General features: G+C 38.9%; 3 protein-coding genes, 4 non-coding genes and 1 pseudogene across 7 annotated transcripts; all 8 read left to right on the top strand.

The window, feature by feature from the left end:
• The first annotated feature begins 11,461 nt into the window (after positions 1-11,461).
• Positions 11,462-15,440, top strand: LOC121055322 (annotated as a pseudogene).
• An 18,635-nt stretch (positions 15,441-34,075) lies between these two features.
• Positions 34,076-36,753, top strand: LOC102714946 (60S ribosomal protein L17). Its single transcript, XM_006660408.2, has 7 exons — positions 34,076-34,148; positions 34,263-34,299; positions 34,391-34,431; positions 35,823-36,053; positions 36,144-36,246; positions 36,333-36,400; positions 36,511-36,753. The coding sequence occupies exons 1-7, from the start codon at positions 34,146-34,148 to the stop codon at positions 36,541-36,543; spliced, it is 516 nt and encodes a 171-aa protein (XP_006660471.1). The 5' UTR covers positions 34,076-34,145; the 3' UTR covers positions 36,544-36,753.
• LOC121055416 lies at positions 34,711-34,840 on the top strand. The gene has a single exon (XR_005812543.1). It is a non-coding gene; the product is annotated as a small nucleolar RNA snoR74 (small nucleolar RNA).
• LOC121055418 lies at positions 35,037-35,166 on the top strand. The gene has a single exon (XR_005812545.1). It is a non-coding gene; the product is annotated as a small nucleolar RNA snoR74 (small nucleolar RNA).
• LOC121055417 lies at positions 35,243-35,370 on the top strand. The gene has a single exon (XR_005812544.1). It is a non-coding gene; the product is annotated as a small nucleolar RNA snoR74 (small nucleolar RNA).
• LOC121055419 lies at positions 35,565-35,690 on the top strand. Its single transcript, XR_005812546.1, has one exon. It is a non-coding gene; the product is annotated as a small nucleolar RNA snoR74 (small nucleolar RNA).
• A 5,867-nt stretch (positions 36,754-42,620) lies between the features above and the next one.
• On the top strand, positions 42,621-44,479 carry LOC102711730 (40S ribosomal protein S19-like). Its single transcript, XM_006660994.2, has 4 exons — positions 42,621-42,785; positions 43,635-43,725; positions 43,827-44,010; positions 44,112-44,479. Exons 1-4 carry the CDS (start codon positions 42,681-42,683, stop codon positions 44,182-44,184), a joined length of 453 nt encoding a protein of 150 aa, XP_006661057.1. The 5' UTR covers positions 42,621-42,680; the 3' UTR covers positions 44,185-44,479.
• A 2,488-nt stretch (positions 44,480-46,967) lies between these two features.
• LOC102714670 (serine/threonine-protein kinase D6PK-like) lies at positions 46,968-50,072 on the top strand. Its single transcript, XM_006660407.3, has 3 exons — positions 46,968-47,253; positions 47,432-48,365; positions 49,094-50,072. The coding sequence occupies exons 2-3, from the start codon at positions 47,524-47,526 to the stop codon at positions 49,950-49,952; spliced, it is 1,701 nt and encodes a 566-aa protein (XP_006660470.1). The 5' UTR covers positions 46,968-47,253; positions 47,432-47,523; the 3' UTR covers positions 49,953-50,072.
• The last annotated feature ends 22,017 nt before the right edge of the window (positions 50,073-72,089 follow it).

The following is a 72,089-nucleotide window of genomic DNA, read 5'->3' as shown; positions in this document are numbered from 1 at the left end:
ACTGTTCTGGCCTCGGGAAGAAGAAGGAGAAGAATATGGAAACCCGAATCCGCGACCCTCGATTCCGTTACGTGATTACCACGCAATCAAATCGCGTAATTATCGCTGCGGACTTTAAGGGAGGCAATCACGGGGATTCGAATATTCTTTGCTTCAATTCCTAGCTGTTGCAAAAGGAAGGGGCGGGCAGGCGCAGCGCCACGCCATGCCACGTCCCGGATCGGACAGGCCGACGGCCGGCCGGCCGGTGTGCACGCGCATGCCGGTCTCCCTTCCATTTCAACCAGTCAATAGAGAGTCTCTTCTACCTCTCTATTTAAGTTGAAGTTCTCCACTTTAATTCTCTAAGGTGGTATTATTGTCTCTACCATTCATTGTGGGCTAGTGGAGTTTTAATTAACCTTAATTGGGCCTAGCCCATTTGATTAACACATTACATAAAGATTGTGGCTGTTGGTACGGGCCCCTCCTTCCTATCCTATTCGCCCAAAGCGAGCCGTGAAACCATATTTGACCAAGATGCTTTGGTGTTCGAGCATAATGCCTTCGTGGCATGTTCGACCAAGATGCCTTGGTATTCGAGTTTGGCACTTAGATACTACTAGCACCCCCTCGGCCATCTGGTCCAAGTCAAAATACGAAAGCTTGCTCATCACGACTCCAAGGAATATTCTCGTCAAGATGCCTAGGGACCAGCACTCAAGTGCACTCGAGTATTGAAGACAGTTGGCACGGTGGTCCCCACGAAGCTACGCATTTTACCCTTGTACCCTTAGGCTCTATTAGTAATACCCACGGGCATTTGGGTGATTGTACAAGAGGTCCTCCAAGGTTATAAAGCCCGTGCCCCTATACTATAAAACTCAAGATTAATGAGGAATACAAAGCCGAGGCTTTTCGAACATCGTCTACTTGAACCTCTCGTGTGTATGTGCGATCAGTTTTTTCCATAGTTGCATATACGTTTTTTATGTTCATGACGTAAAGTCACAACATTGGCGCCGACCGTGGGGACGTAAGTCTCCAAGAAGGTCAAGTCAAGTGGTAGATCTACCCAAGGCCTCAGAGGAAAAGGATAGCTCTAGTCAGATGCGGTTTCACTCCTAGCCCAGTAGACACCTCAAGAGGAGCGGCAAGTCAGAATATGGAATGTGGAAACGGAGCTGATGGAAGTCCATCGAGGAGTGGGGAGCTGACTGAGACCGAGTTGGCGGAGATATTGCTAGCCCAAGGGGCTCTCATGGTGAACAAAGAGCTGTTCGAGGAAATGCAAAGGGAGTTACAGAGGCTGAGAGAATTGCAGAGTTCAAGCATTCCCTCGACTCAAATTCCCTCGACTCAGATTCCCACAACTCAAATTCCGTCGACTCAGATTCCCATAACTCAAATTCCCTCGACTCAAATTCCCTCGACTCAGATTCCCACAACACAAATTCCCTCAACTCAAATCCCCTCGACTCAGATTCCCACAAATCAAATTCGCTCGACTCAGATTCTCACAACTCAAATTCCCTCAACTCAGATTCCCACAACTCCCAACTCAAATTCCTACCCAATTTTTTTCAGCCTAGATACCCTCGATGCAGCCTAACATTCCATTCCCGTGCACCCTCCCACAGGAACCACCCTACTTTTAGAACCAACATATACCTTACATTCCATCAATCAAAACACATACCACTTTACCTCCGTATGTGCCACCTCAGCCAGAAAGTACATCGTCCCAAGAGTAGATGCCAGGAGGGGGCCAGTGGGGGTTCAACATATCGCAAGCACAGGGCCTGCATGCTCCATATTGCCCAACACAACCAACGCCACAACAAATGGCAAACTTGCAGCAGTTCTAGGCAAGTCAAATGAACATACCACAGCAAACTCAATAGATGTATATACCACATCAACAAGTGCAGAATACGAGAGGACTGTCGGATACCAACCCGCTAAGTCCAATGTTGTAGTTGGCACCTTGGCCAATCAACTTCAAGATACCAAATATCACAAAGTTTAAGGGAGATTCTGACCCAAGTGAATATCTAAGGATATATGAAACAACTATGGAGGCAGCAAGAGGAGATGACGTGATAAAGGCTAAGATGCTTCCCACAATGTTAGAAGGAGTCATCATCTCTTGGTACGCCACGCTCCCCTCCAAGTCCATATACTCATGGGAGCACATGAAGGATGTCTTTAGGGCAAGCTTCATTGGGACGTATGAGGAACCGAAAGAGTTAGATGATCTATATGCAGTCAAGCAGATGCCAGGAGAAACCATAAGAGAGTTCATGTGCAAATTCTCAAGAGTGAGATGTCAAATTAAGAAGGCCGACGACAGCATAGTAATTGCGGCTGCTAGAAGGGGCTTGCTCAAAGGGCCGGTGCGTTTCGACATAAACAAAGACAAGCCAAATCCATCAAGGGAATTGTTTGAAAGAATAGAGAGGTTTGCAAGGGCAGAAGAAGATGAATTGCGTATGGACGCAGAGCATGGACCTATTGTGGTGGAAGCTACACCTCAGCCGACAACTAGTTCATCTCAACAACCCCAACAACAGCAACAAGATGACCAACAGCAGAATCAAAAACCCTGGAAACGCTTTAAGAATGAAATGAAGCAAGTTAACAACATTCAAAGAAAACCTAACCAGTGGAAGTGGAACAAGAGCAAAAACAATTTCAAGAATAAACAAAATGATAACAGGCAATTTGAGAACTCGAAGTTTTGCAAGTTACATGGCCAAACTAATCACACAACGAAAGAATGGAGAACAATATTGTTCTTGTACCAAAGGCAAATGCAAGGGTTGCAATATAGGCAACATGCTCAGAATCAGCAGCAACATGCTCAGAACTTAATCGAAACCCCTCTGGTCATGAAGGTGGAGGTGATCGAAGCGCCACCAAAGAGAGTAATCAATGCAATTACTGGGGGCTTCTCTTCAGGGATGAACTCAAAGAGAAAGAAAAACATACGTGAGGCAAGTCAACCATGTTGCAACAAGTTTTGAATATGCCAAGCCAGCGCATGCACAAACAGTAATTTCGTTCAGCCCAGAAGATGCAGAAGGGATAATCTTCCCTCACCAAGACCCCCTGGTTATATCGTTGGATATAGCACAATGCAAGGTGCGAAGAGTTTTGGTAGATGGAGGAAGTTCTGCCGATGTTCTCTTCCTTGATGCATTCAGGAAGATGCAGATACCACTCGATAGGCTGACAAGGTCAGAGGTACCATTGCAAGGTTTTGGGGGACAGCAAGTAGAAGCAATTAGCAAAATAGGCCTTGAGGTGGTAATTGGGCAAGGGGCTAATGTTAGAAGTGAAGTCGTGGTTTTCGATGTGGTGGATGAACCATACCAATATAACGCTATATTGGGAAGGTCTGCTATCAACAAGTTCGAGGCAGTGATCCACCACAATTACATTTGCATGAAGTTGCCAGGCCCTCAAGGCATAATCAAGATACAAGGGAGTTAGCTAACAGCTAGACAATCTGAGATGGTTGGCACACCAAGAAACAAGGGTATTCACATGGTGGAACAGCAACATGAAAAAGTGAACATGTAAGAAAGGAATGTTGGCCAAGACGCCTACAGGTCAAAAAGACCAACCCCGAAGGGAAAAACGAGAAAGGTGATTGTGGATGAATCTAGCCCAGAAAAGCGCATATTGATTGGGGAGAATTTCTCCAAAGAAGAAGAGATTGACATTGTGCAAGTCATCAGAAACAACCTTGATGTATTTGCCTGGTCAGCACAAGAGCTGGGGGAGTAAGAAGAAACCTAATACAACATGAACTTGCAGTAAACAGCGAGTGCAAGCCAAAAAAGCAAAAGTTGAGAAAAAATGTCGATTGATAGGCAAGAAGCCGCCAAAATCGAAATAGACAAGTTGCTCAAGGCACGTGTGATGAGGGAAGTCAAACACCCATAGTGGTTGGCGAATCCAGTGCTAGTCAAGAAGGCGAATGGCAAATGGAGGGTGTGCGTCGACTTCACAGACCTGAACAAGGCATGTCCAAAAGATGATTTCCCACTCCCACGAATTGATCAGCTAGTTGATTTAACCGCCGGATGCGAGTTGATGAGCTTTCTGGATGCATATTCGAAATATCATTAAGTATTCATGGTACAGGAGGATGAGGAAAAAACGTCATTCATCACACCATTTGGAACATACTGTTTTGTGAGAATGCCTTTTGGGCTAAAGAATGCAGGTGCCACTTTCGCCAGGCTAGTAGCCAAAGTGCTAGCTAGTCAACTTGGAAGGAATGTGGAAGCATATGTGGATGACATAGTGGTGAAAGGCGTGAAAGCAAAAACCCATGGAGATGACTTACAAGAAACATTCAGCAACTTGAGGAAGGTGCAAATGATATTGAATCCGAAAAAATGTGTGTTTGGTGTCCAGGCAGGAAAGTTGCTCGGTTTCTTAGTCACAAAGAGAGGAATAGAGGCGAATCCAGAGAAGATAGAAGCTATTCAGCAAATGGAGCCACCCAGAAATGCAAGGGAAGTGCAACGTCTCACAGGCAGACTAGCCTCTTTGAGCCGGTTCTTGGCAAGATATGCAGAAAAAGGCCTGCCATTTATCAAAACCTTGAGAGGAGTAGCAGAGTTCAACTGGACAAGCGAGTATCAACAAGCATTTGACAATCTCAAACAGTACCTGCACAACATGCCAACTTTGGCAAGTCCAAAACCAGGAGAGTTGTTGTTGTATGTGGTAGCCACAATGGAAACAGTTAGTGCAGTGTTGGTACAAGAGCAAGATGATAAGCAGATACCAATATACTTCATATCAGAAGCGTTGCAAGGTGCCAAAACAAGATACTCTGAAATGGAAAAGTTTGTAAATGCCATTGTGGTGGCATTAAGAAAGTTGAAGCACTACTTCATGGCACACGAAATCAAGATTCCATATTCCCACCCTTTGGGAGAAATAATAGGAAACAAGGAGGCAACGGGAAGAATCGCTAAATGGGCAATGGAGCTGGCCCCATTCGATCTAAAGTATGTGGCGCGAACCTCCATAAAGTCACAAGTACTAGCTTATTTTGTGGCAGAATGGGCTTCAACGGAAGCTGAAAAGTCCGACAAGGAGGAAAAACCATGGGTCATATACTCGGATGGATCTTGGAATGACAAAGGTGCAGGGGCTGCACGAGTAATCAAGAAACCAATGAAGCAGACGTTGCGCTATTCTGTGCAAATACTCTTCCCCTCCACAAACGACATGGCAGAATATGAAGGAATATTGCTGGCCATGATAAAGGCAAAAGCCCTAGGGGCTAAAAGATTGCTCAACAAGATAGATTCCAAGTTAGTGGCAAGACACTTCAGCAAAACATTTGAGGCCAAGGATGAAACAATGCAGAGATACTTGTAAGAAGTAAGGAGCAATGAGAATCATTCCACAGGAATAACAGTAAAAGCAATACCAAGAGGGGAAAATAGTGAAGCTGACGAGTTGGCACGTGCAGCATCACTAGGAGAACCCTTGGAAAATTCATTCTTTGACAAGTTAACAAGCTCAGGTGCGCCTAGAGCAGAGCAAGTTCCATATATAGAACATGCCCAAAAAGATTGGAGGGAGCTAATACTCAAATACCTCGTGAGTGGACAACTCCCAGAAGATCAATTAGAGGCAAAAAGAATGCAAACAGTGACCCGAAAATACAAGGTGATCAATAAGCAACTATACAAAAGCGAAGTAACAGCACCACTGCTAAGGTGTGTACAAAGGAAGATGGAATAGAAATGATTAGGGAAGTGCATGAAGATGCATGTGGAGCACATCAGGCATCACGCTCTGTGGTTGCAAAGGTCATTAGGCAAGGAATATACTGGCCGACAATACTCAAAGACACAGAAAGATACATCAAGACATGCAAAGCATGCCAAATGCATGTGCCGGTTACGAAAGCAAATCCAAATGAATTGCAAAGCATACCACCAGTATGGCCATTTTACAGATGGGAATTGACATTGTAGGACCCCTGCCAAGAGCAAAGGGAGACTTCCGGTTCGTCATCGTCGCTATTGGGTACTTCTCGAGGTGGATAGAGGCAGAGCCTGTGGCCAAGATCACTTCTGCCGTAGTGCAAAAATTTGTATGGAAAAACATAGTGTGTCGTTTTGGCATCCCGAAGGAAATTGTATGTGACAATGGGAAACAATTCGAGTTTGGCAAGTTCAAGGAGATGTGCCAGGGGCTAAACCTTTAGATCAACTTCGCTTTTGTTGGGCGTCCTCAAACCAACGGCGCAGTGGAGAGAGCAAATGGCAAAGTTGTAGAGGCAATCAAGAAAAGGTTGCAAGATCAAGCGAAAGGCAAGTGGCCAGAGGATTTGCTATGGGCGCTAAGGACAACACCAGTGAGAGCAATAGGAGCATCTCCTTTCAGATTAGTATATGGAGATGAGGCAATGACTCCAAGTGAGATAGGAGCCCTTTCCCCAGAGTAATTTTTTACCAAGGGTCCTCGGAGGGCAGAGAGATATCTCTAGAGGAAGTAGATGAAGTTCGCATCGAGGCGCTGCACAAAATGGCACGCTATGCTGATGGAACAACAAAATACTACAATAGCAAGGTAAAACCAAGAATTATCAAACATGGCGACTTGGTGTTGAAGAAAATCCTCAATGAAGTGTCGACTGGAAAATTGGAATCCAAGTGGGAAGGACCGTACATCGTCAAGGAACAAGTGCGAGCAGGAACTTTCAAGTTGGCAACCCTCGAGGGAAGAGAGTTGGACCATACATGGAATGCAGTGTCGCTCAAGAAGTTCTATATATAAAAAAAGAATAAAAAGAAAAAAAGAAAAAAAAAAGAGAGTAGATTGCTTGTACAGGAGTGACACTATGTACATACTCACACATTTATAGTAAACAAACACAGGACGTAGGGCTATTATCCACAATGGAAGCCTGAACCTGTATAAAATAAGTTGTCAAAAACAAAACTTAATAATGTACAAATAAAGGCACATTGCCTCAGCAAGGTGAGGCCTAAAAAGGTTCTTGAATATGCACAAGAATCATATTCCCTAAATAAAATGAGGACAAGAACTTAATAATGTGCAAATAAAGGCATATTGCCTCAGCAAGATGAGGCCTAAAAAGTTTCTTGAATATGCACAAGAAGCATATTCCCTCAATAAGATGAGGACAAGAACTTAACAATGTGCAAATAAAGGCGCATTGCCTCAGCAAGATGAGGCCTAAAAAGGTTCTTGAATATGCACAAGAAGCATATTCCCTCAATAAGATAAGGACAAGAACTTAACAATGTGCAAATAAAGGCACATCGCCTCAGCAAGATGAGGCCAAAGAAGTTCTTAAGTATGCACAAGAAGCATATTCCATCAATGAGGACAAGAACTTAGCAATATGCAAGGACAAGAACTTAGCATCTTATTTTGAATATACAAGAGGCGCACCCCAAACACGAACTCGAAAACTTTTTCTCCTACACCTATTCGAAAGAGTGAAGGGAAAGGCGAGCTCGAGCACCAAGATGCTCTCACCGAAATAATTGTTTCTAAGCGATCGGCGTAGTCGAGGTGCGACCGGCACTTAGGTCGAGTTCGAATTGTAGAAGTCGAACTCGAAAACTTTTTCTCCTACGCCTATTCGAAAGGGTGAGGGGAAAAGCGAGCTCAAGCACTAAGATGCTCTCGCCGAAATAATCGTATCTAAGTGATCGGCGTAGTCGAAGTGCGACCGGCGCTTAGGTCGAGTTGGAATTGTCGAAGTCGAACTCGAGAACTTTTTCTCCTACGCCTATTCGAAAGAGTGAGGGGAAAGGCGAGCTCGAGCACCAAGATGCTCTCACCGAAATAATTGTTTCTAAGCGATCAGCGTAGTCGAGGTGCGACCGGCGCTTAGGTTGAGTTGGAATTGTCGAAGTCGAACTCGAGAACTTTTCTCATACGCCTATTCGAAAGGGTGAGGGGAAAGGCGAGCTCGAGCACCAAGATGCTCTCGTCGAAGTAACAACTTGAGCACCAAGATGCTCTCGCCAAGGAAATACAGTCGGTGCATTAAGACGTTCATACCCAGAACTCGAATGCAAGTCCCAAAACACAAGTGGAAATCCAACAAAAGGCATGTGCAACAAGGCCGTAGTGCGGCCTAGGGAATATTATTTCAAGTACATACAAGTCAATCATCAAGATCGAAATATACACTCAAGGGGAAAACTTCTGATACAACAGGAACAATCGAGTAGCGTCGAGCACGAATGCCTAGTTGCCTAACCGAAGGGGTGAACGTCCGCCAAAAATGAGCACCGATTTCTTCGTGAGAAAGTCGACGCTGGCGACGCTCGAGAACGTATTCCCGCAAGCTACTGGTAGCATGTTCACGGGACCAACGTAAAAATCGAAGAGTGAATAGTCGTTTCTTGTCATATTGCGCACAGGCAATGCCATGGGCCTAATCATCGGTTGAATAATGCTTCTCAATGGGGCGAGAAGCAATGTGCTTCACATTAAACTTAGCCAAATTAGGGCATCACCCAGCAGTGCATTTCCGTCAGTATTCAACCTGCAACTAGCAATCCGAACACCAACAAAAAACAGTTTAATTACAAAATGAGGTGGAGTTCGACTCGAATTCATCCACCCGACTTAGAAACACATCACACCTGGTGCCCAGGATCGGCATCCCCAACTGGTGATTTTGAGCCAGAAGTCAAAGCAACAGCAGATCCATTTGCGAGTGATGCCTTCAAGGCCTCGAGCGCGTCAGACAGCCCGCGCGGGTGGCAGTATAGCACTTGGAAGGCTCGAATAGCTAGAGCAACAACCTCTTTCCAAGCCCGAAATTTTTTATCATCAGCAAGAAGGCGGCTCATCACGGCTGGAATGTCATTCATATGAGTACAACCAGATGGGTATTGAGCAGCAACCAGCGCCTCAGATGCAACCCTTGAACACCTAGCAGCAAGAGAAGGTACACTAGCCTGCAAACCTGCAGAAGCTTCGATTAGCCAATCAGCTAACTCTGGCAAACCTTGGGTGCTGTCAGGCATGATCGATTCGACTCCAATGGCTTGAAGGGTCTTGTGGACTTCCTGACAACAGGTGGAGAGCAGTTGCTTCATAGTGCTCAAGGCAGTAACATACTGCTCGAGTTCAATGGAAGTAGATTTCTTCACCCTATCGAGCTATGATACAAGCGTGGTATTCGATTTTTTCAGCTCCTCGTTCTCGAACGCCAGCCACTCGAGTTCAGCTTCTCGACTTTGCAGCTTGTGCAAAAAAGCATCACGCGCTGCCTGGGTGTCTTCAGCGATACGACACGCGTCATCCCTCTCGATGGACAGTCTATCAGCCCGAGCCATAATGTCACGCCGCGATGACTCGAGATGGCTAACTCGGTCTCGGCTAGCCTGCCCTCGGGTCAAAATATCACGCAAAACCTTTTCCGTTATGGCGCGTTGAAGCTGAGCCATGCATAAGTTCTGCAGATAGCAAATCAAAACTGTAAGATCAAAAGTAGAGCAAATCGAAAACGAAACTACAAGAACAAGTGTAATTCCAAAACACACCTTTGCCGCAGCAACCTCCAGAGCATCAAAGGCAACGCCAACAGGATACTTGGATAAGAATTCACGCTCAAGGTCGGGGCTAACAAGGCTCGAGGCAGCAAGGCTGGCAACATGACTTAGGGGAGACCGGTTCATCAAGTCATCAAGCTTAAAAGATTCCGCCGCCATTGAAGACGAACCTGTTTCTGGTAATGTAGGAATGCCAAGACGCCGAGCACCGTCGCCATGGCATCTACGGGCAACTGTACAAAGCAGTTGATTCACAAGGTCATCACAAGGAGTGGGCACTCGAGGCTCATCAAAAGAGCCAGATGCAAGTTCAGCGGAACATAGCTCCATAATCTACTGTAGCCCAGAAGCTTTAGGCTCGAGAACGGGAGCCGGAGGAACGGTAACGCTTTCGACTCGAGTGCCAGCAGCAGTATCTTGAGCAACAACAGCAGGGCGAGGAGAGACAACGGTCGCGCCAGCTTGAACAGAAGCCGACGGCGCAGAGAGTGACTCGGCTTGAGAAGGAAGGGTGGTAGCTAGAGCTTGGTCACGTTCCTCCTCTGAAAGTTCTAGAGGGTGAGCAGGAACGGAGACGGGAGAAGAACAAGGAGGAAGAGTGAAGTCAAAACGATCTTCACGGTAGACACTGGCAGGAGCAACTCGAATTCTTTTCGAGCCTTGAGTGCTCGACTCCCTGTCGCCAGCCTTACCCTGAACGGCCCGGAGCGGTTTGGTAGGAATAGGAGATACGTAAAGACGACTCGAAGTGGCCGAATCGTCGCTCCCTCCGTCACTCCCATCAATATCCACATCACTTTCACTCCCTCTGTGGTCAGCGTGGCTGGGGCTCGAAGGCATTTTCCTTTTTCTCGAACCACTATCGCGGCTGCGAGAAACAAGTTCTCGAGTAGGGGCAAGTGCGCCTTGAGAGAGCAACACCCGGTTCCGCCAAAGACTGCCTTGAGGACCAACAAAGGCATCATGCTCTGAAACGGTGTAGGGCCCGAGAAGGTTGACGTCAATCTTTTCGGCTTTGTCGAACGGCAGAGCTATACAAAATCGAAAACAACACATAAGGCTAATAACAAAAAAAGGGGGGAGAAGAAAAGACAAGAGTTACTTTTTGAGTTTTTGACAGGCTCGAAGTGGGGAAGCAGTAGGTCTTGTGCAGTTTTGGCAAGTCGAATACCCCAGTTGGACGAAGTGGGCCATACCTTCATAGTAGCAAACTCTTCAAACAAATCTCAAATGTTGTACTGAAAGTAGAGCTCCTTGACTCGGTCTTCAATTTGCTTGAAGTCACCGGACCAAGAAACCCTGGGCTCTGGCACGAAATCAGTTACGTTGCCACGAAACTGAAGAATGCAGTTTTCGCCAGTCTCGTCAGAAGACCTAATTTTGTGGTAAAACCAGCGGGACTGCCAATCCTCACCCCACTTCGTTCGAATCCCAAGAATGGGCCACAGATGTCCTTGACCGCTGCGAGTAAGAAAATTCATCCCTCCAAAGTACGAGTTCCACTGCTTATAATGCCTGATGTTGTGGATGTACACAAAGTCAGTGCCATGAGGATTCCCGTCACAGCTTCGAATCATCCACTCAAAAATGCCTAGGGGAACAATAGCGCTAGGCGCGAGCTGACACAATTTGATCTGGTAAATACTCAACACTTCGCCTATCAACTTGGAGCAGGGGAAGCGGAATCCAGCATCGAAATAGGATTGAAAGACAACCGTACAGCCAGCATGAGTAGTAACCGGAAACTCCTCATTATAAGGAAGGATAACATCATCCGCGTTCCGAATCTGCTTCAGCTTAATCATTCGAGACAAAATGCTCGAATCCATGCTAGTCCGACCGAGCAACCGACTGCTACTGCGAGAGGAGCAAGCCAAAGATTTAGACTTGCCCCAGGAAGCATGAAGATTGGTGTTCTTCATATTGGAAAGATGGAGGGTACCAACGAGAGCGCGAGGTTGCGGATGCTAGGGCAGTCAAACTCGAAAACTACGAAAACAGGAGCGACAGAGGCAAGAGCGCGAGAGGCAGGTAGGGCTCCTCGCAAGAAGCGCCCCCCCCCCACCCATTTTATAGGGGACCCCCAGGTGAGAGAGTGCGACGGTTCGATTCCCGAGAAGATAAAACAAATTAATAATTATAAGTAATAATGATAATAAAATAAATAACATAAATATGTATATATATATATAATAAAATAAAAATAATAATTTTTATCGAAAAAAGTGGTTTTTTTTTCGACCAGGGCGTACGGCGTCCTCCCTCGAAGCAGCTTGAGGCTCGTTTCAGCTGAATAGGGGAAAGGCGAGCCCGATACTTTGAAGAGGCACGGGTTCAGCCAAAGCGAGTTTTCAACCTCACGCGTGAGGGGCTTGTTGGTACGGGCCCCTCCTTCCCATCCTATTCGCCCAAAGCGAGCCACGAAACCATATTCGACCAAGATGCCTTGATGTTCGAGCATCATGCCTTTGTTGTATGTTCGACCAAGATGCCTTGGTATTCGAGCATCATGCCTTCATGGCATGTTCGACCAAGATGCCTAGGTATTTGAGCATCATGCCTTCGTGGCATGTTTGACCAAGATGCCTTGGTGTTCAAGCATCATGCCTTCGTGGCATGTTTGACCAAGATGCCTTGGTATTTGAGTTTGGCACTTAGATACTACTAGCACCCCCTCGGCCATCTGGTCCAAGTAAAAATACGGAGACTTGCTCATCACGACTCCAAGAAATATTCTCATCAAGATGCCTGGGGACCAGCACTCAAGTGCACTCGAGTACTGAAAATAGCTGGCATGGTGGTCCCCACGAAGCTACGTATTTTACCCTTGTACCCTTAGACTACCCATGGGCATTTGGGTGATTGTACAAGAGGTCCTCTAGGGCTATAAAAGCCCATACCCCTATCCTGTAAAACTCAAGATTAATGAGGAATACAAAGCCGAGGCTTTTCGAACATCGTCTACTTGAACCTCTCGTGTGTGTATGTGCGATTAGTTTTTTCCATAGTCGCATATATGTTTTTTGTGTTCATGACGTAAAGTCACAATAGTGGCGTAGTAAATTGGACTCCCAACAAAGCAAAGAAAATAGTCCACTGACACATTTCCATGTTTCCGACTTCTCAAATCATTAATTGCCTTTATTTTTTTTACTAAGAATTGCAGTTTTAGAATATGCAATAGGCTTTGGTCTATGTTCTTTGGTTCCATCAAAAGAAATACAGTTGTACTAAAACCCATGGCTTGGGGGGTAGAAAACGACGACGTCACATGAAAGAGAACTTGTGACGATGTACCAAACGTTTTGAATATGTTTCATCATAACATGTAACACATACAAATTCATTATTTACGCTATATCTTGCAAATATATGATGTGTGGTTAACCACACCTGGAAGCGTGATGTTGGGATCTAGTGGATACGATGGCTATATCAGACAAATTGCGGAGCAATAGATGGGTAGATCAGACATCGGTGAAGTGGTTGGGCCTGACAGAATAACTCTGGATAAATGAATATAATCTATAGCAACATGAACAACCACATGACAATTGAAAACTCAAAATGATTTTTTTTCAGCCATAAAAAACTAAATAGTAATTGGTTGATGGTAAGAAATACTAATTAAGAGAACAAAACTACTGTTATGTAACAGGTTACATATACTAGCTAGCAGCCAGGATTTGTAGTACTGTACTTACATAGGAACATCATCAATTTTAGTATTTGAGAAAACAACATGTAATTCTCAAACTAATCATATAGTCCATGCTTAACATGCATCTGGAATATTTCCTGCCTGCTCCCCCCCCCCCTCCCCACCCCCTTTCCCTTTAGGCCAAAAACTCTAAACAAGGTCAAGAACCCTTTAGTTACCTGGCTGATGGCATGGGAGCGAGGAAGCGCGACTTTCCGGCGACCCGACGGCAACTGGACTTGAGCCGCAATGACGGAGGAGCGGATAGCGAGGGATGATGACTTGATGGCAGCTAACAGATGGTGGCGGCGCTGCAGATAAGATTAGGGCGTTTTTCGGCATGGCAGATCAGGGGATTTTTTTTTTTCGGGTTGTTTCCCTACCCAGGTCAAAGAGAGAGATACAAGGAGCGATAGGAATATCCTGAGTTGTGCATATTCTTTTGGTTATGAGTGTGCGTAATTGCGTATGACAGGTGGACCTAGCAACATCTTAGGATAAATTAGTCTAATCCTATTTTTTAGAGAAAACTGAAAACATTTGGGAAAGCATGCTATTTTTATACATGGATGTTACTGTATGTTTGAGATCTTCCAGATGGGAAACACATAGTTGTAAAATGCAACAAACTAGAACAACCATCAGGGCAGAAGCTGGGTAGTTGGGACAATTTTTGGGCACAATAGCAAGAAATGGAAGCTATTGTCCATTAGATAAGAAGGCCTCGAGAAAAGTCAAAGAGAACAAAGAAGATTTGATAATACTCCAATTTATACAAGTCAGTCTAATGCTAAAGATTGTATAAATAAAATGTGTTGATTTTGTTTAATTACTACTCACTTTCTAGTCATTATATTCTGCACACCTAACAAAACATCTATGTTTTATTGATATGATCTAACATTTTCTTTAATTCATTGTTCCTATATAATTTTATACAAAGTTCTTGTACCCTCATTCATGTGAGAAATAGATATTAAAATCAATTGGAAGAGATTGGAAGCGATTCAAGGCAGCACTGAAGAAAAAATGGTTTAATCCTAAGAAAGAAGTTTTCTTCTCTCTATTAGCTTTGTCTAGAGGATATAGAGAAAGACCAACGGGAAACATTTGTCAACTATTGGAAGTCAAAGAAAGGAAAGGTAATAATTATACAAAAAGATTTGTAATGTAACCTCATTCACTTACATATTGTGCTAGTGTTAAAGAGTTGAGGAGGTGTGAATTCATCAATAATGCATTGTTTTTATAATAGATCCTTAGTGAGAAGAACAAAAGAAGTCATGCAATGTTGAAGAACACCCCACTTAGCAGGACCAAAAGAGTTATGCTTGTTGGTCTGAGGACTTGGTGAGTATGTTCTGTTATATTCTATTCCATATGGTTTTTTGTATGAGGTGAATCAGAGATTACTTTTTATATAAAACGCTTTAGAAGGATTTTTACTGAAATTTTAGAAGGAATATTTTGCTGAGTTAACCTCTCTTATTTGACCATGTGTCGTATTCGGAGGTGCTGATGCATAGCTGATTGCTACTAGTTACTGTCTATGAATTTACTATACAGTTGGCTTCTGCTAGATTTTAACTTGTAGATCCTTGCTTAATTAACATGTCATTACAATCCTAATTGGGATGGAATCCATAATGGCTGCCTCTGCCTCTAAGTAGGCTATATTTACCTCTATATATTTGGTTCTAGTAAAATAGGAGATCCAAAGAACCACTATATTGATTTTCTTTTTTTTTTAAACAACACCTTCCATGTTTAGAGACAAGATGATCCAAATAAGAAGCAACCACACATAGCACAAATTTACCTAACAATTCACAAAAAAGGGGGCAGTGATAAAGATGAACATGTGGTATGCTACATACACACAATCTTTTCTTTAGTATCGAGTCATTAGTATCTGTACTTGTCAGAATGCATGCATTATTCACTTGTAGGCTCAATTGGAGAACCTTGTTGAAGAACAATCAGGATTGGCACAAAATGATCAGGGAAGAGCTGCATAGAAAGGTGGCACTCTACATAAAGTATTGGATGAAGAAAAACCTAGCGAAGTGCATGGGATGGGATTTCTTCCTATTCGTAAACAAGTTTATGGCCGCACATCACATCATCTCAAGAACATAAATATTACTATAGTGGATCACTCATCAGTGGATCACTCATGAGGTGGTTGGTGCGGTGGCTGGTGGTGTGGTGGCGGTGCACAGGAGGCGGCAGTTGGGTGACAAAAGGGCACAAAAACAGCCCCCTTGGGTTTGCTTATATAGCTAGGGAACAAATAAATCGGAAGGTTTGGTATGAACAGAAAAAAAGAAAGGGAAGGAAAGGGGAGAGGATGCACAGGAGGCGGCGGCAGGCCACGAGGGTGCATGGCTACAATGGCTTTGGTGGCTTGGATTTTGCCCAACACGCGTGAAAACCATCTTGGGCCCAAAAAGGAAGGAATGCCCATGACCAAGGAAAAAAGAGAGAGAAACGGTCGTGGAACTTAATTAAACTTTAAACAACTTTATTTGAAACTTTAGTTCAGAAAATGTTTAATCTAGAATTTCTACTATAAATCATGTTAATCAGGTTTGGCACAACAAATATATCAAAAATATTCTTGATCCTTGCGTGCAATTATTCAAATAATTTTATTTTCAATTTGTTAACTCTTGACTTAAGCAAAAAATAATTTCTTTATTCCTCCTCAATTACTATTTAAGCTAGGGAAAAGCTTGAGCTGTTACATTCAGATGCATCTATTAGGTGTATCCCCTTATGCTTAAATGAGAAACAATTAAACAGAGTCAAATAAGACTATATTTAAAAAAAAAACTTGGGAGCATTGAATCAATGCACTTAATAGGTGTAGCTCCTTATTCTATGCTTAGATAAGTACAACTAACATAGAATCCAATAAAACTTACATCCTAAGACATGCTCAGAAAGTTACCTATCCCGAGTGGTCCCATCCCGAGTGCTTTGAGTCAGAGTGGTACTCACCCGAGTGATTCCTGCGGATTCAATAGTATCAAAATAAGTTGAAGAATAAATCGATAGATTACTTTGTCCAACAAAATGCCATAAGGCTTAATCAATAGATTGAGCTAAGTGGTTATTTACCTGAATATAATAGTACCTTGGGTCTCATTTAGGTTGGGCAAATACTTAACAATATCTTGTGCCTAGGGTATGTCTATCCGATATTTGTATCTCCAATAGAAGACCGGTTGATGACCCTTTTTAAAAGCATACCATTTGTAGTACTTTAATCCTAATGGCCTCCTTGGATAGTGAAATTTGGGGGAGGAGATTCTTCCAATGCCTAAACTTGACTAATGTATGTTTATTACACAACAACAACCTCAACTTCATATGTTCCCAAGACATTATTTGGTCGCTACCTTCTGATATTTTGTAGTATTTTAATCCAGTATGTAGTTTCATTCAGTGGGTGGACGGAGAGAATCTCCACCGTGATGGAACACGTCCATATCCACAAAGTGAACCAATATCTGACTATAGGAGAAGGAATGCTAAACACAAACGACGTATGGTAGCAAAAGCGTCAGAGTGGTGGGTCAATCCTAATAGACTACCAATGTGGAGGCCGGAGCGAGCGTCCTGAGTGTCTTTGTGGTGACCTTGCCAGGTTGTTAGATCTGTAACACAAAGAACTCTCGGACAACAATGCTTCATTTGTCCTAACATAGATGAGGATCATTTCATGGTAAGTACCATTTTTCCTTGAAAAGTTCGAATAACCCTGTTTTAACATATGCCATATACAAATTTACATTATCGATTCTAACTATACATTTCAAGCAGGAAGAATAAAGAAAATGTGCATTCGTACGGTGGATGGATAGAGAGATCTACTCTGGTAGGTGTAACAATTATTCAACTTGAAACGACACCTCAACTCATTCAAGCATGAATGGAGGACGTATGACATGTGCAGTCTGCTAGCATGGATTGGAGGCTTAATCCGTTCGGCATACCAAAATGGTCTGGATGTCCAAAATGTGGTTGTGATGATCGTTGTCACGTTAGTACATCTTTTCAACCCGAGACGTTCGGAAGAAGATGTTTCCTTTGTCCAAACATACTCAACAACCACACTGTAAGTCAGAACTATTACAATTGAACATTACGTATGGTGTCTCGTTAACATTGGTAACATCATTCTGGAGCAAATCTTATTTCTTACGGGAATCAAAGAATATGCGCACTACATGGATCGACGATGTCATTCCGTAGTACAATGGCAAGAAAAATAACTGAAGCCGAAACACATAATGAGTACATGCGAGAGGAGGAGTTCCAATAATCAATATGGGTATAATGATGTGACCTCGCAGGCTCCATATGGACCCCATTCCCCAATGACATGAATTTTTTTTCCAGTACATGCAATGTCATATCAATTGTTGTATGGTCCTATTTGAGTTTAAGTCTTTAAGTTTTTTCCACGCAGTCCGGTCTAAACGATTATATCTTCTGCAATAATACGTGAGGTTTATTCACAAACCAAAAACTTTTCACAATTGCAACCCTCAACTTCAATAGTAGCCTTTCCCTTTCTAAACTACTTAGCACTCGAACTATCACTAAAAAAATTGATAATTTCTCGGTGTACCGTATCTTTGTTTAGCACCTACAGGAGAGTCCAATAGCTTCATGCAAATGTTGTGCATGTGTTCATATCGACATACGGACTCACGATTTCTAAAAATAAAATTAAACTATTACATTATACATTACAAGCATCTTATATATCCATGCAAGATTTTATGAATAAAAATAATAGTTCATATTAGTACAACTCCTTTGGTTTATAAACTCTCAAATACTCCATGAAAATTAATTCCCATGGTATAACAATTTGGGTTTTCGAATCGATGGTTCACAACATGAGTTCTCACGCCTCGTATCTATTTTTTTTATCTTTTGACTTAATAAATTAATTAATTAGCCCAATAGAGTAGAACAGATCTCATCAATCAATAATAATTGACAAAACATTGGTGAATAGTGTGTTAATATAAACAAAAGACTATGAGAAAATCTAAAAAATGCCACTGACAAACATGTAAGTCTAAGAAATGCCATTGATGAGTGCAAGTTCTAGGAAATGCCATCATGCAAATGAATTTGTCTGAGAAATATCGTTGCCGTTAGGGTTCCATCCATTTTTGTCGTTAAATACAATGTTCACACTATAGAAGTTAACAGAGATGCTAACGGAACCCTAACGACGATGGCATTTCTTAGACAAATTTGTTTGACGATGGCATTTCCTGGAACTTTCACTCGTCGATGGCATTTCTTAGAATTAAGTGCTTGTCAATGACATTTTGTTAGATTTTCACAGACTATTTACCTAAAGAAGCTTAACCGAACACAACAACTATCGTAAACATTGCCCCTAACTAACCCTAAACCAAAACCTAATCTCCTGTAATAACCTAAGCCAAAACTAACCCTAAACCTAACATGAAAAAAAAACTGACCTCATCCTAACCCAAAACACCATGGTAGAGGGTGGCATGGGGGCTGCCTGCAAAAAAGGTAGCCCCGACCTCTACCGGGCATGCTCGGTGTTTTTGCAGTCAGCCCCCAAGGGGCTAGACCGCAAAAAACCACCGCCCTGTCAATGGCCGTCGGCTGCCGAGTTGTTGTGTGCCATGTAGGCCACCGCGCCCTTCTATAGGGCGTTTTATACAAGTGCGAGGAGGTTAGATTTGTATTTCTTAAAAAAAGAAAATCTAGTTCTATAAATATTTTTAAAAATAAAATTAAAAATAAAAAAATTCAAGGGAGGGAGTAGGGGGGCTGGGCCAGTTGGCTGAATGACAAGGACCGTGTAGGAAAAAAAATGGGCCAGAGAAAGGGGTTTTAGCCTATTGTAATTTTTATAGAGATCAAGGGATGGATTTCATTCATAAATTTGGAGAACAGTCCCAAATTAAACTACAGGCTTTTGGAATGATATGAAGCTTTGAAATTTATTTGAATGAATCAAAGAATATAAATTTCAAATAATAATTTTAAACGGATAACAAAGGAGTTATTAGTGGACTTTCTATTGATATTTGAAAATAATTCTAACTAGAGATTTGTGGAGGGATTTGGAATTTTACTTAGAAGGTGTCAGAGATATGGGCCCGAGGTATCCCCACGAGGTTGGCGGGTGGCAGCCGTGGGCCCAGAGACTCCTTGGCCCGAAAGGGAAGGGGGTCGGACCTCAGGGAACGCGTGCCCCCAAGGTCGGGCTCCAAGGGTGGCTAGCCGGACGGAAGGGTCGGGGCGCCCCCGACCCCTGGGGTGCACCCCTAAGGTGTTGTGGGACCCATATAGCAGGGGGTGCAGCCCTGAAAACTCAACCACCGTATTTATTGCGATGGGAGAGGGTCTGGAGCACGCGCCACCTGCATGATGGGCGAGGGCGTGCGCCTGCACCACATTAAATGCAGTGCAGGTGCGCATGCGTCCCTTATTGGCCCCCATAGAAAAAGAGGCTGGGAGGGAGCAGGTATCCTTGGCAGGACAATGACGCCCATGTCATTTTAGGGTGTCTGCTCCCGCTCCGTCGCCTACGCATTTAATGCGATGGATTGCTATGGAGAGAGAGGGCGCCTACCCCATTGTCCAAAATGGTCGCCGGTCCCAAGGCCAAGACACTGACCGATGGGACCGAGCATGAAGAGGCGTGGTTGCCCCCTCCGCCAACTCACCAGCTGATGGGATCAAGCGAGGACAGAACAGATGCCCACGCCACCTACTCTCTAACGGACGGGGATTGAGCAAGGGTGGTGTGGCGCCAGCACAGCGCTGCGGCGACCAGTCAAACGTGACTGGGGGCTCTTAGTAGAGGCACGATGATAGCCTATGACTAAGAGTTAGTAAAATTCTGGCAATTGTGGTGTCCCCTTCCTACTATAAAAGGAGGCTCTGCCCTATAGATAGTGCCCAAGCAACAGAAGTAGGGTATTACGCCTTCCGACAGTTCGAACCTGTATAATTCTCCTCGCATTCTTTCTTGATCACAAGGTTTTCGTGGACCCAACTCTACACTCGTGGGACGAACTCAAAAGGGGTTCACCGAACTCCCGCTCGAGCAACTCAGCCTCCGACAGAAGGAAAAAAGAATATTGATTTATGAAAGAATGTAGGTCCACAAGAATTTTTTAAATTGGAACTTATTTTTGAAGTAAAGCTTTCTTAATGGAATAAAGCTTTTAAAGAAAATACACATTGAAATAAAAATCAAGGAAAGCTAAATTTAAAATTGTCACGCCCAGAAATTTACACCAAATTTCTGAACAATAGCATGTATTGAATCTCGGTCCAGGCATCAGCCCGAGTACACACTATGACAAATTAATACACAGTTCCACGACTTAAAAACAAATAAGAAACAATTATCTATCGAAATGCAGCGGAAAAGGAAAACAAACTAAACCATCTAATCTTCAGCTTCAGCTGGCGAAGACGGCTCCACACCACAGGCACTCTCGACGGCGGACTGAACCTTACTTCAACCTTCGGAACAACCTTCTTCTGACACAGGCTCTGGCACTTGCTCTGGTGGGGGAAAAAATTAAGCAAGGCTGAGTACAAACCACCGTACTCAACAAGTAACACCCAAGAGGAGGAGAATAATGAATGCAATAGGGTAACAAGGATAGGCTAAGGTTAAATTGCACAAAAGCTGCAGTAATTTAGCAAAACAGTAAATAGAATAAACTGAAATAAAAGTAAAGTAACATTTAAAATAATCATCCACTGTCCAACGTTACACCACGTTGCAACAGGCCCAAACCACTGTCGAACGTTACACCACGTAGCGACAGGGTCAACCCTCTGCCCAACGTTAAACCACGTTGCGACAGACCCAAACCACTGCCAACGTTACACCACATTGCGCAGGGTCAAACCAGTTCCAAGGTTAATAAAATTATTAAAGAGGTTCAACTAATCCCAGTGAGTCTGTCAGTTCGCCCAATAACCGCGGGCACGGCTATTCGAATAGTTTTACTCTGCAGAGGTGTACAACTTTACCCACAAGACATGGCTGCCAAGCATGTTACCATGCCCCAACGTATCACCACGATACCTCAGTACGGAAACCATGATAAGACCTTTCACCTTGCCCTCCCTAGACAATCGCACCACACTTCAGGTTTCACCCCCTCCTTTACACCAAGTCGGGCAGTCCCCTCTTGTGCCTTGGTAGATCCAGAAACAGGAGAAGCTTTCGTTACACCACGATTGCCCGTCCATACTCCATCACGCCTACCCTTGCCTGGGTACGTCGAATAGGGACAAGCTAGATTACGAGTCTCACCGTTGCCCATTCTGGCTTGTGGTTAGTACGTGTAAGACCTTCAGGGTTTCCTGAGAACCGGTCCTTAACTGCCATGGGCACGACTCTCAAAACCATGCACCCACAGCCCACCATAAGCAATATTTTAGTTGTATTAATCCACCTCGGGAAATGAATAATGGTAGCAACCATTAAAGGTCTATCAAAGTGTAACAGTAATTAAATAATAATTGGTGAGCTAGTTGAACTAAGCATGGCTAAGCATTGACTAACCCTAATTCTAGTCAAATTAACCCTGGGATGACAATAATAAATGGGAATCAACGGATATATAGGTAAATGCCCAATAGATAAATAAAGTAAATACATTTGAATACAATGCATGTTTGAATGTAAAAGCGGGGGATTTTATAATCATAGGTTCAATATGATCAAAGAAGGGTGCCACTTGCCTTGCTTAGACCCACGAGGAACTTCGGCGACGACTTCGAGAACGAACGGCGCTGCGACGGGGTCAAAACCTACGACAAACAAGGCAAAACAAACAAAACAGGCTATAAAACTACTGAAACAGAGAAAGAAACTATTTTTAATGGATTCTTGGCATTTTTCTGGATTTAATGAAACTTGAATGGACCTAAACGGAGACTAGATGAATTACTTATGAATTTTAGAATTTTTCTGGGTTTTTTAGCTAAACAGAAAAGTCCTAAATCAATTATTGCGCAATTAATGGGGCTGCTGACGTCAGCGAGGAGAGAGGAAACTGACGGCTGACAGGTGGGGACCACCTGTCGGTGAGAGAAGGGGAGAGGGAGAGACTGACACGCGGGCCCGGGGAGGAGAGAGAGGAAGGGGCTGGCGGGGTGGCGTCTGACGAGTGGGTCCCGCTCGTCAGCGAGAGAGGAACAGAGAGGAAGGGAGCAGAGCGCGCGGCTCGCGGCTCGCGGCGCGACGGCGCGGCAGGCGGCGACCGGCGGACGGCGGCGCGGACCGGCGGGTATGCGGCGGACGGCGGCGACCCAGTGGGTGGCCACGCGAGAGCTGGCGACGGCGCTAGGAGCGGCGACGCCGAAGGGAGAACAGCGGCGGCTCGGGGAGGACGACGACGACGGCGCGACGGGAGGGCGACGACGGCGTCGGCGAGCGCTGGCGCGAGGCGACGGGGAAGGCGGCGATGGCGAAGGTGGTGACGAGGACGGCGACGACGAGTCGACGCGAGGAGGCGGAGACAGCGATGGGGTGGCGCGGCTCGGAGCGGCGACGAGCGGCGGGAGGGAAAGACGGCGACGCAAAGATGACGATTGCGACGAAGTGGGGAACGGCGGCGTGGAGACACGGCCGAGAGGGAGAGGGATCGGGGCGGCGCGGCGGTGAGTCAGCTAGCAGCGCGGCGGGCGGAGGAGCTCAGCGACGACGTCGCGAGGGAGAGGGGGATGGGATGCGGCATTCAGCCGGGGAGGCGGCGACGGCGCAGCAACGACGGCGTCGGCGACGACGTCGGGCGGCGACAAGCGGGCGACGACGGCGCGACGACGACGACGGCGCGACGACGACGACCGGCGTCCGACGACAGCGCGTGGCGCGCGACCGAGCGCGGTGCACGGCGACGACGGCACAGCGGCACGGCGACGGCGAGCGGGCGCGGGAAGCGGCCATGCGGGAAGGCGCGGGTGGCGCGAGGACAGCGTGACAACGGCGGAGCTGGGCGACGGTCTAGCAGGGGCCGCCGGCGACCGGCGGAGTCCGACGACGACGGCGCGGGGGTGAGCTCGGAGGCGATGATGGAGGAAACGGGAGAGGGAGAGGGGAAACGCTCACCGGCGGCGACAAAGAAGGCGACGCGTCGGCGAGGGCAAGGCGGCGGTGATGACGCAGACGCGCGGCGGCTGGCGACGCGCGGTGACGAGATCGGCCGACGGCGTCGAGACGACGGGCACGGCGGCGGGAGGGACGAAGGGGCGGCGACGACGCTCGGCGACCACCGGTGGCGACGAGGGCCGGCGGAAGGTCGGCGAAGCCGAGGCGGAGGTGGTGACGCGGGTGGGCGGCGACGTCCGACGGCCGACGAGGAGATCGGCGGCTGATGGCGATGGAGGGGAGCTTCGGGCGGAGAGGGGGAAAGTGGCGGCGGGGCGGCGGCACGAGGATTTTATAGGTGGTGGCGCCGGCTAGGGCGGAGCGGCCGGTGGAGACCGAGTCGACGACGCGGCGAACTCGGGAACGGCGGTTGCGGCGGCGGTTGCGGTGGTGGCGCGAGCGGAGGACTCGGGGCGGCGGCGGACTCGGCCGGCGCGGCGCGACGCGGGCGCGGGCTGGGGCGGAGGCGGGGTTTCGGTCGCTGACAGGTGGGCCCCACCTATCAGTGGCGCGAGGGAGAAGGGAGGCGAGACGGACTTCGCCGCGGCGCGGGCGGACGAGCGGGCGAGCTGGGCCGAGGCGGCCCAGGCGGGAGGAGCGCGCGCGCGCACGGGGACGGAGCGGAAGGCCGGCTCGGCTGGGCCGGCCGGGCGGGGAGAGGTGGGCCGGCTCGGCTGGGCCGGCCCGGGAAGGAGGAAAAAGAAAAAGAAAAAGGGAGAGGAGGAAAATTGGACTTCGGCCCAATTTGAGAAGGAAGGGAAAAAGAAAGGAAGAAGGAGGGAAAAAGAAAAACTCCACTTTTGCCGAGTTTTAACTTAATTTGTTTGATCAAATTTTATTGTTCTGCAATTTGAATTTAAATCCCGTTAATCGATTTGCGAACCTCGATTTAATTGAATTAGGTTCTTTTAGAGGGATTTTTCCTGAGTTAATTAAGCCAATTGTTATTTACGAATTTCTTTTACGATTTTAGGCTTGGGATAAAACTCCGGGCGTGACAAAAATTCATAAAAAAATTCTTCTAAAAATTTTGAGAAATTTGAGTCCATTACTATAGAATGCTTCAAGTGCAATGGAAATGACTCATAAATTTAAAGTCGATTGTAAGTCTTTTTAATCGTAGATTATTTTCCTGTCTTTACTTTTGGATGATAAAAACACATATATAAAAAATGTACTCATAAATTATTATTAGTTGATTGTTAATAAGCTAGTCTATCATGAAGACTTTTTGGTGGGGCCAGTGGTGGGGGTGGGGTGGGGGAGGGAGCGGAGAGAAGACATGGGAGGGTGGACTTATGCATAAAAATATGTTACTACTATGATGTGACTAGCAATATACTCGTGCTAACGCTATGGACTAATTTAATAATGTAAATAAGATTTTTCTAAATTCTTTTAAATGCAATCATATATAAACCAAACATTCGAAATTATTTGCATATCTGGTGTTATTCTCTTCATAATTGACATAATTATACCATATTATTATTACTCATCTTCAAACAATAATGTAACAACATGTATGCGCACACATATAAAAACACTCTAATCAAATAGCATTTTTAATATAAAATTAGTGAAGGAAACAAACGTATCATTAAACATGTTCTACCGCTACAAATCAACTGTAAAAGTGGCGTTGCACCAAGCATCTGCCAACATACATTACTACTACGGACGACATTACTACATGCAAGGAGTACAAAGGAATAGGGTTCATCAAAGAGGATTTGATAACGAACCTATCATAAATAGTTTTACCCTACTTTCATAAACATTTTATCCATAAAAGCTATAAAACGATATTTTAAAATAATAGCAGTATTACTCACCATTATTCTCAACATTATCAAGTACTCATTTTAATTATAAAAACCATTCACACCATGAGAATAGGAATCACCCTATGACATATGTCCATTAACCAGGAGTACGACATATTCGAATACTATACGACTCTGTAGCGTCTGACAAGCTTTACTCACATGTTATCCACAATTTGCAAGGTTGTAAATAACATAACGTAATACTGCCCCAAGCTCATCTAAGAACCACAAAGTGGGTTAAAGGATGTTGTGGCTATTGGCCTCGTCCTGAACGCAGAGGGGATCTGTTCCAACCCCGCCACAACTTTCACCCACCATTGCGCCATCTTGGAGGCAAACCAGATCCTTTAGACCGCATTGGGCATTGGGAGGCAAACCAGATCCTCAAAATCTCATCGGGCATACGCAACGCCCTGGGTAGTATCCTTACTCGTACAATTCTCTCAACACTCAATGGCCAGTACACACCTAAGGCCAATATTGCCATATATACAGATAGGATGTAGATCATCAACTCACTGGAGCATCATACGCTAAGTTTGAGTATGTCGATCATGCGGATGGATACAATTACATCACTTCACATGGCATAAGAAAGTTATTCAAAACATTATTGTTACACAAAATTAACCTCCAAATCACTCCAAACGAGCGATTCATATCATAAACATTTTATACGGTCTGATAGTGTCATCATGTGACGATGGGTAAAACAAATATATGTGTAGGGGTTTGGTGGTATTACCCACTATGAAATTAATCTCAAGTATGCAACCTATACCTAGGTTATCAGGAAACAAGATATGGTAGTTTATGAGATCGACAATAATTGTAAATTAAGTATAGGGCGATAACTAATGTAACATAATTATTTGAAATAATAATACGTCAAAATAACTTTACAAGTAAACAATGCATAAAATAACTAATTAGTGGTTATCTACTTAGGTTCTCAAGTTGATCAATGATGGATTAACGGCTTGCCTTGCGATATGTGGTTTTCTTGGGAGCTTCAACATAGCTGTCTGGACCCACGTCAGCTCCTGCGACGACTTTATCGACTTTTCTTATATACGATCTAGCGTACGCACACAAGAACAAACAATAAACAAAACCATAAAGCTAAAAGCTATAAGTAAACAATAAAATAATAACAGAAGTTGGAGCTAAAAAGAGATAATAGTTGAATGGGTGATGAAAGGGATTTGGAAGGTTTTTAGACTAATCAAAGGTTAAGATCAGGATTTTATACCTAGGTGGTTATAATCTAGAGTCAGAACAGTGTATGATAGAGATCAGAAATAAGAGATATCAAAACATTATGATATGATTTTATGTGCTTCGCATAATGCAAGATTAATTTATATACCACATAAATGAAGATCAAATATAACTGGAGACAAAGGTTGACTCGAATCAAATGAATGACTAAATAACGATGGTAAGCTATTGAGCTATTGAATTAAATCAATAGTTTGAATGGTATGTAATTTACTGTATGGAAATAAAAGGGTATACAAATTAAATAAGGTCGGATAGAAAGAAATTAAATATTGAGCTATCCCTTGCTATTGTAACAGAGGCTGAGAGATATAGAACTCGGTTCACGTTTGAGTCGGTTTCAGGAAGTCGGTAGCGAGTTTATGCGTCCGACCACGACGACGTCGGTTGCAGCGGCGCCTTATCTCTGCCTCGCTGAAAACAGGGGGAGGGAGTTGGAGACGGTGGAGAGGGCGTGGGCCGGCCTAGGCTGGAGAAAAATGGGCCGGATAGGTTTTCGGCCCAGAACAAAAATGGAGATGATTTTAGGAATTTATGAGATAAATTTAAATAAGCGAATGCAACAGCAATTGGTATGGAATTCGATAGGATTTTCCGAATAACAAACTCTGAAATTCGTATTTGATATATGTTTGAGATATTTGTGATACTTTTGGATAGAAAATAAATTTGGAGATTCCGGAATTTAGATAAGGATAGTATAAATAGAAATTCGATATGGAAACTTGGGCAGGATTCAGATGAAACCAAATTAAATAATTGAGACCGGAGTTTACGGATATCGGTATGACTTTAAATTGGGATTTTTATGAACGCCGGAATTTTGTGGAAGGAACTTGATAATAGATAAAAGAAATTGGATCGACATCAGACTTTTAGATCAATAGTGGGGATCAAGTAATAGTTAACTACGAATGAATTTGAATTGATGACAAAGATTTACATAGACTGCAACGGATTAAAAAGATAAAAGGGATGAGATGGACTTAAAACATTTTTGCAAAAAAATTATCCCAAAATTTTGAGGATGTTGCATATGATGATTGTTAATCTATTCCTTACTAAGCATAATATTATTTTGTCTCAGTTAGGTCCGATGTATCAAGATTATTTTCAATAACTGAGCTTAATTGTTTTAGCATTTCTGTACCTACTAGTTATTTGGCCACAGCCAATGGCCATTTGAACATTATATTGATAATTAACTATATTTGATTGAAATCTTGATATGTGCTTATTAAATATAATCTTATGTTGTCTTGTTTAAGTCTGATCTATCAAGATTATTTTTATTAACTATATTTGAATATTATCTTTGTAACTTTTGACATGTTTATTGCTTTCAAATTGATAATATACTTAATTGATCTATTATTAGGCTTGTAGACCAATCGGTTGGGCACAATAACATCTATCGGCCCATCGGCTAGTTGGTCTAATCAATTTCTAACTTTCTTGTCAATTACTCGATCAAATTGATTGGCATGCCTTGAACCTCCAAAACTTCAAGACCTGAACTAAATAGACCTCTTAGGTCTTTCGCATGTTGGCGCAAATTTTGCATCAAGATACTCTTGGCATGCTTGGTAGGCCTAGTTTTCAATTCAACTCACAGTGTCTAGAACATAAGGGAAGCATGTTGATTCTATTAACATAATTCAAATGGATTTTGAGAAGTTCAATCAACTGGACGAACAAAGTGTTAAACAATATCAAAGTTGTGCTTATAATCATTTAGTACGACATATCAAAGACCTGTTAAAAAAGGCTAACTATCAAAATTTTCAACATTTGGGGTGGTAGGTCAGTCAAGTCAGCCTCACCCCAATAGTTCTCAAAGAATGTTTCAAGAGACCATCAACGAAGCTGTTCATCATGAATTGATCAATCAATCTGGCTATTATTAAACACTCTTCAACAGGTACGTCCCTAGGGGAGTGCAGCCGGAGAAGTCGCACAGGGCCTCCACTCCCCAGGGGCCCTTAGGCCCAACAACCCCAGAACCCCACTTCATATGCAGCCTAAGAGAAGTATCATCAACTCATCAGGTTGCTTCCTCGGCTCCTCGATCGCTCAATCAATTGGCGACGCGATGACACATCATTCCGCGTTGCTGAAAAGTGAAAACAGACATCACTGACACTGAGAATCCGAGAGAGCGACGAGCCGACGACCTGGTTCTGGTTGCATTTGCATTTTGCAACTTGCTAACATTGTTGTGTCGGACTGCCGGTGCCGATGCCAGCAAAATGATTAGCGCATGGCTGTTGCCGCTGAGTGCTGAACTACTGAATGTTGTTGCCTCTTGCTGCTTGAGTGCTTGTCTGATGTCTCAGCTCTCAAACTCTCATCTCTTAGTTGTTAGTTCAGTTCCTCTTGCCCTCTTGGAGTTTTGGTGAGTACTCTCTATGTCTCTACACTGAACTACTGATCTAATCATCTAAAGTTATGAATTATCCCATCCTAATTTTGGTTTATCACTTTATCTACTTTGTGACTTTGTGTTCTAAATTTATTTTTTCTTTAGTCTTTACATCTTGTAGGCTATGTGCATAGGTGATAGGTTTATCGAGTATTTTAACTTTTCAAACCATGTCTTCAGCAAATTGGATTAGTAAATATGACTCTGGTCATGAAAAGTGTAAGAAGAAAAAGAAATAGAAGATCTAACTCAGTCTCAGAAAGGAGCTATGGATAGGTATATTGTAAAAGAATCACAAGGTCCATCTCTGGTGATCAAACACTTGATATTAATGTTGCCAATGAACCTAATGGTGGTGAGACAAAGGCAGGAAATAATGTCGAGGAAGTTCTTATTGACAACACAAATGATGAAGTGGGAAATCATGGTGATCACATTGATGATACTATTGTTCATGTCAATCTAGATAGTTCACAGTCCATAGATATTGATACTACTTTTCATCCTGATATATTTGATCCAAGATATTGGGATTCTCTTAATTGTAAACAAGTTGACATTTTAGCCAAAATGGGTCATAAAAGGGACTTGTCAATTCAGAAGGGTCCTAAAGATTGATTATCTAGAAGGTTCTCTGCAATATTCTACATCAGAATTCTATCAAATAGAGAGGAGTGTGATAGAGAGTGGCTTGTTTATTCCAAGAAACTTGATAGAGTATTTTGCTTTTGTTGCAAATTATTTACACAAGGAAGAAAGCATCGCTATCGCAAAGGTCAGTTGGCAAATGAGGGGTTTAATGATTAGGCACATATGGGTTATAGACTTAGAGAGCATGAAACAAGTTCAAATCATGTTTCAAACATGACGAACTGGTATGAATTGCGTAATAGATTGCAGAATGATCAAACTATTGATAAAGCTGCTCAACGACCACTTTAGAAAGAAAAGGACCACTGGAGAAAGGTTTTGTTTAGAATTGTTGCCATTGTAAAATTCCTAGCCAGACATAATTTAGCATTATGTGGTACTAATAACAAACTATATGAAGACAACAATGGCAATTTCTTGGGCATGGTAGAAACATTGGCTGAATTTGACCCAGTTATTCAAGAACATGTTCGACGTATTACAAATGATGAAACTCAAGTTCATTATCTTGGAGCTAGCATTCAAAATGAATTGATACAATTGCTTGCTTGTGCTATTGTCTGAAATAATTAAGAAAATAAAGAGAGCGAAGTATTTCTCTGTCATACTTGATTATACCCCTGATGCAAGCCACCAAGAGCAAATGTCTTTAATTATAAGATACGTTGATTTATCTTCGAGTAATATTTGCATCGTGGAATCCTTCCTAGGATTTTTGGATGTAAATGATACAACTGTGCAAGGACTTTTTGATGTGTTAGAGAAAGAACTAAAGGATCTTCATCTAGATATTGATGATAAGAGAGGGCAAGGTTATGATAATGGATCAAATATGAAAGGAAAACATCAAGGGGGTACAAAAGAAACTTTTGGATATAAATCCTAAAGCTTTTTATTCTGCTTGTGGTTGCCATAGCCTTAATTTAACATTTGTGATATATCAAAGACTTGTGATAAAGCCAAAGATTTTTTTTGGAATCATACAAAGGATCTATACTACTTTCGCAAATTCTACTAAGAAATGGCAGATTCTAAAGGATAATATAACAAGATTGACTCTCAAGTCAGCATCAACTGCTCGGTGGGAGAGTCGTGTTGAAAGTGTAAAAGCTATTAGATTTCAATGTTTAGAGATATGTGAGGCTCTACTCCAAGTATCTAAAATGTGTAAAAGCTAGTTTGTAGATACATGAGGCTCTACTAGCTTTTACACTTCGCTGGCACCGGCATCGGCAGTCCGGCACGGCAACGTTGACAAGCTGTAAAATGCAAATGCAACCAGGACCAGGACATTAACTCATCACTCTCTCGGACTCTTAGTGTCAGTGGTGCGTTTTTCACTTTTCTGCGACGCGAAATGATGTGTCGTCACATTGCTGATTGATCTAGTGATCAAAGAGCCGAGGAGACGAGAAGGCAACTTGATGAGTTGATGATACTTCTCTTGGGTTGCATATGAAGTGGGGTTTTGGGGTTGTTGGGCCTAGGGCCCCTGGGGAGTGGAGGCCGTGTGCGATCACTCTGGCTGCACTCCCACAGGGACGTGCCTAAAGAAAAGAAGCATGGAGATTGCACCCAATCCAACATGGGTCAACAATTATTTTACATCGTGGTTGCTTGTTGCACCATGAATGCAGTGATGGGTCAATGCTAAACAATAATAAAGCATGTGACAAATCAGCGTGTGTTGTAAGCTTGCTGCATGGATAGCTAATTGCATCCACTCTAATGCGCACATGCACATGGAGACAAAATGCATTGGAAGAGCCTATAGAGAGACCATGGCCTCCTATTCTTCGTACTACATCATGCTTGATGGTACACCACACATATAAGGATGCAATATGCATGTGTGAAATATTGCTATCGTTGCAGCATGGATGCCTAGTACTATACATCCTAATACATATCTTTGCAAATTGCATCGGAACCATCTATTCCATGTCCAGTGGTATAAACAAATCACACTAACGTGGACATAGCACGAGGCTGGGAAATAGCATGACCTCATACTCCCAATGCATATTTTTCAACGTTGGAAGTTGAGAAAACTTCCAGCGTACCTCTGAAAATTTGATTAATCCATTCTATATCTCTAAATTTTATTTCACCTCTTACGTACCCCTGAGTTTTCATTTTGATCGCTTATATACTATTTATGTTCGTTGACCATTAATTTGCCGTTAAATATTTTTAAAATAATTATATTACTCCTCTCATACATATGTGCTACCTACTTGATAAATTTTCATGTGAAAAAATTAACTTATACTAAGATAAAAGGATATAATCATTTAATGCCGAACTTAAAAAATAAACTTATCTTTTTTTGAATTTATTTTAAAAAATTATAATTGAATTCATACATTAGTTTCACCTTAAAATTGAGAACTGAAACTATATGTTGGTTAGGTTTAATTTTTTGGTAAGTTGTATGAATTCATCAAATTTTATTTGAAACTTATTTTAAAAAATTAAATATGTTTTTAGTTTGTGATAAAATAATTCCATCCCTTTATTTCTTACCATGAATCATTTTTCACTGCATATTCGTTGAAAAGTAATTTTCAAATTTGATGCATAGATTAATTTGTTTTTACAATAAATGTTTTTGAATTATTAATGAAATTATGTTTTATTTTTTATTTTTTAGATAATTTGTCTCTTATTGTTTTTCACAACCAAATAATTTATACGTCGGATATTTCTAGCTTTTAGCAATATACCAAGGAGAATAAAGTCATTCTATAATAGCTAACGGTAAAACTAATGACCAACTAACAAACAAAATGTGCATGTAAATAATTCAAATAAAAACTTAGGGGTATCTAAGAGATCAAGCAAATTTCATGGGCGTAAAAGAAATGAGGAGAAATTACAGGGCTATATAGGGAATTGGCTCTTGGAAATTTGACTTAACTAAAGCATATATTTTGTGGGGTGGATATAGGGAAATTGGTAATGTAACATCTTCAAGATGTAATTATGAAAAAAAAACAAACTTGCTAGCGAGCTAATTAATCAATCAATCAACAACAAAACCAAAAGGAAAAATGAAAATAACAAATTGAAGGAAAATCAAAACTACAAATACTCCGTAATTATTTTTGAGCAAAGATAATTACTATGAAGCGAAAGAGAAAAGGGCATGCATGTGACCAGGGAGGGATTAAGAAAATTTGATCAACCGTGAGGGTTGGAATACACTAATCTTGCTTGATGTGCAGTGTTATCTCCATTATTTCAACAATTTAACCATGGATTTTTTATGGAAGTCACTAGGGTCATGACTCCTGCATGTGACTAAAAAGTAAAACTAAATAATAGTTAATTCTAAAATTAATTTGATTAAGGCTGATAGAGCTGAAATAAGGTAGTAATTATAAATTTTGAATTGTTATCAACATTTCGTAAACAAAGAAACATGAGAAACGAGAACAAATTTTTTAAAAGAAACCAACTTTATTTAACTTCAATAGTTTATGACCCGGTGCGATGCATGGGTTGAAAGCTAGGAGTGCTTAGAGCAGGTATAATAGCAGGCTATAAGCCATCTATAATCATATTTTAAAGAGATGAGAGAGGAGAGAGAAGAAAAATGTGCTACTAATTTATAGTTTGCTGCAGTACGGGCTCCAAGACACAATATGTGTATGACATGTGGGACCATATATTAATGTTTTGTAGGTATCTATTGTATAAATTGACTATTATATTAACTATAAATGAATTGGAGCCAACAGTGGACAGTCTACACTGCTATTGATCTTGCTCTTTAAGAGAGAAGTTCGCCTGTGTTGACATCAGTACCACCGTGCTTACGCAATAACCCCTAACAAAGTAACTACGTCTAGAAAATACATAACAAATAAACTGATACCGCCTCTGAAATAGAATCTCTTTGTTCTTGTAATAAGATTTTTTGTCCTATATATTTAGATTTATTAAGAATCGATGTATATGTTTTATATATATATATATGTCCAAATTTATTATTATGTATATAAATATAAGGATGAGCATAATATCTTATAATATTAAACAGAGGTAATAAATGTTTTTTCCAAAATTATGGACTCTAATTAGAACCCCATTCTAATTGCACAAAAAGTATATATTGGACATAACTACTCAATGAATCTAGTGGGGTCGCTCTCTGCCTCTCTCTCTCCCTCACCCTCTTAAAATAGTACCTGTTGCTGAGAAAGTAAAAAAAAATGATTGACAACCTCTTAAAAATGATTTACAGAAAATTACCTCTATAGTCTATTAAAAGAAGAAGAAGAAAAAAGAAAAAAAAATGGCAGTCTGCGTGCAAGTGTGCAACGTTGGCCGTTTGGGCCGCCGCGCAAACAGCCCATAGTTGGGCCCACTAACAGCCCACTAGGGTTTTGCTCCCTAGGTCTCGTCTCCGCTATATAAATGCTACTCCTGCGCCGTCGCTTCCCTCTTCCATCCCTCGCTCACTCCGCCGCCGCCGCCGCCTCGGGGCCTCTCCTCGTCCGCCGCAGCCATGGTAAGCGCCGTCAGCCGTCTCTCATGTTGCCGCGACGCCTCTTCGTTCCTCTCCGTTACTTCCCCTTCGGTTTTGGCGTTCTTCTGATTTCGCGATCTTGTTCTCGGTTCGCAGGTGAAGTACTCGAGGGAGGCGTCCAACCCGACCAAGTGTAAGCTTCCCTTTTCCCTGTCTCGTATGGTGATCCGTGCGGATCTGAGGGGTTTTTTCTCACCTGTGGGTTTCTCTTTGATGCGCTGCAGCCTCCAAGGCCATGGGCCGGGACTTGCGCGTGCACTTCAAGGTGAGCTTCCCCTTTCGATGAATGCATTTCGGATATCTCCCCACCGTTTGTGATTGCAATGCTTGAGTTGAATATTAGGTTGAGAGGATGGGTGCTGTTTAGTTAAACTTAGATATGATTTTTTATGATTTTATCATGCTAGTGGAGTAGTATTATTTCCTGGTGCTTGTTCATGCTTGTTTGGTTGGCTTGCAAGATTTGGATATGCAAATTTTAGTGGATTTGTAGCTTTGAAATTCAATGTTACAGGGTGTTTGGTTATGCAATACTCACCTAAAGAAAAAAGCAGGATGCTGCTCTCTATATAAGCAGTATCTTCGTAACCTTTAGGAACATTATCTTCATCGTTATTGGGTGAACCGGTGGACACAGCTTGATGTCGGCTGGTTCAGTAAATGATGGCACATTTTTATTCCGCATTTCTCTGCTTAGAACACGCTGGCCCTTATATTTTTTTCAAAAAAATAGTCTTTTGTTGTTAAAATCTTATGGTAAGCGGGAATTAAAAATTTGCAAGATCAATGTATTGTTCAAAATGACATTATAGTGTAAATTCGAAGTCTTATGCCATGCATATTGCTTTGCATTGCAAGATGCACCTAAAGAAAAAAGCAGGATGTTGTTCTGTTTGTAAGCATTATCCTCGTAAACTTTAGGAATATCATAGTCATTGTTATTGGGTGAACCGGTGGGCACATCTTGATGCTGATTGGTTCAGTAAACGGTGAAACATTTATGTACAGTGTTTAACTGTTTGGTAAATTTTATTTGTTACGACACATTGCTTGCTTAGGCGATATGCACCTAAAGAAAAAAAGCAGGATGCTGATCTCTGTATAAGCAGTGTCCTCGTAAACTTTAGGAATAACATAGTCATTGTTCTTGGGTGAATCAGTGGACCACTTGATGTTTATTGATTCAGTAAATGATGACACATTTCTAATGCCATACCTTTGTATTTTTGTATCTTTTTTTTGCCCTACTCTCCATTTCAACATTGGAAATAAATTACTATGGCATAAATACCCAATGTACTTTTGTGTTGTGACTCTGTACCGCTTAAAGTTGTTGCATCTATAATCAGTGACGTTTTCAACTGTAATGCTACACAATTTTTCTGTACTTCCCTAAATAAAAAAGCAGGATGCTGTGCTCTCTATAAGCAGTGTCCTCCTAAATTTTAGGAACATGCTTCATCATTCTTGGGTGAACCATTGGACTATTCCTTGTTCATTGGTTCAGTAAATGGTGGAACATTTTTGTGATACAATACTGTTGTGTTGAGTCATTGGTCTATTCCATATTCCTCGTACGTCTATTTTGGATGCTATTAACTTAGTGGATTACTTGTTTGCTGCTGTTGGTGTCTAATTTTGTTGGTACAATTGCAGAACACTCGTGAGACAGCGTTTGCTATCAGGAAGTTGCCTCTGGGAAAGGCCAAGAGGTACCTTGAGGATGTGATTGCCCACAAGCAAGCAATCCCCTTCCGCAGGTATTGTGGTGGTGTTGGGCGTACAGCTCAAGCTAAGTCTCGCCACTCGAACGGTCAGGGTCGCTGGCCTGCCAAGTCTGCGAGATTCATTCTGGATCTTCTTAAGAATGCAGAGAGCAATGCTGAGGTTTGCAATCTTGATTGTGATAACATAGCTTGTCACCTTGTCATATTTCGATGTTATGTGATACTGAGTTTCCTCACTTTTGTACCACAGGTGAAAGGTCTGGATGTTGATACTCTGTATGTATCCCACATTCAAGTTAACCAGGCCCAGAAGCAGAGGCGCCGAACCTACCGTGCTCATGGACGCATCAACCGTAAGTTTATCTATATTATTTGTATGCTCTGTAGATTTTTGTGATGCTTTGAATAGTTTCTCATGAACTCCCTGTTACTCTTGCAGCTTACATGTCCTCCCCGTGCCACATCGAGCTGATCCTTTCAGAGAAGGAAGAACCTGTGAAGAAAGAGGTATTTGCATCTGTATACTGTTCAAATGTACCTGGCTATCTCCTTTGTTTACATTAACTGCATGTTGATGTCATCTATGATGTTGTCTGACTGAATAATGTGTTGTGCAGCCTGAGTCGCAGATCGCAGCCCGGAAGGCCTAGAGAAGGAAGCTTTGCCCAACTTCTGCCTGTTTGTTAGATCAGATTTTAGCCTTTGGCTTTTGGCTGAGTTAAAATTTTGGTTGGCTGTCTGTGCTCGCGTTGCCTATCGAAATACTACTAGCTCATTATACCTTGTCAAAACTGTTATCTCAGTGTACTGCAAGATATTACTCTATTCGCGTATCGCAAATTCAGGAGGTGTTTGGATTATTTTAGAGTTCTTCTGTTAATCAGAAGTCCGTTTGTTTTGTTAAACCGGATCTGACCGCTTTAACCAATGTTTTTTTTTTTGTCATGAGCCATGTTTAACGATCTCGCGTGATGGTCGAGAAAGATTCTGGTCGTGCAATGGTTACAGGGAATGACTTGCCGTTTGGCTTTAGGTGTATTCCTGTTTCTTTGAAATAATTCATCTGGTAATGCGTGGTTACACGGAATGGCCTTCTATCGTTATCAAGTTTAGTGTCACCGCCATTCGATCATACCAGCAAAAACCAACACTACGGCTTAGCGGACAAATTGATCACTAATCATCTCGCTAAACAACTCTATCTTCGCTGTGAATGGTAATCTTCACATGCTGTCACGGTAGCTAAGAGCAAGTTCAATAGTATAGTCACGGTAGCTAAGAGCAAGTTTAATCTAATTCATCTACCGTCAATCTAATACTCAATTCATATTAACTACAAAACATTAATATTAATACATATTCTCATATGTCAAACATAGCCTGTGTTACAGCTGACTATAAGTTTAAGTTAAAAAGAAAGAATCGACTTAAATCAGTTAATTGACTTAAATCAGCCTTGGGTTGAAGTTAGCGCTTAGATTGATCATAGTTCTCTCTCTTGTTGGTCGACTTCGACAGAAAAATGCCGGTTTCTTTTAAAGTTTTGTACTTTCTATAAAATCCAAACTAGTGCAAAATTTTGAATATCCACGCCTGCACTTTGTGGTTTTGTCTATTTGTACCCTTTTGATGTATACTCTATAAAAACAAGTTTCTAGAATCTTGTATATAATTTGCTATTAAAATGGTGAGTGTAGGAGAATAGGCAATTTAGTATGTGAAGTTCTATTCTAATGTATATAATCCTTTAAGTTCGTCTTCCAAAGTATTTCAAAGGAGGATTACCTTGACTTAGGTCTGCCTCCGGCCTAAATTAAATCAACCTAAGTAAAATGGAGTCTCTATCGTTCCGCTGCAAAAGTTTAGTATGAGACTTCATACATCTTAAAGTTCATAGAACGAAAAATAGTATTTTGGAGGCTCTTATCTTCTACTCTCATGGTCCAATATGTTCCTTAAACCCGCTAATAACACCTTTGATTTGTAGAAAAAATACAGAAAATTTGTAGGATTTACGTGCAATAGAAATTTTTTTCTATTTGGTTATTTGAATAGAAGGGTTGAGATTTAAAGCATCATATGGTATTTCTATGGGTCCTGAGATTTAGGAGAAATGTTAGCATTAGGTCCAACCTCTTAAAAACTTTTGTTCTGGGATCATTTTCTCTCCTATAATTCCCACATTTTCCTATAATTCAATCCAAACATTCATTCCTGTAATTTTTTTTCCAGTATTCTGGAATTCTCCATTTTGCACGTGTTGTTTGACTATTGAAACCCTACATTACCTGTTCCTACATTTTTGAAGTACTGCATATCAAAGGCGGCTAAAATGCAACTTAGATAATGCCATCTTATTATTTTATACAAAATATATAGCAAAATGTTTACTTAAGCTTTACATATATAAAAAAAATGTCATACACACCTAATACTTGCAAAACTCGAATATGCACATAACGAATAATTTTTGCGTACATATTGATTCCTTGGATCAAATCAAATTAAGTAAGTTTGCAAAATTTGTTACTTTTTCTATGGTATAATATGGACACTAGTAAAATACCTGTACATTATTAGGAATTATAAAAAATCACATCGACACAAAGAGGAACTCTATTTTAAAATCTGTAACTTACATTATAATTAAATAGAAGTTTTTGCTCGCATAGTTTTCACTCCCGTAAAAAGACTCCATTTAGTATTAACATGCAATGATGATCATGGTTAAACTCCGTGACTTCTATCCTTTACCATGCAGATGGTTTGGAATCGGGATAAACAATGGTCACACTCACGCATGTCAAAATTTTTGGGAGTTGGTGGTAGCATAGTAGCAGATTCATCACTGCTCCTTTCTTTAAATGAGTACAAACTAGACATTTCAATTATAAGTTAATTAGATTTATCATTATAAATTCAACAGTTTTGAAATATATCATTACTATTCGACTAATTATAAGGATGTCATTATAATTTTAAAACTATTTCAAATATATTATTTTTAGACCAAATTATCCTTTACACATGTAAGGGTGCAGTGAACAACAAAAGGGCAATATAGTCTAATTTTTTTTAAAAAAATACACCTAAAGAGTATGGAGTGGCATATTTTGAATAGTTTTAAAATTATAATGGCATCTTTCCAATTAGTCGAATAGTAATGACATATTTTAAAACTAGTAAATTTATAATAGCATGAATCTAATTAACCCTTTCATTATATATCTTGCACAAGATAATGAGATGGCATTACTCATATGGCTCTTGCGGTGGGCCTTTGAACCAAATTGGACAATATGGCATTTTTTTAAGTGATCGAAAATTTCGGGAATAACTTGGCTTACCTATTTACCTAAATTTGAGAACATGAAATTGTGATTTTATTTGAACATATATAATAGTTTATCTCATTTTACATGTGCTAACAAAAATGTAACCGGTTCAAGTTATTTTAATTATTCAAATTAAAAATATTTTTTAAAATAAATTACACATCAGTCAGGAATAATAAATTGCAGTCAACATACCATTGATTTGGAAAATGTATGTTCTATCAGAAAGCTTATAATTAAGAATAATAAATTAAGCACAACATCATAACTAAATTAAATAAGATATGTGATCTTTCGACAGTGATGGGCAATTGAGGCAAACAAAACCATGTTACGTCATTTTCAATCAAGTTCTCCGAGTCCTACTCCATTTGATTTTTGTATTTGATTCAAATATTTAGTTTTAAACGGTGCATAATGATTACTAACAAGAAATATTTAATTTCTAATTTGTTTAATTGTTTTTATTACATTCAAATGGTGGGGAATGGTGGTGGCGGTGTTGGGTTGGAACTGAAATCAAAATTAGATGTGGATTTCATCTCCTATTCAGGTTAAACATATGCTTGCTTTCTTTTTTTTAAAAAAAAAGTAGGAACAAAATCCAAGCGCTATTGCGATTCTATTTTTATTGTTTATTGTATTTCTACTTGAATTATTTTTTAAAAAAATGAGGAAAATTGCGTCCCTATTATACTGATCATAAAAATCTGTATTGGATATAAAAGGCAAAAAAGAAATAAATCAAACTGCACTAGCATGTAAAAGTCTAAAACAAATTAAATACAACTCGGTTGTGGATTGAGCCCATGATCCAAGGTTCCATAGACTAGCGCCTTATACAATTGGCCACAAGTCATTTTGTACTATCGTCGAGTTCAAGTCACATTGAACCAACAGTTAGGTGATTTAGTCAGTGTGATTCAAACGGACGATGCAAACCACTCTAATCTTAATAATTATAAAGATATACATGCTTGGTAAAAATTCTCAAAAATATACATGTGTCATGGGTAGGGATGAAAACGGCTCAGAAACGGACGAAAACCACCTTTACCGTTTTCGTTTCCATATTTTTTTCGGAACCTTAACCGGAAACCCCGGATATGGTATTAGAATCAGACAATATTAAAAACGAAAGCGGAGCGGATACGAAGCGGACCGAATACGGTGTCCAAAATTTATCGGAATATAAAAACACCTCAAAATGAGTATAAAGATCTCCTCTAAAACAACATATCAAGAAACTAAAATAACAACGCATCATAAATTCTAAAATACCACATGTCACGAGAAGAAACGTTCATGACTCATATTGGTGGTAGAATAAAAGTGGACATCAGCTGGGGGCGGCGCCGGGGCCAGAGGCGTCCATGGCCGGCACTGGCAACAGGGGCAGGTGGAGTAGAGGTGGCGTCAGTGACTGGCACCTACGGGGGTGGAGCGAGAGATCTCGCTTGCGCCAGGGCTGATAGAGGGCAGCGGGGGTAGGAGGGGACGACGGGGCTAGAAGCGGGCAGCGACGCCGGCGACGCGAGGCAGCACCGCTGCAGCCCCCTCCGCCTGCACGCATGGGTGCGGTTGCCGGTCTGCCTCCTCCCGTCCGTGTAGTGGTGCCGTGGTGGTTGGTGGCTAGGCTGTCAGCCGGCTAGCCACTCATGGGCCGCCTAGGCCAATTTGGAATTTGGGCTGGGCCACTTTCATTAATTTATATGATGTTATTTTTCGGAATTCTGAAAATTTTTCCGAACAATTTCGGATAGTACGTTTACCTTTTCCGTTTTCGAAAAAATTTCCGATTGCGATATTGTTTCCGAAAATTTTCGAAAAAATTTCGACTGATTGGTTCCGTATCCGAAAATCGGTCCGGATTCCGGAAAAATTTCGAACCGTTTTCACCCTTAGTCACGGGATGGGTTCACAACACTGGGGCAACACGTGGTCTTGCATCCTCATTCCCTGGGACTGCGCCATCGCATGATTGATTATTGCATTAGTTTATGCACTGAATTATCTTAATTGATTTCTCCTCAAAAAATATAATATTGCTAATTTAGTTGTAAATATCATCTAAACTTATGTGAACCAAAAGTTCAGATGACCCTTACGACTAAATTAGTATAATTTTATGTTTTAATGATCTTTACAATTAAAATAGCAGTGCTGTAGTTATTTATTAAGAGCCAATTAACCAATCAAGAAATTTAAATTAAGTGGATAGACTAACGTGATAACCAATGAGCAAAATTTGATGAGCAAGGATAGGGGAACTGTACCACGTGAGACCTTTTCGGTTATTTCCCGGGAGGAAGGGATTGGAGAGAATTGAGGGAAAATAATTTCACAAAACAATAAGTATGAAATAAATATCTTTCTAATCCCTTTAAATTCTCGTGTGATAGGGATTAACCGAATAAGATCGGAAGGAGACGCAGCACAGCAGGGAACTTGGGGGGAGGGGGCACGAGGCGTTGCTGCGAGACGGGTCACCGGCACATGTATCTTTTAAAATTATTTTGAAATATGTATATACATATAAAACACAACAAAAAGTTAAATATTTCTGCCCCCTCCCCGAAACTGCTAACAATATTGCCCATCAGCCCATGTGTAGTACAACTCTTATGTTCTGTTAACAATTAAACATGAAGAATACATTTCCTTAAAATAGTTAAAAAATATCTCTTGGATTGAAAAGAAAAAGAAAATTCTAGCCCGTTTCCTTGTACAAAAAATTTATTCGGACTCTCTCGGCTATAGACCGAATTTGGGTTATGTCTGTAGACCGTATAAAACCGAATTTAGGGCATTCCTCAACTATTAATAATTATGTAAATAGACTCACCGGACGGTTTTAATGGTGGTTTTGTATGGACCTACGTGACTCTTTAACCTGGTCTTATGTGTGGTGTGATATTTATTTGACGCTGTGGTATTTGAGTCTGAATAAATAAATAAATAAACATAGAGAGGGCTTACATGTAAGTTCACCAAGAAAAATATAGATTAAAAATAAATGTGACCCATATGTAAGTCAGTAAAAACAGCTCCTTCAATTATTTATTTACTTTTTTGGACTTGAATGCCACGTGACAAAACTATTATCCAAACAGACTCAATTTACATCAGTATTTACAGTCAAGAGATACCTTATATCCGATTTTACAATTCAAGGACATTAATCAAATTCGATCCATAGTTTTTTTAAAAAAAATAAAAATAAAAATAAAAATAAGATAAATTCGTAATTTTTTCCCTTGCACCAGTCTTCCTTCTTGAGCCCAGCCCAGCGCACCCATTGATTCGGCCCATCTCAAATATCGGACGGCCCAGAATCTGATGCGCACCCATATAAATACCCTGCCAGGCTCCGCCCCCGCACGCCTCCAGGAAAACCCTAGCCCCCCCGCAGCCGCAGCGGCGCTCCCCTTCCCACCACGGCGGCGGCGAAGATGGCGACCCCGACGGCGGCGACCCCGACGGCGCGCACGGTGAAGGACGTCAACCCCCACGACTTCGTTAAGGCCTACTCCGCCCACCTCAAGCGCTCCGGCAAGGTAATCCCCCGTTTCGCCCGCCGCCCACGCAGATCCCACGGCATAGGATGGCTTCCAATTCGAGTAGACCTGCCGTTTTTGGTGAAGCCTCTCCCTGGGGCTCTTTGGTGCCATGCCACGTCTCGCTAGATGGCGGCGCGTTTCGCTTGTGGAAGCGTGAAGAGACGTGCTTCGTGTCGTGGAGTTATCTTTGCTGCATTGTTTGATCCGGGATGGTATGGAATGTTAGTTGTCAGGCAAATTTCTTCGTTGACCTAGCTGATTTCTTCACCGTCAGTTGTGCGGCTAGTTGTAGAATAAACATCTTCGTTTTTACTGCTTTTGCGAAGACATCAATTGTCATAGATGTTCGTTACAATTGTTCAATTGTGATCATCTCACTTGTTCAATTGCGATAATAATCTCACTTGTTCAATTGCGATAATCATCTCGCTGGAGTCAATCTAAATTGTGATTCTGGACTCTCTTCTCAGCCGTGAGATGCTGTTCATTGTGCACATTCCTCCGAGGAACACTACTCAAGATGCTGTGTTCTTTGTTTAGATTCCTCTTAGGAATATTATTCAGAGAATGCAAATCATGCAAATTTCTTTTCCCAATGATAGTTAAATCTTCTCGTTAGGGCCTTGTATGTTCCATTGATTGATTAAAATTTCATTGTTGCGTAATGCTACTTATATCATATCAAACCTACTGGTAAATGAAACCTACTCTAAATGACACAAGGTCTTTGGAGTAGCGCTAATTGACAAACTCACGTGGTTGTAGCATTATTGAATTAGTTGATCCTATTTAAAATGCATCTTTTGCTTACATAATGATGATTTAAATTGTTTGTTTGGTGTATAGATGGAGCTTCCGGAGTGGGTTGACATTGTCAAGACTGCAAGATTCAAGGAGCTCCCACCCTATGATCCTGACTGGTACTACACCAGGGCTGGTGAGGAATCGTATTATGTTTTTGTTAGTGTTTGATGTCTTAGATCATACAAATATTGCACTTGTGTGTTTCTTAATTTTTCTCTCATTTATGTATTGTAGCCTCAATGGCAAGGAAGATCTACCTGAGGCAGGGTATTGGTGTGGGTGGCTTCCAGAAGATCTATGGTGGGCGCCAGAGGAACGGTGCCCGACCCCCACACTTCTGCAAGAGCAGTGGTGCTGTTTCTCGCAACATCCTGCAGCAGTTGAAGAAGATGGGCATCATCGATGTTGACCCCAAGGGGTAATGCGAGCTTTTCCAATGCTTTTATTATGCTTTTTGAGGTTGGACAGACTTTTGCTTATACTGTATTTGACTGTGCAAACATACTGTGCTGTTTGCAGCGGAAGACTCATCACCTCCCAGGGAAGGCGTGATCTTGATCAGGTTGCTGGAACTGTTGCCCTGAGCGATTGAAAAGCTCTTAATGCATGTTTCGTAGTAGAGTTGAACTACAGTTTTGGATCAGGATATATCCTGCTTTTGTTTATTGAAGTAATTGGAAGTAGATGCATCCTGTGCTATATTTTCTAAACTTCAAAATTAACTGCCAGATCTTGTTCTTGGACATCTTAGTGCTTCTGAGTTCATGTGATCAAATCAATTGTTCTGCTTTATCTGTTTTAAGGATACTGCTATTGTGCTATGCTTTGGTCCCAGATAATCCGATTCTTCTTTCATGGGGCTCGTGCAACAGTTCCCTTGTTTGCTTGAAGAAGTATTTTGAGTGGCATAAATTGTTTATTAATGTTCAAGTTTGACATTTCGACAGATGTATTTGGCATGCTGGGTTCAACATGATGCAAATAATGTAAAATAACTTAAAACATGATTAAGAACATCCGTATGTCTTTGTAGAGATATAGCATAAATGTATAGGAGTTTTGTGAAATTATAGACCTTACACTCGAAATGGATGGAATGGCACTGAAGTAATGTTATATTACAACGAAAGATATAACTAATAATAGTCTCCTAGTACATAGAAACATGTTATGCATATGTCTACTAGAACCTACTAATTTTCTTTTACGAAAAGAAACCTAAACAATCTCATTCATTTCCTTATATATTAAACATGTATATCTTTGTTACATTGTGGTAGGAACCACTCGTATAATCCTTAAATGCTCCTCGAGCTCAAGGATTGCACTAATGTAGAGCAAGCATTCACAGTTGCTGGTTGCAAAAGATAGTCACCCTATCTTATCTTTTTATTTGTATTTATGCTTACGAGCAATAATTTAAATTTTTAATCTAAAATTTAGAGTTGATTTTGGTTTTTTCACCTATGTTTATTTTTAGTCTTAGCTCTTAGATCGCTAAGAATACATTTGTAAAATTTTATGTATAAATTATTTTTTGTCCGTAAATACGCCGTCCAATAAAATCTACGTAGCAACCTGGTGTTGCTAGACATTGCTAATCCAAAACAATGCATTACTATAAAAACATACCGATAAGATGGTTAGCGAGCAAATTTCAAGGGCTAAAAGGGTTAGCGACCAAATTTCTACTATTATATATTATTCAAGTCTGTGATTGGACAAGCTAGGAAAAAAAAAAGACCAATACAAATGTTTCTCCTCATTCTAAGATAGATAGTACTGAACTCAAATAGGTTGCAATTGAATCTTTTTTCGCTTGGTTATGTTTATAAGTCAAAATTTAAATTTTGAACCTTAAATTTGAAGTATATTTTGGGTTTTTTTTCTCATCATAGTTTATTTTTTAGCTTTGACTTTTTGATCGCTAAAAATACATATATAAAATTTTTAATCATAAATTATTTTTCGTATAGCAAACAATCACCCCTTAAACTGTATCCAGCCTATCTCCCCATGGTAGATCGACAAAAGAATATATGTAATGCCCTAAGTTTCCAAATAACTCGAGTGCTACACACTACACACCTTCATGGGGATAATATAAAATAAAACAACGCACTATCATCCATGAGCACAAATTCTCATACTGTTATGATGATAGATTTTGATAAACAACACCTACTATTACGAGGAGGCGTAAAACAACCAGAACAATTCTAGTCATGGTAATTGGCACTGCATCGTTATGTCAAAGTGTAAAGTTAAAAGGATGCTAATTCACACCCACGCATACCAATGTTACTTGATATCTAAAAACTAAATAAAATACAAGATTGAGTGTGTAAAAAATATACTTAGTAAATACAATATAGAACTAGAAAAACTTACATGCAATAAGTAGCAATAAGGAACAGATCGAAATAAATCTATTTGCTTATTTTAAAAAACACTAGATTCAATATAATAGTGATTCAGAAAAGAAGAGCTCAACGACTATGGCATCAAGAATAGATGGATGATATAGTTAATCGCCGGTCTTAGAAAACAAGGAAATAATGGCAGGTTCAGATTTGAATACCACGTAAGCATCAAGAATAGAGGAAGAAGAAGAATCGATGACTCAGTCAACAAGCTGTATTTCATAAGCTAGAAGAGTCTAAGCATCAACATATGAAACCATTATATGGGCCTGTTTGGGAAGCTTCTCCCAAAAGCTGTCTAAATGGTCCACAGCTTTTAAGAATCTATAGTTACAGATTCTGAAAAATGAACTAGGAATACAGAAGCTAGAAGCTTTTCTAGATTTTTAGAAGCTGGCTACCAAGCAGTTACTTCTCAGAATCTAAAACTTCCAAAACATGCCTTATATATTAAAGAGCATTCTGTTGGAAAGCCAACGACAAAATTATTAGTTGCCGAAGGAGTACAACATACCACAAGCTTGGAAAAAGTGCCAAAAAAATTAATCAAAAGCCATTATGGTACAAAATAGTTCGAAGGGAACTAACTCATCATAAACAAATAAAGCATCAAATGCCGAATTAATAGTAGTTTAACATAATAAGATCTATATTTTTAGATACACAACGAGAAATACATTCATATTATATAATTTGCATCCTTTTAGAAAATATAAAAAATCATTAAACGATGATTATAAAGATAGCAATGCTTCATTTATGACAAAGCTTAACAACAACTAATTTGAAACAAATGAAATATTTAAAGTCAATAGAAACTAAAAAAACATAGGTAATATTACCAGTTGGGCCAAATTATTGGCCCACAATAATCTACACCCTGGCCCAAAAGTGGCCCTGTTTTCTTGTTGAAAATAAAAATCCCAGAAAATAAAAATAAAAATAAAATAAAGTAAGCAGAAAAAGGAAAACGACGTCGTCTCCACTGGTCTGCAGTCTGCGCCATCGCGTCCGCGTCCGCATCCGCCACTGCCGCCGGGACGCCGCCGCCGCCGCGTGCTCAAGCCGCCGCCGCCGCCGCCGTCCGGGACGGGATCGACCTTGCCCCGCCCCCTTCCCCCCTGGGCCACACCGCCGCCGACGGGTTCAACCCTCGCCGCCTCTCCCCGGGAAGGGCGGAACCCGCGTGCGTCGCCGGCGGCGAGTTTCTCCGACCACGGTGTCTAATTAATCAGAGAGTGAGTAGCCTCCTCCTCCTCCTCCTCCTACTATGCTACTCGCTAGGTTTCTCTTCTAGAAATGGAACCTCTCGATCCCAGATCCATGCGATGCGGCCGATTCCTCATGCTTGATTGATCGGTTGTTCGGGGATCAATCTTTCTCGTTTTCGCCCAGCCTAATTCCTCTTTCGTTTAGGTTTGTGGTTGCTGGTTGGTTGGTTGATGGTGGGGATGGCTGCCGGCACACGCTGTTATCGTTGAGGAATTCTCGATCGGTTTCTACATGCGATGGCTTCGAAGGCTGTTGCTGATGTTGTCGCCGTGAAGACATGCGATAAAACCATGGCCGCATTCTCTGGGGCATCGCAGCCCGAAGAGATTCCGAAAGCAAGTAGAATTGAGCCTGCTTCATCTAGAGGAAATATGATGGACGATGTAGCTACATCCAGTGGGGTGAAAGAACAAGATAAGGATAGCTATTCTGTTGATGACTCTGTGAAGCTGGATGGGAATGAAGATGCCGAGAAGAACTCAATGCGCGGTAGCGTTAAGGATAGCTCGGCTTCGGTCAAATTGAGCAATAGAGCGAGTAGCCTGACAAAGGTGAGCGGCAGCACAAAGGTCAGCGACCATGCTGCTGATATGGTCGGGAGTGGGAAGAGCAGTGTTTATCGGGCCAGCGCTGGCAGTGACGTGAGTGATGAAAGCACCTGCAGCAGTATATGCAGCAGCGCCAGCAAACCTCACAAGTCAAATGATTCACGGTGGGAAGCGATACAGATGGTCCGGACCAAAGAAGGTTCGCTGGGTTTGGGCCATTTCAGGCTACTTAAGAGGCTTGGCTGTGGTGACATTGGCAGTGTTTATTTATCAGAGCTTAGTGGAACCAAGTGCTACTTTGCCATGAAGATTATGGACAAGGTGTCTCTAGCGAGCCGCAAAAAGCTGCTTAGAGCCCAGACTGAAAGGGAGATATTGCAGTGCCTGGACCATCCTTTTCTGCCAACATTGTACACTCATTTTGAGACCGATAAGTTCTCATGCCTAGTAATGGAGTTTTGCCCTGGAGGAGACCTGCACACTCTAAGGCAAAAGCAACCTGGAAAGTTTTTCGCAGAACAAGCTGCCAAGTAAGTGTCTAATCCAACATTTCCTTGCTTTGGAACAGAGGACTAGTTAACAATAGTTAAGATATCCGATAACCACTTTTATTCTGCTGCTCAGGCAGCTTTCTTGTTAGTGGTACCAAAGAACATTTGAACATCTGGTTTAATGAAAAGTTTAAGCTCTGTAGAATATGTTTTTGGAATTACAAGGGCAAATGTACCATGCCATTATCTTTATCTTTTTGGAACCATGCAGTTACATGCCATTCAAATATGGCTATTAACCAATCCTTTCCTAGATAAATTTCCTTTTGCCTCCTCATGACATGCTTTCTGCCTTATCCGTCTTAGGGACTATGTATTGGACATCATGAAACATTATAAAATATAAGCTACAACTTGTTTCCTTATGTTTCCTACTTGACGCACACAGTTGTTTATGGTGTGGTTTTTAATAGTAGTGTGCTGCTTTAGTTCATTATCTGATAAGGGATGGATCGATACAAAAGACATTTATTTTCTACATCTTACATGTGATTGACCTGACAGTTTGTACCTTTTGATTTGCTAGTATGGTTAAGAGTTATTGATCTTTTCGTCATGTGCTGACATGCTTATATTAATTTTGTGTTTCTATTGCTACTTAGCATGTCAGATTGCCCTGGTTTCCTGTTAACCAGGGTGATAGTAGTGAACCATGCTCAAGTTTAAGAGAGTCAAATTGATGTTGAATTGATTAATTTTTTATACAGGTTTTATGTAGCTGAGGTGCTTCTTGCCCTAGAATACCTGCATATGCTTGGCATCATATATCGGGACCTTAAGCCAGAAAATGTTCTCGTGAGAGAAGATGGCCACATCATGCTGTCTGATTTTGATTTGTCCCTAAGATGTGCTGTGAGCCCTACCCTTCTCAAATCTTCTAACCCTGGGGTAGATCCTAACCAAAGGGGTAATCCGTCTTATTGTGTACAGCCAGTGTGCATTGAGCCAGCTTGTATCCAACCCTCTTGTGTTACAACGACCACTTGCTTCACTCCACGTTTTTTCTCCTCCAAGTCCAAAAAAGAAAAGAAGGCAAAAACAGACATTGCAAGTCAGGTCAGACCACTTCCTGAGCTTGTTGCAGAGCCCACAGATGCAAGATCAATGTCATTTGTTGGAACCCACGAATACTTGGCACCTGAGATTATAAAAGGTGAGGGGCATGGGAGTGCGGTGGACTGGTGGACTTTTGGCATATTCTTGTATGAACTTCTTTTTGGCAAAACACCATTCAAAGGTTCAGGAAATAGAGCTACATTGTTCAATGTCGTCGGACAGTCCCTAAGGTTCCCAGAATCACCTTTTGTGAGTTTTGCTGCAAAGGATCTTATTAGGGGTTTGCTTATTAAGGAACCACAACATCGTTTGGCTTATAAGCGCGGAGCGACAGAAATAAAGCAGCATCCATTTTTTGAAGGTGTTAACTGGGCCTTGATCAGGTGTGCAACTCCTCCAGATATTCCCAAGCCGGTTGAGATCCCTAGGTCAGTAGCCTCAACAAGTCAAAAGGCTCCAACAGCTGCTGACAAAGGGTCGGACAATTACCTTGAATTCGATTTCTTTTAGTGGAGTATTCTAAGATCATTTATCTGCAAATTGTAAAGTTATTCATTGTTCCTAGACCTTTTCTGGATTCTAATAACTTTGATATTCAGATGGCCAATGTTCCTTCTTATTAATGTTCTTGAGTTCCTTTTGCGTTTTGTGAACCACTGTCAATCGCATTGGATTAGATGGGAAACCCGTTTCTGTTAGACCTGTAACCCTTCGGTTTTCACTGAGCATTAGGTTACCTTGAGTAACAAATAAGCAAATTTCTTTTGATCTGCAATTGCAGTTTTGCGAGCTATATGCTGTGAGGAGCTTGATAAAAAGTTGAAGTGGTAAAATGCCAGGATTTGTTGCACAAGTGCTCGTGAAAGTGCTCTGGTTTCCTTACATCTGCTTGTACCTCTTTTTTTTTTTTTTTTTTTTTTTTGACACAGACATCTGCTTGTACTGACTCTCGACTTCCTGAGTCATGAATTTCCTTACATCTAGCCCGTTCAAGTTTTGTCTGTGGCAGTGGCAGGTAATGCCATATGATATCTTGAACTAGAAGGTTCTGAATGATCTGTAAATTTGTTTCATTTGGTAATTACGTTGCAGAACAGGAGTTAGTCGAATAACCTTCATGTTGCATATTATCGATAGGAGCAGCCGGTCCATCCTGGTGATTGTCTTCCCTTAGGCCCTGTGCATCACATCGAACCTTTGATACATGTATAGAGTACTTAATATAGTTTAAAAAATAACAATTGCATAATTTAGAAGAAATTTACGAGATGAACCTTTTGAGCCTAAAGTAACTCACATGTATTAATGACGGATTAATTAGTCTTAGAAAATTTGTCTCGTGGTTTTCTATGTAATTAGTTTTCTAATTAGTCACTGGAATAGTCTTTCAACATTCTCTCAAACATCCGATTTGACACCTAACCCAAAATTTTTTGTAAACTAAACAGACCCTTAATTTGTGTCTGACATTGTGGGTTGCCCTGTCGCATTTGAGCCTTTTTTTGTTGGGTTTTTGTCCAAAAAATTAACGGTCCATTTTTTAGTTTTGGCTTATAAGTTAAAATTTAAATTTTCAACCTTAAATTTAGAGTTGACTGTAGAGTTTTGTGAACGTAGTTTATTTTTTAGTCTTGACTTTAGTTCACTAAGAATACATATATAAAAGTTTTATTCACTAATTATTTTTCGTTTATAAACATATAGTTTGGTTTTTTGCGTGAAAAAACCAAATAATCATCGCGAGCCAATTTGGAAGATCAAACTATCAGTATCTTGGAAGGTATGCACCATGATTTCAAGATTTTTCATTGCAATTAAAGGTTAAAGTTAGAGAAGTTCTTTCCACAACCTATTTCCTCCTATACATTATGGAAACCCAAAACGCCTCGTTTGGGGGTGGTATTTGTTTTTTTTTTTTTTGTTTTTGCAACTGAACCTGCCTCGCCAATTCGTTGTTTCTCACTGCCATTTCAAAAATCCTTCTATTCCAATCGATCATGCGCAAGTCTTTTGCGTGTTCCCGGACAAAAATCTCTTTCGTTGGATGTTTTAAGTTTTAGTTGAAAGTTCCACTAGCTCAGCATTACTATCATTCTCTTCTCTCAAGATTCTTAGTTGTTCTAAAAACAACAACAACAAAAAAAAAAGTCTTAGTTGTATTTATGCAACAGCTTTTTATGGGCTAGCTCGTCAATGTTTACCACATGGGGTAGATGTTGCGTTGGAAAGATTCAGCACATGGGTTGCATTATTGGAGTTGGATTAACAAGAATTAGTTAGGGGCAACAAATGTAGGCCAACAAACTTATTCTGTCGGATCTGCGTATCATTAGAGCATATCCGAGAATATCTCTTCATTTGTCTATTCGACCAATTAACTAAAAAGATTTTTTTGCTATATTTGCTTCACACAAATTTACAACTCTCTAAATACTAATGACTAGGCAATACGTGTGGGACCCATGTATGAGGGTCACGATTGACAAGACAATTTTGGTTGGCAAAATTTGGCTAGCAGGAGGGACAGATTGGCCAGTCGGATGGCTTGACCATCTGGTTGAAAGTCTGTTGGAGTTTGAATTTTTATTAAAATTAGCCTACTTTCAAAATCACTCTAGATTAATGACTTTACAAACACAATCATTAGCCATACTCATATCTCGTTAACCCTAACTCTAAAATCATGCAGTATCTCTGTCCCTACTTTTAAGACATAATCGATTACCGCAATAAATCGTCTTTACATTTATGGATAGCATATAGGAAAACAATTGAGCTAATTATCCCAGTATAACCCGATTTACTTTGATCACCCAAGTATTACTCCAATCTACTCCAAATAGATTCACATGCTTAAAAAAAATGAAAAACCTAAACACACTATCAACATGACCAACTCCGTGTCAAAATATTTGTGCAATGTTTAGTGATTTCGCTTTGAAGACGGCACATAATGATTTCCAATTTAGTATGTGCCAATATTTCAATTCAAATGGCGTCACTAATGTTTGTTGACAGATTGGAGAAGAAAGAAAGGGGAAGGAAAATGCCAGATGTGTTTATGTATCTCCCCTTGCCATGGCAAATATGGTAGCTGTGGCACACAAACCCAAGCGACATTGCATGGCTGTCACGTCAGCGTCCAGCTAGCCATGCCAACCTAAATGGTGCATTTATTGAAAATAAGTTTGTTTCAGGTCTATTTTAAAAAATATTTATTAAAAATGTGCAAATAATAAAAACAATTCTAGGATGTTCGGTATTTATTTCTTATATAACTTTAAGGATAAGAAATCCATTAATACATTTAATGATGAGGTTAAAAACAACTAGAAATCATTAGATTTGTGCTGACAGTAATATAAATAATTTCGTACTATTTTTTTCTCCCAGCCATTAAATTTCTCCTCAAAACTACCACCGAAGTCCAACAAAAGCAGGCCCAACCAAACAATAAATTTCAGCCCAAGGATTTTTTTAAGGTAAGGCACCCTCTGAAACACACGATAGGAAATAACACGTGAACATGAAAAACACAAGAATCGAAGTAGCATGTTTTCTTTTTCTAATCATACAGGAACTAAAAACGAAAGAAATGGTAAGAGGAGTCCTTTGATGTACCATAGGAAAAATTGACCCAAAGAAAGGTTTCCAAGATATCTAATAGACTGTTTATTTTACTTTGGAATTAGCAATAGGAATGCAATTCAAATGCAAAATTTTCTGTCTTCCTCCAGTAAACCAAAGGATTATATACAAAAAGTTTAAAAATTGTAAGGTAACTAAATCCTCAAAAAATCTTTTCTCCATACTTCATTTTAAAGGGGTCTTAATTGTTAAGGAAACTAACATCTAGATCTCTTGTGACGAGCTTTTGATAGACATACCTACTGTTTAGGCATGGATAATGTAACGAGCTAAAACGTCAGCTCGACTCGGCTCATTAAAAGCTTGAGCTAACTCGTTTGGCTCATAAGCCGTCATAGTACACATACTTGTCTTATCGGGGCACCGTGGCGACGCCGGCGGCCTCGGGCGGCGGCTGTGGGGAGGGGATGGGGCGATGGGGGCGGCGACAGGTGTGATGGCGGTGGGGCGACGATGGTGGGGAGGGGGGCGACGGGGGCAGCGGCGGTGGGCGACGCTGGCGGGGAGGGGGAGTACACAGCTTGCTGCAGTGCTGCTTGATGATTAGGGGTTTTTTAGGGGCTATTTGAGCTGCGAACTGTGCGTGTGGGCCACTAGGCTCTCCTGGGGGCAAATTTGCACTCGTTTGGCTTGTGAGCCACTTGCGAGCCGACTCGAGTTGGCTCGATAATGCTAACGAGCTAAAATGCTGACTCGGAAGCCGAGCCGAGCTGGTCACGAGCCGAGTGAGCTACCGAGTTTCGAGTTTCCCGTCCAGGCCTACTATCATTATCATTAGAATCCTTAACTCCTAAATAAGACCTAGTAGTTGCTACAAAATCCAAAAAAAAGTAGAGAAGTTAGAAAAAGTCACCTTTTTTTATTTGTATCGACTATTTCTCATTATGGGCATTCAATCTTTTCTCTTTTGTTTATACATATAAGCTAAAATTTAAATTTTTAACTTTAAATTTAGCGTTGGTTTGGAAGTTTTTTTACTGAAGTTTGTTTTCCTGCCTTAGTTGATCGCTAAGAATACGTATATAAAAGTTTTATTAACAAATTATTTTTGTTTGTAAATATGTCGTTTGGCTTTTTTATGAAAAAAAATACCAAACAGTCAGTTCTCTAAACAGGCTCTAAATTTATAAGTTCAATTTACTGTATGTCAGGCATGCTTTTGGACTTTATACTCGTTGCAATTTGGGTGCATCTAATGGCACAATAATGTTTGGAATGAACATATTACCAAAGTGGTTGTTGATATGACATAGGAGTATGTGACAAGTCTAGAAAGGCACGTCATGGCCAACTGGATCCAGGAGTACCCTACATCTGCTGATGAAAGTGAAACTAATTTAAGAATTAAGATCTGGCTACGTTCGTTTTTTTTTTGGGTAAGATCTGGCTACGTTCGTTGGCCGGTTACAGAGAAAGACTCGCCCTCAAGAACTAAGCTAGTCTTTTTTTTTGTTTGGGAAATTTGATAAATTCCGACCAATTGGCACTCATGCATGTCATATGGGTAGGTAACACAGGTTCTATAGGTGCATAATATTTGTTCATTAACTACTTTGAGTGACTTAACAAAATACACTAAGAAACATTAAAGTAAAGGAAACAGAAACGTAAGTGGCCCAGAAGAGTGTAACAGCAGCAATCCGAAACTAAATCCAATTCAAATAAAAATCTTGAACTGAGCATGACATGACAACTAAGTCTGGTGGCAATATAACTACTGCTGGCTGAGATGGTGACATTTTGATTTGGAATTTGCAGTTTTTACACACACGTATGTATATACGTACGTAAGTATCTATAAAGACGAGAGACGCGAATTGGAGGCACTCTTAGAGGCCTCCACATTAATTAATCCTAGGAGGTTACAAATATATAAATTCCTATGTCAATCGAAAATTCTAGAAATTTCATATGAATCTTAAAAAATAGAAAATCCCATATACCAGTCTAATCAATATACCGGAAAACATCAACGATGAAGATTTTACAACAAGGCAAAAACAGTTGAACGAATCCTGTTAAATCATTATTCAATGCCCTCTTTCTACCGAGTCCGATTTCAAGCGGCCAATGTGCATATCCACGTACATATATACAAATTTCAAAGTTCTGATTTAAATTCTAGAATAATCAGCCAACAGTTGGCTTTGCAATTGCATGCAACGTCCACATATGTGTGCCGGCAGAAACAAGCAGAGTGTATATGTTCTTTCCCTGGAAAGTAAATTAGACAATTAAGATAATTTGCCGAGCTTTTTAGGACTCATGGAGTACTATCTATCCAAATATTTCCCTATATGATTTCTTAAAAGATATTAACTGTTGAGAAAATTAACAATAGGTCATTCAATTGAGATGACTTTAATAAAATACCACCCTCGAGGATGTTGTTATAAAAATACTACCCCTCATCTACAATCCTCGATAAAATATCACTATAGGGTGTATTTGAATCTGTATTCTATTATTTTGCGTACAAACAGACATGTAAAAGGGCTGAAATGCCCCTCCTCAATTAAACGGAACAGCAGCTTCTCCTGCTAGCATCGGCGACCATGGGCGACGGCGGGAACAGAGAAGATATTAACATATTGGATGATGATACGTAGTGTGATTCTTGGTGAATATGCTTGTTTTTTCTCTCATGTAATTACACATACACATGGTTAATTTCTTAGAAAAATTTCTTACATGCCTCTAAAAATTTGCTCAACCCCCTCCATACCTCTGAGTTTTACCTCGTACCTTTCATACACCTTAATTTTTATCTTGATCCTCTCTATACCATTTCGGTTAGTTGACCATTAGTTGACCATTAAATATTTTTAAAATGACTATATTGTCCCTCTTATACATATATGCTGCCTACTCGATAAAATTTCAGGTGAAAAAATTAACTCATACTAAAATAAAAGGGATATAATCATCTAATGTCAAACTTAAAAATTAAACTTATTTTTTTAAAAAATAAAGATGATTAAATGCACACATTTGTTTCACCATAAAATTAAGAACTTTAACCATATGTTATTTAGGTTTAGATTTTTGGGAAGTTGTATGAAATTCATCAGATTTGATTTAAAAATTTTATATATGTTTTTAGTTTGTGAAGAAATAATTCTATCCCCATTGTTTTTACAACGAATCTTTTATCATTGCATATTTATTGAAAAGTAATTTTTCAAATTTTATGCAGAGCTTGGTTTATTTACAATAATTATTTTTATTTTTTAAATGAAATTATGTTTTATTTTTAAAAATATTTAGTAATTTATCTCTTATTTTTATTCACAACCATAATTTGCACATCAAACATTTCTATCTTTTAGCAATATATTGAGGACACTAAAGCCATTTATACAATAATTAATGGTCAAACTAATGGTCAACTAACGGAATAGACATGTAAGGGATCTAAATAAAAATTGAGGGGTGCATAAGAGATCAAGCAAATCTCAGGAGCATACAAGGGATTGGGGAAACTTATAAGGGCATAGAGGGAATTAGCCATTTGTTTAAAGATAAGATAATGAATTTATAAAAGGGACTGGCTGTATTTACAGTGATACATTTTTTTATAAAGAACAATTTATAACAGAGAGGCTGCTGTTCTGTTTAATTGAACAGAGGCATTTCAGTCCCTTCACATATCTGTTTGGATGCAAAAATAATAGAATACAACTTCAAATACTCCAAAATGACATTTTATTGAGAATTATAGATGAGGAGTGACATTTTTATAACATCATCGTAGAGTGTGGTATTTTGTTAAAACCATCTCAATTGAGGGGCATATTGTTAATTTTTTCAAACCCCTTTAAAAAAATCTAGAAACACAATGAAAAACACACATTAATTGAAACAAGTCATAAAGAGTTAATGTATAAAAACACCATTAAAAATATCTAAATTGGGAATTAAAAATAAATAAAATTCAGAAAAAGAGTCCATAAAGAAATACAATTTAGAAAAAAATGAAATTAGGGTAAAAAATTTAAAAAGCCAATAGACAAATAAGAATTCATGTACAAATACAATTTAAAAAGAATATTAAAAATGCATTAAAATTATAAAATAACTAATACCAACATAAGATTGTAGAAATACAATTTACAAACATATATGAAATTAAGATTAAAAAATTAAAATAATAAATATTGGGACAAGAGTCCATGTAAAAATACAATTTAGGAACATCTAAATTTTGAATTTAAAAATAAATAATATTAAGCGAAAGGTCTGTATATAAACAAAATTTGGAATTATGTAAAATACAAGTGAATTTTTGATTCAAAATTAAAAGAGTAAATAATATTAAGATAAGATTTCATGTAATGCAGCTTAGAAAATCATCTGAAATTAGGATATGGATTTAACATGCTTAATATTGAGATAAGAGTCAAATTAGAATACAATTTAGGAAATTCTAAACTTTACAAATATGTGAAATGCAAATTAAAAAATAAGTAATATGGAACAATTTATAAATATATTATTGTGGATTAAAAGTAAATATTATGGGCAAAATTGTTCAAGTGGCAGTACAATTTACAAATAGTTTAATTTTGGATTAAATTAAATAATATAAAGCGAATCCATGAAATATAATCTAGAAACATCTTTGATTTGCGTTAAAAAATATCATTAGGAAGCAAAACACATTCTGAAAATATACATACATTAGTCAATACAAGTTGTAAGATAATGCTTGCCCGCGCAGTTTCACGGGTTGATGGCTAGTGCGAACTAATTAACGATATAACAGACTGTACCCAATTGGAAAGTTAGAGATCAAGGCAATTAAATAAAGATGTCGGGATTAACTCACAATTTCAACTCACCCTAAAAATACTGCTGCCTCTGTTTCAATAATAAAAGATGTTTGACTTTTTAGGTTACATCGTTTGACCATTTGTCTTATTTAAAAATTTAGTACAGATATAAAAATGATAAGTCGTGCTTTAAGTTTTTTTATAATAAAGTAAGTCACAAGCAAAATAAATGATATTTCTATATTTTTTAAATAAGATAAATGGTCAAACATTGTTAATAAAAGAGTCAAACATAAACGGCGGGAGTAAGTATTAGAAGGGAATACCATATGCTTCTATTAATCTCAAATAAAGATAATAAAAAAGCAAACAAGAGAATGTAGAATCTGAATATGCACTGAAATATTTTCCCAGATATCCTTAAAATGAGAGTAAAAATTACTCTAGAATAAAGTGCTTAAATCTCAGCGAGTAGATTATATTCGTGAACGCATTATTGGACACACACACGCCGACCTCTTTATATTATATTCTCCCAGCAGAATGAACCCTTTCTATGGCGTTAAATTTACCTCAGTGCAGGAATGGTTTCTATCCCAGTTTGACAAAGTTAATTAGTTAGTTAATTTTGCCTGTTTTCTTTCGGTCTTTTCGCCGTTCGCACATCAAGAAATCCGGAACAAAAGATAATGATCAGACCGTCATATTTTGCTAGTGGGCATTAACAATTAATTTTTTCTTTATATGCTCTCTTTTCCTAAAGGTAATTTGTGGAGTTAAGCTGGATGCTAATTAATTGGACGATCACCCTTTGAATTTATTATACACGCCAGGGTTCCCAAAACAAGTGGTAACTATAGCTACCTTCGGGTACAGTAGATTTTTTTTTATTTTTTAAACATTTTTAAGAAATAATTTTATTACTAAACCTTCGGAAATTTTTTTTTCAAAACTAAACCTTTTGACCACGCCGGTGCTGGTGGCATGGCAAGACAACGCTGCCACGCCGCCTGTTCGAACATGGCATGGTGTGGCAAGCCGTTTGGCTATACCAACGTTGATGGCGTGGTCAAAAAATTCATGGGGTGAAAATATTTTCCCTGAAGGTTCAGTAATAAAATTATTTCTTAAAAATATTTAAAAAATAAAAAAATTCAGTACAGTATCACCATGACCTCAATAAATTCAAACATATTTAAGAAAACAATTTCAAAGTTTTTTTAAAAATACGGCTTCTCGTAGTTTGTTGTGATTAAAGGAAACTTTGGTACACATACATATCCACAAAGGCTCCTCTTAACATTCCACCAACCAATATAGATCAAGATACTTTGACAACATAATTTTTTTTATAAATTTTATGAAAAGAGTAAAATTGAAAAAAAAAGTGTTTCATCATAGGGGTTCAATCATATACTACTGCTATACCCACGTGTACAGAGTGACAGATGTAGGGGTGAAACCTAAAGATGTAAAGTGGCACCTTTAGTAGTACTGGATATACAATTAATTTGCCCTTTCGGTAATATTATGCTCCATGGCTCTAATAGAATAATATTTTAGTTACCATTTCTTTGGTCTGAAAAATATAAAAACTAGCTCTAAGTTTTCTACTTGTCTAGGACCGGATCTACTTTACACACTCTAAATTCCGTTTATTTTCTTTCCTTTTAAATGTCCTTTTTTTGTTTCTTTAGTATATTGAATCTATTCTGTTAGGAGAACCCACCAGCGTGTAGAGATCGATCTGAGCCACAGAGATCAGATAATAGAAGGCCCATATATAACTAATTAGGACATTTAAAATAGAGGGAATTAATTAAACTCTAGATCACAATTTGGAGTGAGAACATGCTCTTATTATTCTGCTGTTTAATTAAATATGAGCAGATAGGGTATCATTAATAACTCCACCCTAATCTATTCTGTCACACTAGCTTTACACCACCGGGAGCTAGCTAGCGTAATCAAATGAGCTAAAAATATCCAATTTCTAACCAAATTATACATATAATTAGTTGAAATATAGTGTGCCATGCATCAATTTAATCCCCATATCCCAATCTATACATAACACTATAATTCTACAGAAATTCTTATATACACTTTTTGGAAGAAAACATTCCAAATTGTTGGCTGTTAGGCATCAGCCAAGCATGCATGCATATTAAATGTTATTTACTTGTTTTTTGTCAATCTGGAAAATTCGGTGCCCTAAAATTCATTATGGAAAGCACCTCCAATAAATATAATAATGTAATAGTTATATTTCTAAAAAATGGTTCTCTTAAATATTCAAGAACAATATTATAGTTTGTTAAAAAAGAGAACAGTGATTTTTTTTTTCATAATACTGCATTACTATATTAATTTTAGATGAAATGGACATCACCTATGTGGAGAAGCACTTAGAGCATGTACGAGAGATGTCCAAAATTGATCTCTAAAACCAAATTTTGGGGATTGGACTGAAAAATATATCTCCAACAGGTTACTAAATGCATTCCTAATATTTACTCCTGTCTAAAATTACCTCAATTGTATGGTAAATTTAGGGCAAAAATATGGATTCCTAATACAAGTTATTTATTTTTAGATTTCTGTTGAAGGAGTATGTAATTTTTATGTCCAATACTTTTTTAGATGAATCCAATACAAGTTTTTGGATAGCAAAGTATTAGCACTCTTGGAGATGCTCTTATCCACGTATATTACCTCTCTTACCTATGGCTTGGTGTGAGGTCTACCTGAGTGAGATAAGGCCTGATGCCTTTGAGATGATAGAGATTAATTATTATACCACACTGCAGCAAGCAGTTTTATGTGGTCCAGGCCTAATGAAGATCATCACTATGAGAGGGATATATAGATCTGATCGCACATGGAATATATGGAGGTGATGGTGTTTTATAACTTCACTAATAGTAACAAATTGGCAGGAACAATTGTGACATAAGAAGGGTGGGTCTTACAGCTCCAGCAACCCATGTTGAAAGCTCAAGTACTCTTTGTTGTGACATAAGAAGTGTAGCTTCATTGGTTGGATCCACTGACTATATCCACATGAGGGGCTTTTCCTTCCTAAAGTAGTCGCTAAGTAGAACAAAAGTTTAATACAATACGTCTTTGTTGTGGTATTAGCGTCGACAATGGGTTTTGTTCGTTTTATCTCTGTCTTAGCCTAATCATTCTAGGGTAATTATCAGTTTGGCTCTATGTTAATTTTTGTTTTAATTTCCTATGTTATTTTCCCTTGACAATTTGCCTACATGCTTAGCCTCTATTCCATTTTCTTCACAGGTAGTTTACCCTGATGATGTTCCGGTGGTTATATGCATTCGTATTTGGTGCTAAGGCAGAGATAGGGGGTCACTGTTTAGCATTTTAGGGAAAAGTTAAATAATATATTTACTAACAAAAAATATTTTATAAATAAAACTTTTATATATGTGTTCTTACCGATTTAAAAGCAAACTGATAATTACCCTAGAATTCAAATTAATGTTGAAAGTTTACTTTTATATATGTTGAAAGTAAACTGCGTGAAATAACTGCAAAATTAACTCTAAATTTAACGTAAAAAATTCAAATTAATCTTATAAGCATACGGAGAAGCGGAATGATGACAGTGAATAGTAAACTATATTAACTTTAATAGAAAAAAGAATTTATATACAGAACAGTTTGGCAGACTTGCAGAGCAGTCCACATCACACGCTCAATTTACATCCTCATTTTTCACTTCTGCTTATACTTATAAGTTAAAATTTAAATTTTCAGTCTTAAATTTAAGGTTTTTTCATTTTTCAGCCTTAACTTTAGATCGCTAAGAACATGTAAAGAAAAAGACATTCCCAAATTATTATTTTTTTTCAAATATATCATTTTACTTTTCCCCCAAAACGCTTAGTCTAATTTACACAGGCATGCACGAAGTGTCAACCCATCTTCCAAGGCTATTATACCTACCCAATGCATATGCGTAGTCCTTGCATGGAGATGTAATGCAAACCTGCTAGACCTTTATATATATATATATATATATATATATATATATATATATATATATATATAAACTCTTACTAATTTAGAGCTACCGACAACAAGAGAAAAACAAAGTGACCAAATTTTCCAAATGGGAAACAATGCCAAACGATAGGTAAGCGACCGGCAATTCTGTGGGAAGTCTTGGTCCTTAAAATAGACCTAACTAGAAGAGTGATTTCGGTCTTGTGATAATAGTCGCTCTAAATTTATCCTTTTCTTATTCTCCATTTACTTAAATTTGTACAATGTAAAGCGTAAATTTGTGATACAATTTTCGAAGGGCTAGATTTACTCTCTCTCTCTCTCTCTCTCTATATATATATATATATATATATATATGTGTGTGTATGCATGTCTTAAATATATCCCGAAGTCGCCAAAACTTCACTTTTTTCAAAGTTGGAATAACTAGTATTTTTCTTCACCCAATAAGCTAAAATATGAACAGTTAGATACCCAAATTTAGTATCTAAAAAAGTGACCAATAGATAATTAATCCTCTAATTAACATAGATGCATCTGTTATTTGAAGACACACACACGTAGCACCATGCCCCATAAAAGGCAAAACCAAAATAACAAGGGATACGGCTGGCACTATCTTACCAAGAACAACTGGTTGGTTCTATTGCATTTGAGCTTTTTGGAAATCACTTTTTAGTGGGATAAACTGCTAAGGATATATGCTGGGCGCCCCAAAAGTCTACTCCTATCATCGGCCACTTTATAATAGCATCCGGGAGAGTTGAGCGCCCACTAATTAATTTTAACTTGCCTATATTATCATTGCTCCCTCTCGTCTCGTCACAAAAGAGAGTCATTTTCGACTTTTCGAAGTCAATGAATTCCAACTTTTTAAACTTTTTAATTTATAATTTCACATTGTTAGAAATATCACATAAGTATGGATGAAAAATCCAGCCTTTACATCCACACAAGCTACAATGATGTATTAGAAATAATAATATTTCAATACATTTTATTATAACAAACTCGACTATTGCCGCGTTCGTTCATCGATTGAGTAACCTAGATTCCCTTGTTTTTTACGCACATGCTTTCTGAGTTGCTAAACATTGTGTCTTAGTAAATATTTTCCATGGAAAAGTTGCTTTAAATATCATATTCAATCCATTTTTCAAGTATTTTTAGCTATTAATTAATAAATGATATGCTAATTCACTGTGACGATCTAGGTCGGCAATAATACTATAAGGTGGCTAAAAGGGGTGAAGGCAGAGGTTTACCCAGGTTCAGGCTCTCGGCTGGTGAGATAATAGTATAATACCCTAGTCCTGCTGAGATTGTATTTGATGATGTATGACCGACTGTCCTGTCCCCTGGGAGTGTCCCGTATCCCTTATATAGTCGGGGAAGGGCTTACATGTATGGTACATTCTTAATCTGGTAAGACTAAGATCTATCCTACGGATTCGGTCGGGTCTGGTACGTGTGGCATGCAATCCAGTAGTTACCAAACTCCTAACCGATCTAGTATAGGTATTATTACCTTTCTATTTGGTATCCCATGATTGTATGTATACACGTAGTCTATAGATATCCATAGTACATGCATCCGACACACTGCTATATTTTCCACGCGTGTTACTAAACCTACTAAAGAACATCATTTTCTGGCCATAACTTAAATCTAATATCTATTACTCCCTTCAGTTCATATTATAATTCAATCTAAGGTTGGATCAGTAAGTGAAACATATTTAAGTTCCACCAAGTTTATAAAAAAAAATCACCAAACTAGTTTCATTAAATTCACAACTGAATATTCTTGTATTTATGTTGTGTTATACATGTTGCTATATTATTTTTATAAATTTGGTCATTTGAAGAGGTATCTGATTTACCATAAATCCAAACTAACTTATAACATGAAAAAACAGAAATAGTATGTTCAGAATTTTCTACTCCCTCTATTTTTTTTTCATAATTTAAGATATTTGACTTTTTCGCTTGCACCATATGTCTTATTTAAAAAATTATAGAAATATCATTTATTTTGCTTGTGACTTACTTTATTATCAAAAGAACTTTAAGCATAACTTGCCATTTTTTATATTTATACTAAATTTTTTAATAAGACGAATGATGAAACGTCGTAAAAAAATCAAACATCTTCCATTATGAAACGAAGATAGTAAATGGCAAAAATTAGGCGTGTTAACTATTCTAAAACGGCATCAATTTCTTTTCTTTTGTGGCTAGAGGGGAGTAGCCCATGACGGGATTCTCCATTGCCGATAAATAATTTACATATATATGTGTGCGTGTGTGGCACATTATTGTTGGTTACTCTCCACCGTCGATCGATAGATCCACGGCAATATATATCGGCCGGTCGATCGAGCCGGCAAAAAGGTGTCGCCGTCCAGGTGCGTCAAACCTTCACCGTTGCTGGTGACGCAGCACGAATTAAAGCTGATTAACAACTGTCGCGTGTGTTTGTGCTAATTTTTATATATTCCTGCATGTTTTTTTTTCCATCCGATCGATCGTCATCGTCTAGTCAGTGTGTGGAAGGAATCTAGGGCTTAGCATTAGGCATGTCGTCGATCGATTGTTCCCTCGCAACGAAAAAAGGATCAAAAAGGGGTTGTATGTTAGGCTGTCCTATGTAGAAAGAGGTGCCGCCGGCCGGGTACTGTTGTCGTGCTCTCTTCGGTCATAAATATAAGTTGATGTTTAATTATTTTTTAACATCTCTCCCGGATAACAATTAACTAGTTTAAAACAGGGCATTTAGTTTGATGCAGAATGTATTACCTTGAAAACCTAAAATAACAAGTATATGGAAATTTATTTTTTGGGAACTAAGATATGAAAGTAATCCTTTTAGCTACGTTTTTAAGGTAACTATGCTAGCTAGCTTGTTTACACCATCAATTCAAAACTGTTTCAAAAAGCAATCTCTTGTATGTCTAAATCAAATATAAATTATAATAGTGTTGAATTAAATGTTACCCGAGTTTTGTTGATGGTGATCATGATTATGCTATTGCCCACTATTTTCCCCATATGGGATTAAGCTCAGATCCACAGCCCCATGCCCCCTCACCACCTTAAAATGGCCAGCCGACATTAAGCAAATTAATAAATTAAAATATTTAGGTGTATGTCATGGTCAATACTTATAGCTTGGACAAAAAATATTATAAATCACATCTGCCTTTTACTTTGTGTCATTTTCATGTGTGTGATCATGATAAGCGAAGGCGACTGATGCGGGGCCCCTGGCAAGCAAACATCAAACAAATCACGAAAGGAACAGCCTACAAAACTATATGTATGCCAATATCTCTAAGATTATAATATTGTAGTACAATCACATTAGATACATCTCATCAACTGAAATAAGTAGTGATATTCCATATTTCTTCAAAAAAAGCTATATCTATCCATAAAATTCCTCACAAGTGGCTGGAAAGCATGAACACAGACATATCTATAACAACCTAGTTTGTTTGAAACATGTACCAGTGATGTTGTTTACACCCATATCTTCTGATAGATTTGATTTTGGATATTAATTAACATTTGAAGGCTTCTGATTAACATATCATCATATATCAATTACTACACCCGCATATCTCATTCTACCTCCATTTCATATTGTAAGACTTTCTAGTTTTGTCTAAATTTATCAATTGATGAATGCATATATAATATATATATATGTCTAGATTCATTAGCATCCATATGAATTTAGGCAAGCTTAGAAAGTCTTACATTGTGTAACGGAGGGAGTAGTTATCAACCACACATTCTCATGTAGGCGTCCTTGACATGAGGGGCCTTGACCTTGCACCAACTAAGGGTGTGTTTCGTTGTTGGCAGTAGGTCAGATAAGATATACCCATCTATTTTTTAGGATACAATGATCCGGTTTGTCTTTGATTGGATGGATGGGAGTGGGACAATGATTTAGTTTTTTTTGGTTAGAAGGACGAGGATGGATAGGACGAGGGTATTGAATTACTAATGAATAATAATATAAATTAGTAATCATATATCTTATCATAATTAGCACCATTAACAACAAAATATATCAATTATCTCTAACTAACAATAATTTAAAATTGGTAAGACTAATTAATGATAAAAATATGCTAATTATTACTAATCAATAAGTAATGATCACCGTTAGTGAAGGTGGACGAGCTCATCCAGACAATTTGCCCGAATACACTCATCTAGCATATTCATAAAATATTTTCTTCCATGACTACCATATCCATTTTTGTCCACAAACCAAACACATCTAAAGACCTATCCAAGGATATCCAACCAACCAAACATACCATAAAACATATATATACACGAACCAGTGAAAACAATAAGTTGTAGATTAGTACAAACACTTGAAGTTGGGGTTCCATGAACTAATTAGGCAAATAAACTAGAAACTACAAAAATAATCTAAAGAAAGCCACAAACTCTAAAGATGGTGCAACAACACATATATGTTTATTACTCCAAAGAAACACATATATGTTTATGATTACATTACATAGGGTGGGGTGGTTATTCATAACTTGGACCAACCAGATGACTTAATTGTAAGATCCAAGACCCAAAGCAAGCTCAAACTGAAAAAAAGGTATATACTTTGTTTTATGAATTATAAGTAGCTTTGATAGAATTTTGACTTGATAGCAAAATCAGATGCATGAAAGTAAACTTTTATAACTTTCGAATTATAAGCCCTAAACCATTTGATCAAGTATGTCACTTCGTAATTAATTAAAGGCTGCATCTGAATCCAAACACATTGATAACTTTAATCTCTTGTCTTTTAAATCACACACTGATGTAGAAGCATGAGAGTAGACTTGGGAAAGGCATAACGTTTTTTTTTTTGCAAATCTCATGTCTTTATTTATGTTAAACACAAAGTACATGAGAGAGGGTTACATAAGAAGGATTGAGAAGACAAGCCCAAGACAGGGCAAGATAAAGCAGCTGAGATGTGATTTACATTCTGACAAAGGGCATTGATCATAACGTTGGTTCCCAATCAACCACATTAATTGATCATCCAACATTTCGTGTGCATGCATCCCTTTTCAACCAAATATGCACTTTGAAGTCAAAATCCATTTCTTTTCTGCTGTGTATTTTCATATTCTGGATTTAATTGCATTATAAAAAATCATTTACATCTCTCCAAACGATCACTTTTTATCTATTTTGTCAAAATATTCCACGTCATTTACAATATAAAATCATAGCAACCAAATGAGATAAAATTTTACTAACAATACTAAATTACCCCACATACAATACAAAATATTTTCATAAAAACATAAAATTGTGAATTATGATATAAACATTCTTATTATTATCATCTTTAAATGCACCATTGATTTGGCTCTCAAGTGTTTCACAAATAATTTATACCACGGGATTATATTGGGCTATTTACTAGATTTCTGTAATATTGGAAGCTATGCTATACTCATATGTGGATATAGTTTTCTTCCTTAAATATTTAGTTTTGAAGTATTTTTAAGCTAGATGCTGAAACATTCCAAAGTAAATGAAAATTATCATATATACCAATAGACTTTCACAAAACCTTTTAAAACTAAAAATGTAAATTGTATTTTCCTTGACTTTTTAGAATTTCTTGTGATTTTTAAGTTTCTTAGGGGTATAATCCTTTTTAAGGCAAATTTGACAACCAACTGACGTTGACCAATGAGAGTGGCAAAAGTGCGAAGCGAAAAATTTAATGGCAAGGAGAGAATAAATCTGTGCCAATGACTAAAGCAGATTTTCATTACTAAGAGCGAGTCCAATAAGTGATCTAACCCGACGTTAAAAATTACCATGTTATATTTATGCTTATATGGAGGAGAGAGGAAAAAAGAAAAGAAAAATGGGCTACATATTCGCAACTAGCTACATTACAAGCTCTAAGGCATTGAGTGTGAGTGTGTATGAGAGATACATCATATATTGATGATATAATATGTTTATGTGTAACTATTGTATAAGTTGGCTCTATGTTATTTCTAAATGATACGAAAATATTTTGAAGCTATTAGTTAACTCTTATATTGACCGAGCTCTAATCTTCGAGAAGCATAACTTAAAAAGGTGAAAACAATACTCAACCTTGGCCTTGGGTCAAACACCTAGCTAAGTGTTGTCCGACTTGCAATGTCTTAATAGAAATAGTAAGTTCGGCAATGGCTCTAGTTATAGTTATATAGATTAATTGTATTATATTGAACAAAACTCTTTTCACCATTAGTTTTTATCGTAAAAATATATTTCTAATAGCTATAAAACCAATTTATATAAGAGTACCTTCAAGTATAGATTAATATGATGGTATACGTTTTCTTTACTACTATAACAGCCTCAAGTGGTACCACCTACTTCTATTGCATTTTAACAATTTACCCTTTTAACTTCATAATATTAAAAATTAATCAAATCTACATGGATATTTATATAAAATCAAATTGATATAGATATTTCATATATAAAATAGATGGTCACATATTTTATGAAAAATATTTTTCAATTTATTCTAGGAATAACATAATATATATTTATTCTTTGCAAAGCATAAGCATTCGGTTAGTATATTTAAAATTACTTACAAATTAAAAATCTATCAAGTTTAACTTTGTGAAATATTCTCCCTTTTTTGAAATATAGGTCTATACGTCCTAAGTTTTAAAATTTTAATCATAAATTATTAATACATAAGGGCAGTGTTCTTTTTAAGCTAAAGGTGAAAGATGATATAATTTTTTATAGCTATTTAATGGTGTAAACAGTAGAATTACTACTATAAAGTTAAAAAAAATATTCTAGAAATTAAAATGATGAACTTCTATTCGGTTAGAGAACATGCGCGTAAAAGTAAAAAGAATCTGACAATAATCAAGGAAAAAGAGGAACGCAGCCCAAGTAGTATTATATATATCGATTGAAACATTTATATTTATCAAATGGGATTTGGATCAGAATGATTAGGCGGAAGCCCTGTGGTCGAATTACCCCCTTGCCGTTGACCACGTGGGTCTCTGCCCGGTCGTCGTTTGTTAATTCCGCCACCTAATCACCATCATGAGCTAGCACCATGCATGCATGCTCTCTCGCAGCCAGTTAGTACAGAAAAAAAAGAATCACTGACCATGTGACAAGGCACGCATGAAACACGCAGACGAAATTTCTAATGCATGCTCAAGACATTATATATGTAGCTTCAATTCAAACATGTCCTTACTTTGCTGAGCTCCGTGGAAGGCAGGAAGCTTCCTTAGCTTCAGTTAATTAGTTAAAGGTTACCCTGCAGCAACGAGTCCCTAAACGAGATTTACCGGAGAAAAGGGGCAGGTACAACGATGATTATCAGCTAACTCTCGATTGTCACGTGAGCAAATATGATGATACAAAGAAAAGAGAAATAAGAAAAAAAGAAAAATAATTATTATGCATGTCAACGACCTAGAGTCGAATCTTACCATTTATTTAACAAATTTTGTTGCATCTTACCATTTATTTAACAAATTTTGTTGCATGAGGTCAATTAAAAGGAAAGAAGAGTAATAATTTTTTTTGTTGTGTTAAAAAAAACCATATCCGACTGTAACTTTATACATATACTTATAAAATAAATTGGTGTTGCTGATATGAACGAGGGAAAAGTCAACACTGGGGTCTACCTTTAAACATGCCTAATTTCTTCAAACTTTTCCTTCTTGTTATTTTCTGTCTGCTCTAGCTTGATGAAAATATTTTTAGGCATTTTAAGAACTGCAATCAGATGTGAAGACAGCCAAAAATACCATTAGGATCATCTCCATTGTATAACACGATCACCGCATTGAAAAAGGCTAGCTCTGCCCTGAGTGCTATAATCGACTGCTATAAAGATAAAGAACTACATAATTATTCTAATCAAGGTAAATTATTACTCCCTCCATCCCAATAAGAGTGTTTCTAGTACCGTAGAGGCAAAACAGTTGTAAGAAAAATAATTTAAATACCCCCATTAAATAAGAAAATTTGATGGAGTGAGAGTTAGGCAGTGGTAAAATAAATAGACATTTGAATATGAGGTGGTTGATTGGATAATGCACTTATTAGGAGACATGTACTTGTTGTTGCCTTTCTTTCCCAATATATTTCTGGATAGAGAGCAAGGTATTATTGACAAATTTAAATATACTGACCAATAAAAAATTATAAATAAAACTTTTATATCTATATTATTGATGATTTAAAACCTAATGCTAGAAATTAAACCAGAAGGAAAAGCATAGAATCAACTCTAAATAAAATTAATTTTTAAAATTATAATTTTGATATAGCTGATAAGTTAATAAACAAATGATGACATGTTAATTGGAATTTGTATCTTGAAGTACAACTTGGATAGGTTAGGAAAGAGGGTGGTGTGGTCAACCGTGCTTTAATTAGTTTTTCCTGAGTTTGTTTCTTACTTTTTACGAGGTCCTGAGTATTTGTTTTTATTAGGACGTAAACAAGCTGGACCTTGATAATTTTTTGATACAACAAATTAACGAGCAAGAAATAATTATCAGTTGCAAGAAAGCAACAACACAACTAAAAAATCGTCGAAATTTTCTAGCGGCAATATTACCATCCTGCCCGTGTGCATCACGTTAGTTAGCACTAACCTTTCTTCACCTACTACAGCATTATACTTATCCACGTTAGTCAGTCGCGTGCATGGTTGCACAAATTAAATTATATACACATGCGTATGGGCACATGTAATGGATGCTATCGATTAATTTTGATCACGGAATTAAAAGCCTTAATTTTAGGTTATAAGTCATTTTGATTTTGGTCAAATTAAACTACTTCAACTTTAATTAAATTTACATAAACAAAATAGTAATATTTATAACTCAAGATACATATATTTTGAAAATATATTCAATTATAGATTTAATGAAACTAATTTTGTGTTGCATACGCTATTACATTTGTCTATAAATTTGGTCAAATTTAGAGTAATTTGACTTTGATCAAAGTTAAAACGACTTATAACATGAAACGAAGGGAGTATATATTTCCCTCTTCTACTTATTCTATAGTAAAATTTACAATATTTATATTTCTAAATTGGGAAATAACGATAGGAGCAGTTGCAGTTGGGGAGCGATTAACAGATTTACACCAACAACCTTTTCTCAAATTATATTGAACACCCTAATTGTTTGGTCTACGACTGTCAATTAAATTATTAGCGATAATAGATAATTTATAAGTAGAATTTTTTATATTTATATCCTTAGTGATTTTAGAAACAAATGATGGAGAAGAAATTACAACAAAAATAACTAAAATCAACACCGAAAGTAAGTTTAAATATTACTCCCTCCGTTTCATAATGTAAGAAGTTTTAGCTATGCTTAGATTCATCTATTAACCAATGTATATTGTTTATATATATGTCTAGATTCATTGATATCTTTATAAATTTAGGATACACTAGAAAATCTTACATTATGAAACGGAGGTAGTAACATTTGTGTGACAGCTTATAAGATGCACCTCTGATTATAAGATAACGTCAAACTATAGAAAATACAAGAATGCATATAGACGAATGATAAAAAAGACGGTCAAGGAAGATGTTGAGAGAAACGACTAATTTCTATTAAACAGAATGAATATGCTTTATGAATGGTATGACCAAAAGTCAAAAACCCATAAGTTGTCAAAAACATATCTTCAAAACCATAGAGCGCAAAGAGCCCAATAGATTTACAGCATTGACAAGCAACACTATTTCTTAATAGATACCATATAGTATCATCATAGAACATAATATAACATAGAGTAGGTAAATTGCCCAATTCATCTCGTAATGATCATTCATTGGTAGCACTCCCACGTATAAGATTATAGTCATGATTAATATAAATTAGTTCGAAAACATTTTTGATATTGATGCGAGCGTGTGTAACTACCTAGATCAAGTTAAGATATATGTGCCTAGAAATGATTGGTTTTATCTATGAGTGTGCAAGTGACTTGAGATCAATCGTGGTCAATAACATGAATTGAGACTAGGTTCAAGGAGGAACTATTGTCTATAGTACGGTGGGATGCCATCTGATGTGGTTCGACTATAGTCAGGATTTTTAAAGGTAAACATTGGTCAACGGTG

This window comes from Oryza brachyantha, chromosome 9 (assembly GCF_000231095.2).
Source record: "Oryza brachyantha chromosome 9, ObraRS2, whole genome shotgun sequence".
Lineage (NCBI taxonomy): Eukaryota > Viridiplantae > Streptophyta > Magnoliopsida > Poales > Poaceae > Oryza > Oryza brachyantha.
The sequence above is the reverse complement of the archived record's forward strand: the minus strand, read 5'-3'. Positions and strand labels throughout refer to the sequence as shown.

What these genes read in the sequence shown, in the direction of transcription:
- LOC102714946 (XM_006660408.2), top strand. An exon ending in GGCGTCCAACCCGACCAAGT is followed by an intron (nt 34,300 to 34,390) that starts GTAAGCTTCCCT and finishes GATGCGCTGCAG; the next exon opens with CCTCCAAGGCCATGGGCCGG. An exon ending in TGCTCATGGACGCATCAACC is followed by an intron (nt 36,247 to 36,332) that starts GTAAGTTTATCT and finishes TTACTCTTGCAG; the next exon opens with CTTACATGTCCTCCCCGTGC.
- LOC102711730 (XM_006660994.2), top strand. Translation starts at nt 42,681, where the DNA reads ATGGCGACCCCGACGGCGGCGACCCCGACGGCGCGCACGGTGAAGGAC. An exon ending in ACCTCAAGCGCTCCGGCAAG is followed by an intron (nt 42,786 to 43,634) that starts GTAATCCCCCGT and finishes TTTGGTGTATAG; the next exon opens with ATGGAGCTTCCGGAGTGGGT. An exon ending in CTGGTACTACACCAGGGCTG is followed by an intron (nt 43,726 to 43,826) that starts GTGAGGAATCGT and finishes TATGTATTGTAG; the next exon opens with CCTCAATGGCAAGGAAGATC.
- LOC102714670 (XM_006660407.3), top strand. Translation starts at nt 47,524, where the DNA reads ATGGCTTCGAAGGCTGTTGCTGATGTTGTCGCCGTGAAGACATGCGAT. An exon ending in TTCGCAGAACAAGCTGCCAA is followed by an intron (nt 48,366 to 49,093) that starts GTAAGTGTCTAA and finishes TTTTTTATACAG; the next exon opens with GTTTTATGTAGCTGAGGTGC.